Source organism: Oncorhynchus gorbuscha, unplaced genomic scaffold, assembly GCF_021184085.1.
Source record: "Oncorhynchus gorbuscha isolate QuinsamMale2020 ecotype Even-year unplaced genomic scaffold, OgorEven_v1.0 Un_scaffold_624, whole genome shotgun sequence".
Lineage (NCBI taxonomy): Eukaryota > Metazoa > Chordata > Actinopteri > Salmoniformes > Salmonidae > Oncorhynchus > Oncorhynchus gorbuscha.
In genome coordinates, this window is record NW_025745741.1 from 339,844 (window position 1) to 411,932 (window position 72,089).

At 45.3% G+C, this 72,089-nt stretch overlaps 1 protein-coding gene and 1 pseudogene across 1 annotated transcript; both read right to left on the reverse strand.

The window, feature by feature from the left end:
• LOC124019537 overlaps positions 1-8,962 on the reverse strand; it is a 135,436-nt pseudogene extending 126,474 nt beyond the window's left edge.
• Positions 8,963-28,525: 19,563 nt separating this feature from the next.
• Positions 28,526-51,303, reverse strand: LOC124019540 (paladin-like). Its single transcript, XM_046334903.1, has 2 exons — positions 51,123-51,303; positions 28,526-29,833 (listed from the first exon to the last, which is right to left on the reverse strand). The coding sequence occupies exons 1-2, from the start codon at positions 51,204-51,206 to the stop codon at positions 29,687-29,689; spliced, it is 231 nt and encodes a 76-aa protein (XP_046190859.1). The 5' UTR covers positions 51,207-51,303; the 3' UTR covers positions 28,526-29,686.
• Between the last annotated feature and the right edge of the window lie 20,786 nt (positions 51,304-72,089).

Consider the following 72,089-nt stretch of genomic DNA (forward strand, 5'->3'; position numbering starts at 1 on the left):
AGCTATCATTACCATCCAATACTTTATATCAGACTGTGATGGGAGCGTCACCTCAGCTTGGTCCAGTAACAGAGCAGTGCAGAGCAGTACACTATCATTACAGTCCAATACTTTATATCAGACAGATGGGACGTAACACCTCAGCTTGGTCCAGCTATCATTACCACCCAATACTTTATATCAGACTGCGATGGGACGTCACATCAGCTTGGTCCAGCTATCATTACCATCCAATACTTTATATCAGACTGTGATGGGACGTCACCTCAGCTTGGTCCAGCTATCATTACCACCCAATACTTTATATCAGACTGCGAGAGCACATCAGAGCAGCTATCATTACCACCCAATACTTTATATCAGAGCGATGGGACGTAACAGATCAGCTTGGTCCAGCTATCATTACCACCCAATAACTTTATATCAGACTGCAGTAACATCAGCAGTCCAGCAGATCATTACCAGAGCAGAGCAGTAATCAGAGCAGGGACGTCACATCAGCTTGGTCCAGCTATCATTACCACCCAATACTTTATATCAGAGCAGTAACAGATCAGTCCAGAGACTGCAGTAACCTCAGCTTGGTCCAGCTATCATTACCACCCAATACTTTATATCAGACAGAGCAGGACAGAGCAGTAACAGAGCAGCTTGGTCCAGCTATCATTACCACCCAATACTTTATATCAGACTGTGATGGGAGCAGTCACCTCAGCTTGGTCCAGCTATCATTACCACCCAATACTTTATATCAGACTGTTACAGGACGTCACATCAGCAGTCCAGCTATCATTACCACCCAATACTTTATATCAGACTGTAACAGAGATGGGGTAACGTCACAGAGCTCAGCTTGGTCCAGTATCATTACCACCCAATACTTTATATCAGACTGCAGTGGACGTCACCTCAGCTTGGTCCAGCTATCATTACCACCCAAGCTTTATATCAGACTGTGATAACCTCAGCAGTCCAGCTATCATTACCACCCAATACTTTATATCAGACTGTAACAGGCGTCACATCAGCTTGGTCCAGCTATCATTACCACCCAATACTTTATATCAGACTGTGATGGGACGTCACATCAGCTTGGTCCAGCTATCATTACCACCCAATACTTTATATCAGACTGCACGTCACATCAGCTTGGTCCAGCTATCATTACCACCCAATACTTTATATCAGACTGTTACGGGACGTCACATCAGCTGGTCCAGCTATCATTACCACCCAATACTTTATATCAGACTGTTACAGGGCGTACATCAGAGTCCAGCTATCATTACCAATTTGTAAGTAGCTCTGGATAAGAGCAGTAAATGACTTAAAGTAAGTAAATTACCACCCAATACTTTATATCAGACAGAGTCACATCAGCAGAGCAGTCCAGATCATTACCACCCAATACTTTATATCAGAGCAGTCACATCAGCTTGGTCCAGCTATCATTACCACCCAATACTTTATATCAGACTGTGAGCAGTCAATCAGCTTGGTCCAGCTATCATTACCACCCAATACTTTATATCAGACTGCAGTCACATCAGCTTGGTCCAGCTATCATTACCACCCAATACTTTATATCAGACTGTGATGGGACGTCACATCAGAGTCCAGCTATCATTACCACCCAATACTTTATATCAGACTGCGATGGGACGTCACATCAGCTTGGTCCAGCTATCATTACCACCCAATACTTTATATCAGACTGTGATGGGACGTCACATCAGAGTCCAGCTATCATTACCACCCAATACTTTATATCAGACTGTGATGGGACGTCACATCAGCTTGGTCCAGCTATCATTACCACCCAATACTTTATATCAGACTGTGATGGGACGTCACATCAGCTTAGTCCAGCTATCATTACCACCCAATACTTTATATCACAGATGACTTGCTTGGTGGTCATAACACCTGGTTCTCCTAACGTATCTAACCCTGTTAAAGTTCTGCCCAGGTCTTGACACTTGTGTCCTGTCTTATCCTGTGTCCTGTGTGAAATTAAGTATGCTCCCTCTAATTATCTCTCTCCGTCCCGTCACAGAGGACCTGAGCCCTGGGACCATGCCTCAGGACTACCTGGCCTGATGACTCCTTGCTGTCCCCAGTCCACCTGACCGTGCTGCTGCTCCAGTTTCAACTGTTCTTCCTGCCGCTATGGAACCCTGACCTGTTCACCGGACGTGCTACCTTGTCCCGGACCTGCTGTTTTCGACTCTCTGTCCCTACCGCACCTGCTGTCTCTAACTTTGAATGATCGACTATGAAAAGCCAACTGACATTTACTCCTGAGGTGTCGACCTGTTGCACCCTCTACAACCACTGTGATTATTATTATCTGACCCTGCTGGTCAACAATGAATGTTTGAAAAAAACTAAACTTATGAGCAGGAAGCATAGAAATAGCGTACATAGAACAGATCTAACGCAGTTCTTAGACTTGCTTTCAATGAGAATGACATATCTATAACTCACAGTTCTATGTGAATTTAGTCGGTCGTCCAAACAAAAGCCCTTAACTGGGGGAAATGTAAAACTGACCCAAGAACAGCGCCTAGGGGCAACTTCACCCTACACATTTTAGTAATTTAGCAGACGATCTTAAAACATTTTCATACTATTTCCTACTATAGGTGAAAAAGTTTGTGACAGCAGAGCAGTAACAGAGCAGTAACAGAGCAGTAACAGAGCAGTAACAGAGCAGAGCAGTAACAGAGCAGTAACAGAGCAGAGCAGTAACAGAGCAGTAACAGAGCAGTAACAGAGCAGTAACAGAGCAGAGCAGTAACAGAGCAGTAACAGAGCAGAGCAGTAACAGAGCAGTAACAGAGCAGTAACAGAGCAGTAACAGAGCAGTAACAGAGCAGTAACAGAGCAGTAACAGAGCAGTAACAGAGCAGTAACAGAGCAGTAACAGAGCAGTAACAGTAACAGAGCAGTAACAGAGCAGTAACAGAGCAGTAACAGAGCAGTAGCAGAGCAGTAACAGAGCAGTAGCAGAGCAGTAGCAGAGCAGTAACAGAGCAGAGCAGTAACAGAGCAGTAACAGAGCAGTAACAGAGCAGTAACAGAGCAGAGCAGTAGCAGAGCAGTAACAGAGCAGTAACAGAGCAGTAACAGAGCAGTAACAGAGCAGTAGCAGAGCAGTAACAGAGCAGAGCAGTAACAGAGCAGAGCAGTAACAGAGCAGTAACAGAGCAGTAACAGAGCAGTAACAGAGCAGTAACAGAGCAGTAACAGAGCAGAGCAGTAACAGAGCAGTAACAGAGCAGAGCAGTAACAGAGCAGTAACAGAGCAGTAACAGAGCAGAGCAGTAACAGAGCAGTAACAGAGCAGTAACAGAGCAGAGCAGTAACAGAGCAGTAACAGAGCAGTAACAGAGCAGTAACAGAGCAGAGCAGTAACAGAGCAGTAACAGAGCAGTAACAGAGCAGTAACAGAGCAGTAACAGAGCAGTAGCAGAGCAGAGCAGTAACAGAGCAGTAACAGAGCAGTAACAGAGCAGAGCAGTAACAGAGCAGAGCAGTAACAGAGCAGTAGCAGAGCAGTAGCAGAGCAGAGCAGTAGCAGAGCAGTAACAGAGCAGAGCAGTAACAGAGCAGTAACAGAGCAGTAACAGAGCAGAGCAGTAACAGAGCAGTAACAGAGCAGTAACAGAGCAGTAACAGAGCAGTAACAGAGCAGTAGCAGAGCAGTAGCAGAGCAGTAACAGAGCAGTAACAGAGCAGTAACAGAGCAGTAGCAGAGCAGTAGCAGAGCAGAGCAGTAGCAGAGCAGTAACAGAGCAGAGCAGTAACAGAGCAGTAGCAGAGCAGTAACAGAGCAGAGCAGTAACAGAGCAGAGCAGTAACAGAGCAGTAACAGAGCAGAGCAGTAACAGAGCAGTAACAGAGCAGTAACAGAGCAGTAACAGAGCAGAGCAGTAACAGAGCAGTAACAGAGCAGAGCAGTAACAGAGCAGTAACAGAGCAGAGCAGTAACAGAGCAGTAACAGAGCAGAGCAGTAACAGAGCAGTAACAGAGCAGAGCAGTAACAGAGCAGTAACAGAGCAGTAACAGAGCAGTAACAGAGCAGTAACAGAGCAGAGCAGTAACAGAGCAGTAACAGAGCAGAGCAGTAACAGAGCAGTAGCAGAGCAGTAACAGAGAAAGTAATGTCTGGACAGTTTAACAGAAAACTATTCCCTCAACAGAGAAAGTAATGTCTGGACAGTTTAACATAAAACTATTCCCTCAACAGAGAAAGTAATGTCTGGACAGTTTAACAGAAAACTATTCCCTCAACAGAGAAAGTAATGTCTGGACAGTTTAACAGAAAACTCTTCCCTCAACAGAGAAAGTAATGTCTGGACAGTTTAACAGAAAACTATTCCCTCAACAGAGAAAGTAATGTCTGGACAGCTTAACAGAAAACTATTCCCTCAACAGAGAAAGTAATGTCTGGACAGCTTAACAGAAAACTATTCCCTCAACAGTGAAAGTAATGTCTGGACAGCTTAACAGAAAACTCTTCTCTGGAAGCAGTAGTGTAGGGCTGTAGGCTCAGTAGAGGCTACTGTATACTGAGTTCTCTATAGTTAACAGGGATCCATAGCAAAGCAATGGACAAGCATCATGCCTCCCTGCTGTTCACTTCAACTTGTTGTTATCCATTCAAGTTATTGTGTCCAGTGGACAATGTTACAGTGTTAACCCCGTTGTGATGTCATTACTCTAAACTTTTGAGGAAACCCGTTGCACTAAAAAAGGGAAACTTCGGGACTCATAGAAACCATTTTCATTGTCTCTGCATCCAGTATATAAAGGAAGTTAGCGAGAGTTTCAGAGAGCCAATGCTAACTGGCGTTTACACAATGACTGGTAGTTTATCTCTAGTTTAGCAACCTCCTTCAAACTGCACACAGAGACATAACACATGTTGATCCAACAGTTCAATTGACTGGGGAATTAGATAAATTACATTGTGGCCAAAATCTCGATGTATACCTTTAATATATATCAGTCCAGTTACTTAAAGGGATTTTGTAGTCATTACTCAAACGGATAGAGTCACTGTGACCCTGTAGTGGGTTCAGATTTGAGTTGTATCAGCTTGAACATTTTGAGTAACACCCCCACTAAAGCCACGCCTACAATATAATTTCCCAGTGTGCTTTGCCTTTTCGAGTGAATTGTAGAAGTTACCACCCACGACTGTATTTGTTAGTGACAGAGACATGGTTGTCAAATTCCTTCATTTTCAGTCCTGTGGCCTTCACAAAGTGACTTCCTAGGTGAATGTTGTCGTTATAATAAAACAGTTTATGACAATGTATGACATATTTTATAAGGCCTTATTTTGAGGCCTAACTTTACCCTCACTCGGTGGCCTAAAACTCATGGTTTACAGGCCACATGAGGCCTGCAAGTAGGGGTTGCTAAAGATTCTGATACTTTCCAAAAACTTTCCCAGATGTTCTAAAAAAATTCTAGTTGAAGGATTTCCAGGAATCTTCCAACCAGGATTTCTGGAAAAACCTGTGAAATGTAGCAGAATTTTCCAATCCTACCTGCAAGTCATATTATGCTGGCTTGCAAAGGTGATGTGTAATTCCTATTGGAATCCAGCCAGGGTTCAGATATCCAACCGCTGATGTTTATTCACCCACAACCTGCATTCATAGTGACTGCCAGGGCTAGGAACAGTGTGAGGAGAATACCTAAGCCATTTAAACAGTGTACAGCAGCCTGGTCCCAGATCTGTTCGTGCTGTCTTGCCAACTCATATGGTTAGATTACAGTGTACAACAGCCTGGTCCCAGATCTGTTCGTGCTGTCTTGCCATCTCATATGGTTAGATTACAGTGTACAGCAGCCTGGTCCCAGATCTGTTCCTGCTGTCTTACCAACTCATATGGTTAGATTACAGTGTACAGCAGCCTGGTCCCAGATCTGTTCGTGCTGTCTTGCCATCTCATATGGTTAGATTACAGTGTACAGCAGCCTGGTCCCAGATCTGTTCGTGCTGTCTTGCCAACTCATATGGTTAGAGTACAGTGTACAGCAGCCTGGTCCCAGATCTGTTCGTGCTGTCTTGCCAACTCATATGGTTAGAGTACAGTGTACAGCAGCCTGGTCCCAGATCTGTTCGTGCTGTCTTGCCAACTCATATGGTTAGATTACAGTGTACAGCAGCCTGGTCCCAGATCTGTTCGTGCTGTCTTGCCAACTCATATGGTTAGATTACAGTGTACAGCAGCCTGGTCCCAGATCTGTACTATCAGCCAGATCTGAGACCTGGCTGATAGTACAGTATACAATACTAGGTGTGTGTGTGTGTGTGTGTGTGTGTGTGTGTGTGTGTGTGTGTGTGTGTGTGTGTGTGTGTGTGTGTGTGTGTGTGTGTGTGTGTGTGTGTGTGTGTGTGTGTGTGTGTGTGTGTGTGTGTGTGTGTGTGTGTGTTTTTGTGTGTGTGTGTGTGTGTGTGTGTGTGTGTGTGTGTGTGTGTGTGTGTGTGTGTGTGTGTGTGTGTGTGTGTGTGTGTGTGTGTGTGTGTGTGTGTGTGTGTGTGTGTGTGTGTGTGTGTGTGTGTGTGTGTGTGTGTGTGTGTGTGTGTGTGTGCACTAACTCATTTGCACCATTGTATTGTATGGTATTCAGGGAGGGTGGGTTTGGTTATTGACTTACCAGTCCATCACAGTTGCTTATGGCAACAGTGGCCTCTGGCATGTGGGATATGTCTCCAGTGAAAACACAGTCTCCGTGGAGACGCTCCTTATCCTTCTCCTCGAAGTCCTCCTGCCATTCCACAAATGCCCCCGGAGCCACCAGCCTCCTGTTTGCTTTGAGGCGAAGGTGCAACTCTTTCCCAAACACAGTGACGTTGAAAAACAGGTGTTGGCCTGCGCCAGAGGTGATAGAGGGAGTCTCGGGGACGCTACGGGACACACGCCTCTTTCCCAGACCAGGGGATGAGGAAGCACCAGCACTACCACCTGCATCAGCACCTTCACTTTCACTTTCTCCCGTTGCAGCTGAGGCCCAGGCTCCTGAGACCACGTGGGAGATGTAGCGGCCGTGGGAGTCTGTGCTGAACGGCACGATAAGACCATATTCACTTAACTTTCCAGAGAGATGTTCTGATGAGACAAATAGTCAAGAATAAACTCAGAGAAACAGAGACAACTAGACAGTTCTAATATAAACTCTTAGAAGAAAGGGTCCCAAAAGGGCTCTTAGGCTGTCCCCATAGAATAACCCTTTTTAGATCCATATAGAAGTCTTTTGGGTTCCAGATAGAACTCTTTTGGGTTCCAGATAGAACTCTTTTGGGTTCCAGATTGAACTCTTTTGGGTTCCAGATATAACTCTTTTTGGATCCCATATAGAACTCTTTTGGGTTCCAGATAGAACTCTTTTGGGTTCCATATAGAAGTATGTTGGGTTCCAGATAGAACTCTTTTGGGTTCTACGTAGAATCCTCTGTGGAAACGTTTTTTTACATGGAACCTAAAATGCTTCTACCTGGAACCAAAAGGGGTTCTTCAAAGGGTTATCTTATGGGGACAGCCAAAGAACCCTTTTAGGTTCTAGATAGCACATTTCTTTCTCAGAGAGTAGGAACTCGTGCACAGAAATGTGTGGGAACTTGGGGGAATTTATGGGAACCTGGTGAAAGGCACATGAAAATAATATAGGATACTTTAATTGATACTGACTTGCCTAGTTAAATAAAGGTTAAATAAAAACATAAAACAATGATTATACTCTGGTGTGGATTAGAGTAATGCATGCTAGTTAAAGGAGAATAGGCCTTAATAACAAATGGTTCATGAATATGGAACATGATCTTTTCATTCTTTTTTTAACCTTTATTTAAGAAAGATATTGAACTTCTGAACAGTGGAGACACAGGATAATATGTCTCTAGTTTAGTCTATGGGTTATGAGCCAGCCAGTTGCATCACTAGTTTAGTCTATGGGTTATGAGCCAGCCAGTTGCATCACTAGTTTAGTTTGGCTAAACCCTTTCAGGTACAACTAAATTATTGGACTAGTTTGTGGCATTTCTGGACACGTTCTTCAATAAGAAAGACCTCAGTCTCTATCAAACCCAGGGGGTTATATAACTTCAGATACAGTACGCCATACGTTTTATAGCCCTCTGCTCAAAATCAACAGTTGAATACCAAAAAGTTTAGGAAAAAAGGTGTAAAATCATAAGAACTTACCATGTGATTTCACAGTATGTTTGTGATCTAAAAATATCAAGCTGAGAGAACAGCACATCAATAAATATATACAATCCAGAGCGAAAGCCATTGTGGAATTACGAGCTGCCACTTCGCTTCAGTCCACTCCTCACGGGAGTTGAACTTTCCTTTCTATTGTAAACGTTGTAGTAGGCAAACCGCTGTTCCCTCTCCCTCCTCTCCCTCCTCTCCTGCTCCAGTCCTGAACGCCGCACAGTTTATGAGAAAGAAAAAAAAAACTTCTCAATCTTTAACTTCTTCAGCGAAACCGACGTCGAGCATTCTTCTGAACGTTACCGCAAACGCAAACCAAACTGACGGGTGAATTCACAAGTTGTTCCAATCTTTTGGCTTCCGTGGAACTGTGCATGAAGCAGGACAGCCCCATCCATTTGGGAAAGGGGAAAAACCGGGGGTGCTGCTGATGACGACAGCTGCCTGCCCGGCTAATCGGAGAGTTCAGGGAGGTACAGATCAACTAACTCACAGCCGGAGCCTGGAACTGTTTAGATGCCTTGTGGTTGTTTAGAGCAAGAGAGGTCGGCCTGCACCTTCATATGTGCAGTCGTCGGCCTACAACATACTAATTCGTATAAAATTCAACCCGAACCCCAACCTCAAGAAGTATAAAAGCATTCCTGCACACAAACATCTGCGGCGCAGTCCCGCACCATTACGCACGGATGGGGAGGCGTTAGTACAAAAATTGAGGTCGGACTTCTCTAACTTCACGAAACTTTAAACCACAGAGGTTTTAGGGTAAACGCATTCTGTCCACTGGTCTGAGAGAGAGACTCTGACACACAGGGAGAGAACAAGTCGTGGCGAATTGTTTAAGTTTGTGAAACAAGTCTTGGAATGCTCATTTAGTACGTAACTGTCTGCGGGCATGGATCTAACCACCCGGACTATTCTTAAAATAAAACATTATAGAGTATGTCTTCTGTTCAAATAAACGTTTTTACTGCATGATTTTTATAAAAGTAATGGAGTAATGATTCATACATTTACCTAAAGGCTAAGTTCCATCATCAGTAGGCTACGTTAACGTGTGAATATTATTTATGGGTAAGAATTTTATGTAATATCCTTGAAATGCTTCTGAATATATTTACAGTAGCACCGCCCACTGATAGGAAGTGGTGAGGAGTTTATCCGTCACTTATCCCCCAGCCGGAGACTGAACACTCGTTTCCGATGTAAATAGAAAATAAAAATGTCTGTTTAACTCTTGAAAAGAGTCGAATAATGATTTCACCAAAAAATGATTGATTGCTAGATGATATGATATAAATGTAGATTTGAGTTGATCAGATCCTTTTCCTCATTGCTGCTCCAAACCTCTTGGTGATGGGATGTGTCGACTCTACACAGCTAGGCCATTATCTCTACTACTATTGACCATTGTGTTTATGTAACGGATGTGAAACGGCTAGCTTAGTTAGCGGTGGTGCGCGCTAAATAGCGTTTCAATCGGTTACGTCACTTGCTCTGAGACCTTGAAGTAGTGTTTCCCCTTGCTCTGCAAGGGACGCGGCTTTTGTGGAGCGATGGGTAACGATGCTTCGAGGGTGACTGTTGTTGATGTGTGCAGAAGGTCCCTGGTTCGCGCCCGGGCATGGGCGAGGGGACGGTTTAAAATTATACTGTTACATTTACAAAAAATATATATAAATATAACACATTTCATAAAGTCAACAATATCATGAAAAGGGGGATATTATTTAAACCTACAGATGTCACTAAATGTATATGTCATTCATTCCACTTGTAGTAATTTAAAAAAAGACTCAATGAATTCCTCCAGTCATTGAAAGGGTTTTTTAAAGTATGAAATGTGAAATGACTTGTCTCTTCCACCAGTGGAATGGAAGGCTGCGGGCTCGGGGCTAAGACTCCCGGATGGCTGTTTTCATGACCGCCCACCTCGACCCTCAGAGGTACTCAACCCAAACCACACTAGTGAATCATAGAATGACTCCACACAAAATAACTACCCGTGGACCTCTGAGTCTACCTGTAAAGAAAGGCTTTAAAGGGTCCTTCAGAGGCAAGTTAGAACTGACCTAAACTAAAAGTAACTGTGTCTAGACGGAACCCCATCTTCAATTCTAAACCAGTTTCCTCCCTGAGAGGCATTAATAAGCGATAGAAACTAACCTCAGCATTAATAAGAGATAGAAACTAACCTCAGCATTAATAAGAGATAGAAACTAACCTCAGCATTAATAAGAGATAGAAACTAACCTCAACATTAATAAGAGATAGAAACTAACCTCAACATTAATAAGAGATAGAAACTAACCTCAGCATTAATAAGAGATAGAAACTAACCTCAACATTAATAAGAGATAGAAACTAACCTCAGCATTAATAAGAGATAGAAACTAACCTCAGCATTAATAAGAGATAGAAACTAACCTCAACATTAATAAGAGATAGAAACTAACCTCAGCATTAATAAGAGATAGAAACTAACCTCAGCATTAATAAGAGATAGAAACTAACCTCAGCATTAATAAGAGATAGAAACTAACCTCAGCATTAATAAGAGGTAGAAACTAACCTCAGCATTAATAAGAGATAGAAACTAACCTCAGCATTAATAAGAGATAGAAACTAACCTCAGCATTAATAAGAGATAGAAACTAACCTCAACATTAAGAGATAGAAACTAACCTCGGCATTAATAAGAGATAGAAACTAACCTCAGCATTAATAAGAGATAGAAACTAACCTCAACATTAAGAGATAGAAACTAACCTCAAATCAAATCAAATTTTATTTGTCACATACACATGGTTAGCAGATGTTAATGCGAGTGTAGCGAAATGCTTGTGCTTCTAGTTCCGACAATGCAGTGATAACCAACAAGTAATCTAACTAACAATTCCAAAACTACTGTCTTATACACAGTGTAAGGGGATAAGGAATATGTACATAAGGATATATGAATGAGTGATGGTACAGAGCAGCATACAGTAGATGGTATCGAGTACAGTATATACATATGAGATGAGTATGTAGACAAAGTAAACAAAGTGGCATAGTTAAAGTGGCTTGTGATACATGTATTACATAAGGATGCAGTCGATGATGTAGAGTACAGTATATACATATGCATATGAGATGAATAATGTAGGGTAAGTAACATTATATAAGGTAGCATTGTTTAAAGTGGCTAGTGATATATTTACATCATTTCCCATCAATTCCCATTATTAAAGTGGCTGGAGTTGGGTCAGTGTCAATGACAGTGTGTTGGCAGCAGCCACTCAATGTTAGTGGTGGCTGTTTAACAGTCTGATGGCCTTGAGATAGAAGCTGTTTTTCAGTCTCTCGGTCCCAGCTTTGATGCACCTGTACTGACCTCGCCTTCTGGATGATAGCGGGGTGAACAGGCAGTGGTTCGGGTGGAAGGACTAGTGGAGGAAGGACTGGTGGAGGAAGGACTAGTGGAGGAAGGAATGTGTAATGTTTACTGTTCATTTTTATTTTTTATTTCACTTTATATATTCACTTTATATATTATCTACCTCACTTGCTTTGGCAATGTTAACACATGTTTCCCATGCCAACAAAGCCCTTGATTTGAATTGAATTTAATTGAGAGAGAGAGAGAGAGAGAGAGAGAGAGAGAGATAATTACTTGACAATTTGGAAAGAATTAACAAAAAAACAGAGCAAGAAACTGAGCTGCACTTCCTAACCTCCTGCCCAATGTATGACCATATTAGAGAGACATATTTCCCTCAGATTACACAAATCCACAAAGAATTCGAAAACAAATCCAATTTTGATAAACTCCCATATCTACTGGGTGAAATTCCACAGTGTGCCATCACAGCAGCAAGATTTGTGACCTGTTGCCACGAGAAAATGGCAACCAGTGAAGAACACACACCATTGTAAATTCAACCCATATTTATGCTTATTTATTTTATCTTGTGTCCTTTAACCATTTGTACATTGTTAAAACACTGTATATATATAATATGACATTTGTAATGCCTTTATTGTTTTTGTCATGTATTGTATTGTCATGTCTTGTCCCTGTGCTTTCTCTTCTCTTCGTTTCCCCCTGCTGGTCTTATTAGGTTTCTTTCTCTCTCTCTATTCCTCTCTCTATTGTTCCGTTCCTGCTCCCAGCTGTTCCTCATTCTCCTAACGACCTCGTTTACTCTTTCACACCTGTCCCCTATTTTGCCCTCTGATTAAGTCTCTATTTCTCTCTCTGTTTCTGCTTCTGTCCTTGTCGGATTCTTGTTTGCTGTTTGCTTCGCTTTTGTTCCGTCCAGTTGTATTCTGCCTCGTCTTCAGATACTACGTGTGAGCAGGTGTCTCTATCCTCTACGGCCCGCGCCTACCCGAAGGGACCTGCAGTCTGTTGCCGCTAGCCCTGCAACTCTCCTCAACAACTAGAAGGGGGACTCTCCTGTTAAACTAGAGGATTTGTGTTTTCCCTGTTTGGACTTCCCCTGTAATGATTGAGGATTTATGTTTTCCCTGTTTGGACATTAAAAGACTCTGTTTCCGTTATATCGCTTTTGGGTCCTCACTCACCTGCATAACAGTTTTGAAACTTCTGTATGTGTAATGTTTACTGTTAATTTTTATTGTTGATTTCACTTTATATATTATCTCCCTCACTTGCTTTGGCAATGTTAACACATGTTTCCCATGCCAATAAAGCCCCTTGAATTGAATTGAATTGAGAGAGAGAACTCTTTGGGCCCTGGTCAAAGGTTCACTCTCAGAAGAAAGTTCCAGGTATAACTTTTGGGGGTTCCATGTAGAACCCTCTGTGGAAAGGATTCTGCACAGAACCCAAAATGGTTCTACCTGGAATGGAAAAGGGTTCATCAAAGGGTTATTCTATGGGGACAGCCGAAGAACCCTTTTAGGCTCTAGATAGCACATTTTATTCTGAGTGTAGCGTATTAGTGGAGGAAGGACTAGTGGAGGAAGGACTAGTGGAGGAAAGGACTAGCGGAGGAAGGACTAGTGGAGGAAGGACTAGTAGAGGAAGGACTAGTGGAGGAAAGACTAGTAGAGGAAGGACTAGTAGAGGAAGGACTAGTGGAGGAAGGACTAGTGGAGGAAAGACTAGTAGAGGAAGGACTAGTGGAGGAAGGACTAGTAGAGGAAGGACTAGTGGAGGAAGGACTAGTAGAGGAAGGACTAGTGGAGGAAGGACTAGTGGAGGACGGACTAGTGGAGGAAGGACTGGTAGAGGAAGGACTAGTGGAGGAAGGACTAATGGAGGAAGGACTAGTAGAGGAAGGACTAGTGGAAGGACTAGTGGTGGAAGGACTAGTGGAAGGACTAGTGGAGGAAGGACTAGTGGAGGAAGGACTAGTGGAGGAAGGACTAGTGGAAGGACTAGTGGTGGAAGGACTAGTGGAAGGACTAGTGGAGGAAGGACTAGTAGAGGAAGGACTAGTAGAGGAAGGACTAGTGTGGAAGGACTAGTGGAGGAAGGACTAGTGGAAGGACTAGTGGAGGAAGGACTAGTGGAGGAAGGACTAGTGGAGGAAGGACTAGTGGAGGAAGGACTAGTGGAGGAAGGACTAGTGGAGGAAAGGACTAGTGGAGGAAGGACTAGTGGAGGAAAGGACTAGTGGAGGAAGGACTAGTGGTGGAAGGACTAGTGGAGGAAGGACTAATGGAGGAAGGACTAGTGGAGGAAGGACTAGTGGAGGAAGGATTAGTGGAGGAAGGACTAGTGGAGGAAGGACTAGTGGAGGAAGGACTAGTGGAGGAAGGATTAGTGGAGGAAGGACTAGTGGAGGAAGGATTAGTGGAGGAAGGACTAGTGGAGGAAGGACTAGTGGAGGAAGGATTAGTGGAGGAAGGACTGGTGGAGGAAGGACTAGTGGAGGAAGGACTAGTGGAGGAAGGACTAGTGGAGGAAGGACTAGTGGAGGAAGGACTAGTGGAAGGACTAGTGGAGGAAGGACTAGTGGAGGAAGGACTAGTGGAGGAAAGGACCAGTAGAGGAAGGACTAGTGGAGGAAAGGACTAGTGTGGAAGGACTAGTGGAGGAAGGACTAGTGGAGGAAGGACTAATGGAGGAAGGACTAATGGAGGAAGGACTAGTGGAGGAAGGACTAGTGGAGGAAGGACTAGTGGTGGAAGGACTAATGGGGGAAGGACTAATGGAGGAAGGACTAATGGAGGAAGGACTAATGGAGGAAGGACTAATAGAGGAAGGACTAGTGGAGGAAGGACTCGTGGAGGAAGGACTAGTGGTGGAAGGACTAGTGGAGGAAAGGACTAGTGGTGGAAGGACTAGTGGTGGAAGGACTAGTGGAGGAAGGACTAGTAGAGGAAGGACTAGTGGAGTTAAGGACTAGTGGAGGAAGGACTAGTGGAGGAAGGACTAGTGGAGGAAGGACTAGTGGAGGAAAGGACTAGGAGGAAGGACTAGTGGAGGGAGTGGAGGAAGGACTAGTGGAGGAAGGACTAGTGGAGGAAGGACTAGTGGAGGAAGGACTAGTGGAGGAAGGACTAGTGGAGGAAGGACTAGTGGAGGAAGGACTAGTGGAGGAAGGACTAGTGGAGGAAGGACTAGTGGTGGAAGGACTAGTGGAGGAAGGAGAGGAAGGACTAGTGGAGGAAGGACTAGTGGAGGAAGGACTAGTGGAGGAAGGACTAGTGGAGGAAAGGACTAGTGGAGGAAGGACTAGTGGAGGAAGGACTAGTGGAGGAAGGACTAGTGGAGGAAGGACTAGTGGAGGAAGGACTAGTGGAGGAAGGACTAGTGGAGGAAGGACTAATGGAGGAAGGACTAGTGGAGGAAGGACTAGTGGAGGAAGGACTAGTGGTGGAAGGACTAATGGGGGAAGGACTAATGGAGGAAGGACTAATGGAGGAAGGACTAATGGAGGAAGGACTAATAGAGGAAGGACTCGTGGAGGAAGGACTAGTGGTGGAAGGACTAGTGGAGGAAAGGACTAGTGGTGGAAGGACTAGTGGTGGAAGGACTAGTGGAGGAAGGACTAGTAGAGGAAGGACTAGTGGAGTTAAGGACTAGTGGAGGAAGGACTAGTGGAGGAAGGACTAGTGGAGGAAGGACTAGTGGAGGAAAGGACTAGTGGAGGAAGGACTAGTGGAGGAAGGACTAGTGGAGGAAGGACTAGTGGAGGAAGGACTAGTGGAGGAAGGACTAGGAGGAAGGACTAGTGGAGGAAGGACTAGTGGAGGAAGGACTAGGAGGAAGGACTAGTGGAGGAAAGACTCGTGGAGGAAGGACTAATGGAGGAAAGACTAATGGAGGAAGGACTAGTGGAGGAAGGACTAATGGAGGAAGGACTCGTGGAAGGACTAGTGGAGGAAGGACTAGTGGAGGAAGGACTAGTGGAGGAAGGACTAATGGAGGAAGGACTCGTGGAGGAAGGACTAGTGGTGGAAGGACTAGTGGAAGGACTGGTGGAGGAAGGACTAGTGGTGGAAGGACTAGTGGAAGGACTAGTAGAGGAAGGACTAGTGGAGGAAGGACTAGTGGAAGGACTAGTGGAGGAAAGGACTAGTGGAGGAAGGACTAGTGGAGGAAGGACTAGTGGAGGAAGGACTAGTGGAGGAAGGCAGGATGCTTTGAATTCCTGTGTTTGTGCTGTAATATGGGAGAGCCATGCCAGCATGCCCAGAATATGTTACTATTCATCTCTCCAATGCATGGAGATGAAAAGCAGCTGCTAGCTAGACCGACAGCAGACCAGTTTGGGGGAAGATAGGGGAGGAGGGAAGACAAAAAGAGGGGTAAGGAGTAAGAGAGAGAGGGAGAGAACAAGAGACAGAGAGAGAGAGGGGGAGGGGGAGGGACGACAGAAAGAGGGGTAAGGAGTAAGAGAGAGAGGGGGTAGAGAGAAAGAGGGGGAGGGAAGACAGAAAGATGGGGAAGGAGTAAGAGAGAGAGGGGATAGTGAAAAAGAGGGGAGAGAAGACAGAAAGAGGGGTAAGGAGTAAGAGAGAGAGGGGGGAGAGAACAAGAGAGATAGACAGAGAGCGGCAGAGGAAGAGAGGAAGAGAGAGAGAGAGACAAAAGAGTTAGAGAAAGAGAGGGAAAGGCAGAGAGAGAGCATGGGAGAGGCAGAGAGAGCACGAGAGAGAGAGAGAGAGAGAGAGAGAGAGAGAGAGAGGGAGAGGCAGAGAGAGGGAGAGAGAGAGCACGAGAGAGAGAGGGAGAGAGAGCACGAGAGAGAGAGGGAGAGAGAGAGAGAGAGAGAGCACGAGAGAGAGAGAGGGAGAGAGAGAGAGCAGAGAGAGAGAGAGAGAGAGAGGGAGAGAGAGGGAGAGAGAGGGAGAGGCAGAGAGAGGGAGAGAGAGAGCATGAGATAGAGAGGGAGAGAGAGAGAGGGAGAGGGAGAGAGAGCACGAGAGGGAGAGAGAGGGAGAGAGAGAGGGAGAAGCAGAGAGGGAGAGAGAGCACGAGAGAGAGAGGGAGAGAGAGCACGAGAGAGAGAGGGAGAGAGAGAGAGAGAGAGGGAGAGAGGCAGAGAGAGAGAGAGGGAGAGTGTACCTGCCAAGTTACAACCCTGCGTTTTAGAGGTTCTTATTAAGTTCCCCTGTCTCTCTCTCTCCCTCAGTCAAGACAGACAGAAGGACCTGACAGAAACCACTTTCAGATGTGCTGCTGACTTGTATAATATTGTATCAACACTTTTCACAAAAATGACACAAACATACTCTGTAAGTGTAGGATTGTGACAATGGATTCCATTTGAAGACTTCCCCTGACGACGTTCTGCTGAGGCCAGTGACACTGACTGTACAAAACAAAACCTGCTCTTTCCACGACATAGACTGACCAGGTGAATCCAGGTGAACGCTATAATCCCTTATTGATGGAGAGGTGGACACAGGTAATTAAAGAAGGATGTTTACGCCTTGAGACAATTGAGACATGGAGTGTGTATATGTGCCATTCAGAGGGTGAATGGGCAAAACAAAAGGTGTAAGTGCCTTTGAACAGGAAGTGGTAGTAGGTGCCAGACGCACCGGTTTGAGTTTGTCAAGAACTGCAACGCTACTGTTTTTTTCATGCTCAGCAGTTTCCTGTGTGCATCAAGGATGGTCCACCACCCAAAGGACATCCAGCTTGACACAACTGTGGGAAGCATTGAAGTCAACATGGGCCAGCATCACTGTGGAACGCCCTGACGATTCGAGGCTGTTCAGACGACCAAAGGGGGTAGTGCAACTCACTATTAGGAAGGTGTTCATAATGTTTTGTTCACTCAGTGTCATTTTTACAGTGTGAATTTAAAGAACACTACTGCTACCTCAGAATACATAGGGATATTTCCCTGTGATGTAAATGTATTGTCGCTGATCACATCCCTATTTGTAGGCCAGGCTAATGGGTTCAATTCACTTCCCTCTCATTGGAGTCTGATACTACTCTGTTAAGTCACATCAGACACATCAAAGGGGGGGATATAAGCTGCGAAAAAGGATGCGAGTTGGGAGTGTCCTCCAGTCCACCTCCTTCTCCTCCGACGTCCTCAGCAGTCCTCTCTCATCTCTGGAGGGAAGGCCTTTCACATCAAGTTAATTACATCCCCCTCCTAGCCGCTCAGGTCTCAACGCAGCTCTTTGTCTGTGCTAATCTTAGGATCCCTCAGAACTGGTTGGGTTACACGTCGGAGAGGGGATTCTGGAACCAGCCTTGGAAAACATTTCAAAGTCGAGAGGAGAGAGGGCCGCCGTATCACCTCACCGCCCTGGACCGTGGTCGGACTTCATGTCTTAAAGCGTATCGTGACCTGGAGTCCAGTTAGCTACCTAATGGAACAGAATAGCTTTGATCTCCTACAAGACATATATCCATGTTTTTATTTATTTATGGAGATGGAATAGAAGAGAGGTGTCCTTGTTGTTCATAGCAACAGAATAGCTTTTTATTTATTTATTTAACCTTTATTTAACCAGGCAAGTCAGTTAAGAACATATTCTTATTTTCAATGACGGCCTGGGAACAGTGGGTTAACTGCCTGTTCAGGGGCAGAACGACAGATTTGTACCTTGTCAGCTCAGGGGTTTGAACTCGCAACCTTCTGGTTACTAGTCCAACGCTCTAACCACTAGGCTACCCTGCCGCCTTTAACCTCCTTCAATACATATCTCCATGTTTTTATTTATTTATGGCGATGGAATAGAAGAGAGGTGTCCTTGTTGTTCATAGCAATACGGAAATGAATTGTAAATTTATATACTGTAAATACATAAATATAAATACACATATTATAAATGCTCTTTCGAGTAAGAATATAGATGGAAGGAATTGGTTCAGTTGTGTGTATCTTGTCTTGTGTTCTGCAGCTAACACACACACACACCCCGAGACCTATTCACTCCAGAACCAGCACCTTGTCCATGCCAGAGAGGGATAATTCATGACATCATGTCAATATGATGGGGTTGGCAGGTAGCCTAGTGGTTAGAGTGTTGGGTCAGTAACCGAAAGGTTGCTGGATCGAATCCCTGAGCTGACAAGGTAAAAATCTGTCGTTCTGCCCCTGAACAAGGTAGTCAATCCCGATAGGCTGTCAGTGTAAATAAGAATTTGTTCTTAACTGACTTGTCTAGTTAAATAAAGGTTCAATAAAATATATGATAAAACTAAAGACGTAAGAGAGAATGTGGACAAGGCACAGAAGTATGAGAGGATTTCCCTTAGCGAGCTGAACGCCTTCTTGAACAGGATATCCTAGTGACGTCCTTCAGCATGACTATTGAACATGGTATCCTTCAGCATGACTATTGAACATGGTATCCTTCAGCATGACTATTGAACATGGTATCCTTCAGCATGACTATTGAACATGGTATCCTTCAGCATGACTATTGAACATGGTATCCTTCAGCATGACTATTGAACATGGTATCCTTCAGCATGACTATTGAACATGGTATCCTTCAGCATGACTATTGAACATGGTATCCTTCAGCATGACTATTGAACATGATATCCTAGTGACGTCCTAATATAATAATATATAATAATAATAATATATGCCATTTAGCAGATGCTTTTATCCAAAGCGACTTACAGTCATGTGTGCATACATTCTACGTATGGGTGGTCCCGGGATGAAACACCCTGATATACCAACTGAGCTACAGAAGGACCACATCCTTCAGCATGACTATTGAACATGGTATCCTAGTGACGTCCTTCAGCATGACTATTGAACATGGTATCCTGGCGATGTCCTTCAGCATGACTATTGAACATGGTATCCTTCAGCATGACTATTGAACATGGTATCCTTCAGCATGACTATTGAACATGGTATCCTAGTGATGTCATTCAGCATGACTATTGAACATGATATCCTAGTGATGTCATTCAGCATGACTATTGAACATGGTATCCTTCAGCATGACTATTGAACATGGTATCCTTCAGCATGACTATTGAACATGATATCCTAGTGACGTCCTTCAGCATGACTATTGAACATGGTATCCTAGTGACGTCCTTCAGCATGACTATTGAACATGGTATCCTGGCGATGTCCTTCAGCATGACTATTGAACATGGTATCCTTCAGCATGACTATTGAACATGGTATCCTTCAGCATGACTATTGAACATGATATCCTAGTGACGTCCTTCAGCATGACTATTGAACATGGTATCCTAGTGACGTCCTTCAGCATGACTATTGAACATGGTATCCTTCAGCATGACTATTGAACATGGTATCCTTCAGCATGACTATTGAACATGGTATCCTAGTGATGTCATTCAGCATGACTATTGAACATGATATCCTAGTGATGTCATTCAGCATGACTATTGAACATGGTATCCTTCAGCATGACTATTGAACATGGTATCCTTCAGCATGACTATTGAACATGATATCCTGGTGACGTCCTTTAGCATGACTATTGAACATGGTATCCTTCAGCATGACTATTGAACATGATATCCTGGTGACGTCCTTTAGCATGACTATTGAACATGGAATCCTTCAGCATGACTATTGAACATGGTATCCTGGTGACGTCCTTCAGCATGACTATTGAACATGGTATCCTGGTGACGTCCTTTAGCATGACTAAACTCCTCTCAAGAAACAGTAGTCTACATTCACAATACTGGAGACTGAGTATATGACATGCAATAAATTCATTATTTTTGGGGGCATTTTACGAAGGAAAAGACCCTTGAGGTTAGAAACGTATTCATTCAGGTAACAGGAAGTGGCAAGAGGTCAGCAATAAGTAGTCAGCATGCACAAAGTCGGCATCAGACCTTGCCTGTCTCTATAGACTCGAGGTGAACAAGTCAAACGGATGTGTGTGATTGGATGGCCAGTGGAGCCTTTATTAGTTTCTCTCGTATCTGACAGAAGACCTTCAGAGTGGTTGGACAGAGCACAGCAGTTACGCTCGGCTTAGATAACATGTGGCAGGACAATCTCTCCCCTGGAACATAATATCTTAGAGAACGTGTGTAGCAGGAAAATCTCTCCCCTGGAACATAATATCTTAGAGAACATGTGTGGCAGGAAAATCTCTCCCCTGGAACATAATATCTTAGAGAACACGTGTGGCAGGAAAATCTCTCCCCTGGAACATAATATCTTAGAGAACAAGTGTGGCAGGACAATCTCTCCCCTGGAACATAATATCTTAGAGAACACGTGTGGCAGGAAAATCTCTCCCCTGGAACATAATATCTTAGAGAACGTGTGTGGCAGGAAAATCTCTCCCCTGGAACATAATATCTTAGAGAACACGTGTGGCAGGAAAATCTCTCCCCTGGAACATAATATCTTAGAGAACACATGTGGCAGGAAAATCTCTCCCCTGGAACATAATATCTTAGAGAACGTGTGTGGCAGGACAATCTCTCCCCTGGAACATAATATCTTAGAGAACGTGTGTGGCAGGAAAATCTCTCCCCTGGAACATAATATCTTAGAGAACGTGTGTGGCAGGACAATCTCTCCCCTGGAACATAATATCTTAGAGGACGTGTGTGGCAGGACAATCTCTCCCCTGGAACATAATATCTTAGAGGACGTGTGTGGCAGGACAATCTCTCCCCTGGAACATAATATCTTAGAGGACGTGTGTGGCAGGACAATCTCTCCCCTGGAACATAATATCTTAGAGGACGTGTGTGGCAGGAAAATCTCTCCCCTGGAACATAATATCTTAGAGGACGTGTGTGGCAGGACAATCCAAGCTGTCTGGAAGACACATTGTTTTTGGGTTTAATAACAGAAGAGAGATGTAAAACTATGAATGGTAGTACAGTATAATGAGGCACAGTTAGAGGAACGTTTTTGGGTTTAACAACAGAAGAGAGATGTAAAACTATGAATGGCAGTACAGTATAATGAGGCACAGTTAGTGGAACGATTTGCACAACAAACAAAAAAAAGGGACAAATGCTGTTGATGAATTCATTTTCATATTTATGTAACTTTAAAAAGAAATAATTAAACAATAAAGTCAAAATGTAATGAAATGAAATGAACATAAACCCCATCATCTCTGTACTGAACAACATTAAAATAAAATACATTTATATAGACACTTCTAATAGCTCCTTCATAACAACCCATATGCAGCAACGTGGCTGTTTGAATTGTAATGTACGATGTATTTGATAAGGAGAGAGATAACGTGGCTGTTTGAATAGTAATGTACGATGTAATTGATAAGGAGAGAGATAACGTGGCTGTTTGAATAGTAATGTACGATGTATTTGATAAGGAGAGAGATAACGTGGCTGTTTGAATAGTAATGTACGATGTAATTGATAAGGAGAGAGATAACGTGGCTGTTTGAATAGTAATGTACGATGTATTTGATAAGGAGAGAGATAACGTGGCTGTTTAAATAGTAATGGACGATGTATTTGATAAGGAGAGATAACGTGGCTGTTTAAATAGTAATGGACGATGTATTTGATAAGGAGAGAGATAACGTGGCTGTTTAAATAGTAATGTACGATGTATTTGATAAGGAGAGAGATAACGTGGCTGTTTAAATAGTAATGTACGATGTATTTGATAAGGAGAGAGATAACGTGGCTGTTTAAATAGTAATGTACGATGTATTTGATAAGGAGAGATAACGTGGCTGTTTAAATAGTAATGGACGATGTATTTGATAAGGAGAGAGATAACGTGGCTGTTTAAATAGTAATGTACGATGTATTTGATAAGGAGAGAGATAACGTGGCTGTTTAAATAGTAATGTACGATGTATTTGATAAGGAGAGAGATAACGTGGCTGTTTAAATAGTAATGTACGATGTATTTGATAAGGAGAGAGATAACGTGGCTGTTTAAATAGTAATGTACGATGTATTTGATAAGGAGAGAGATAGCGTGGCTGTATAAATAGTAATGTACGATGTATTTGATAAGGAGAGAGATAACGTGGCTGTTTGAATAGTAATGTACGATGTATTTGATAAGGAGAGAGATAACATGGCTGTTTAAATAGTAATGTACGATGTATTTGATAAGGAGAGAGATAACGTGGCTGTTTAAATAGTAATGTACGATGTATTTGATAAGGAGAGAGATAACGTGGCTGTTTAAATAGTAATGTACGATGTATTTGATAAGGAGAGAGATAACGTGGCTGTTTAAATAGTAATGTACGATGTATTTGATAAGGAGAGAGATAACGTGGCTGTTTAAATAGTAATGGACGATGTATTTGATAAGGAGAGAGATAACGTGGCTGTTTAAATAGTAATGGACGATGTATTTGATAAGGAGAGAGATAACGTGGCTGTTTAAATAGTAATGGACGATGTATTTGATAAGGAGAGAGATAACGTGGCTGTTTAAATAGTAATGGACGATGTATTTGATAAGGAGAGAGATAACGTGGCTGTTTAAATAGTAATGGACGATGTATTTGATAAGGAGAGAGATAACGTGGCTGTTTAAATAGTAATGGACGATGATAGGTAAAGAACATGGTAAATTGGACGTTTCTCAAAGCTGAATGATGGCTGCATTTACAAGCAGGAATGCATTGCTGCTATCACCAACACATTATTATACAGCCCTTCCTGTGGGTGTAAGGTATAGTAGGTAGGTTGCATCCCAAATCACACCCTATTCACTATGTGTAGTGTACACTACTTTTGACAAAATGTGTCATCATTAGTCCACAACACAGGGAATCGGGTGCCAGCCCAAATGCCACCCAGGAAGTCCTGCCAATGGAGAAAGAGTATCAGTAACCATTACCAATCCATACCAGAATATCGTTGACGTGGCAGTTTCCACATGTACATGTTTGCCGAAGGCCATCCGGCCGGACGTACCGTTCGGTTCCTACTGGAGTGGATCGAGCCCGATGACATCACAGACCCCCCCCCCCAATCCCTTTATGGTTATGACTCATGGAGACTGAAGTCCGGCCCCTCCACTGTCCATTAACGACAGCTTTAAGTCGTACTCATGTTTGCACACCGTAGCAAAACACTTTTTTTTTTTTTTTGCAATTGAAAACGTTTTGCCAACGAAAACGTGCGTTTCTGATTGGACAAGTTCAGGTAGTCCTTTCCAAGTTTTGTTCTGTTTTCTTCCATTCGGTGTCTAGTGAATACGACCCAAGACTCCTCAATAAAACAGTCATCCCCCAGCACTCTTAATGCAAAACAGATCCTGCACCCACAGTGAGACAGGGGCATGTGTTCCCAAATGTGCATCCTATACCCCACGCAGTACACTACTTCTGACCCTATTCCCTATGGACCCTGGTCAAAAGCAGTGTACTAAAAAAGGGAATAGGTGTGGCCATTTGGGACGCATACGAGGCTGTGTTGGAACAATTCCGTTCACAAATAGCAAACCTACAGTAAGAGTTGTTTCTACAAGTTGACCATTTCACACCAGCCTGATCCACAGACTACTGTGGTTCCACAGACTACTGTGGTTCCACAGACTACTGTTGTTCCACAGACTGCTGTTGTTCCACAGACTACTGTGGTTCCAGACTACTGTGGTTCCACAGACTCCACAGACTGTTGTTCCACAGACTACTGTTAAATAATGGTTCTGCCTGTTGTTCCACAGACTACAGTTCTGCATACATTGACTACTGGTTCCACAGAACCCACTACTGTTCCACAGACTATGTTGGTTCCACCACAGAAGGACAAATCCAAGACCTACAGTAAGAGTTGTTTCCACAACTGACCATTTGTTCCACAGACTACTGTGGTTCCACAGACTACTGTTGTTCCACAGACTACTGTGGTTCCACAGACTACTGTTGTTCCACAGACTACTGTTGTTCCACAGACTACTGTTGTTCCACAGACTACTGTTGTTCCACAGACTACTGTTGTTCCACAGACTACTGTTGTTCCACAGACTACTGTTGTTCCACAGACTACTGTGGTTCCACAGACTACTGTTGTTCCACAGACTACTGTTGTTCCACAGACTACTGTTGTTCCACAGACTACTGTGGTTCCACAGACTACTGTTGTTCCACAGACTACTGTTGTTCCACAGACTACTGTTGTTCCACAGACTACTGTTGTTCCACAGACTACTGTTGTTCCACAGACTACTGTTGTTCCACAGACTACTGTTGTTCCACAGACTACTGTTGTTCCACAGACTGCTGTTGTTCCACAGACTACTGTTGTTCCACAGACTGCTGTTGTTCCACAGACTGCTGTTATTCCACAGACTACTGTTGTTCCACAGACTACTGTGGTTCCACAGACTACTGTTGTTCCACAGACTGTTGTTACTGTTGTTCCACAGACTACTGTTGTTCCACAGACTACTGTTGTTCCACAGACTACTGTTGTTCCACAGACTACTGTTGTTCCACAGACTACTGTTGTTCCACAGACTACTGTTGTTCCACAGACTGCTGTTGTTCCACAGACTACTGTTGTTCCACAGACTACTGTGGTTCCACACACTACTACTGTTGACTACTGTTGTTCCACAGACTACTGTTGTTCCACAGACTACTGTGGTTCCACAGACTACTGTTGTTCCACAGACTACTGTTGTTCCACAGACTGCTGTTGTTCCACAGACTACTGTTGTTCCACAGACTGCTGTTGTTCCACAGACTACTGTTGTTCCACAGACTACTGTTGTTCCACAGACTACTGTTGTTCCACAGACTACTGTTGTTCCACAGACTACTGTTGTTCCACAGACTACTGTTGTTCCACAGACTACTGTGGTTCCACAGACTACTGTGGTTCCACAGACTACTGTGGTTCCACAGACTACTGTGGTTCCACAGACTACTGTTGTTCCACAGACTACTGTTGTTCCACAGACTGGTTCCACAGACTACTTGTTCCACAGACTACTGTGGTTCCACAGACTACTGTTGTTCCACAGACTACTGTTGTTTGTTCCACAGACTGCTGTTGTTCCACAGACTACTGTTGTTCCACAGACTACTGTTGTTCCACAGACTACTGTGGTTCCACAGACTACTGTTGTTCCACAGACTGCTGTTGTTCCACAGACTACTGTTGTTCCACAGACTACTGTGGTTCCACAGACTACTGTGGTTCCACAGACTACTGTTGTTCCCACAGACTACTGTGGTTCCACAGACTACTGTGGTTCCACAGACTACTGTTGTTCCACAGACTATCACTGTATTCTGTCTGTCTGTATTTGCAGGATCCACCGTATGGGCTCCTAAAGCATGTACATTATGACATTGGAAATATGTTAGAAAATATAAGCATCAGGTACAGTTGACACAATACACGATACTAGCTGAAGTGGATTCCTGTCTGTGGACATTTGATAACCATTACAAAGCATTAATGTGCTTAATGATAAACAGTTTGTTGTTTTGGGGTATAACATTCCTGATCCCAGATCTGTTTGTGCTCTTGCTAACTCCACTGCTGTTGTTGTCAAGAAAAACATGTTTGGCATAACAACGAGTGCCAAGGAGTTGGCGTGACAGTACATACAGACTGTCCCCTCAGGCCATAGCTTTCCTCCTAAAGGACACATCCTTCCCAGAAGCCCTCAGAACTGACTTTTTGTGAAAACAAACTGCATTTATTTACTGAACAATATTTACATATAAAACATTTTTTTAAACGTATCCGTTCCTGGAGAGGCTGACTTGAAGTACGAACGGTCGCTTAGTTTTTCTAAATATACTCATAATAGTTTGTTGGTAAAACACCTAAAAATGCAGTTCATAACAACAGAGAACAGAAGACGGCAGGAGATGGGAGAGAAGAGGACACCATGTGGGGGGGGACACCTTGTGGGGGGGACAACTACTTACTGCACTACTTTTGACCAGAGCACAATGGACCCAGGTCAAGAGTAGTGCACTACTGTTTGGAATGGGACACATCCAATATCCTAAGAGGAGGGGAGAGGGGGGACACATCCAATATCCGAAGAGGAGGGGAGGGACACACACACACACACATCCAATATCCGAAGAGGAGGGGGAAGGGGGGACACATCCAATATCCGAAGAGGAGGGGAGGGAGGGACACACACACACACACACACACACACACACACACACACACACACACACACACACACACACACACACACACACACACACACACACACACACACACACACACACACACACACACACACACACAAATATCCAATATCCGAAGAGGAGGGGGGGAGGGGACACATCCAATATCCGAAGAGGAGGGGGAGGGGGCACATCCAATATCCGAAGAGGAGGGGGAGGGGGGACACATCCAATATCCGAAGAGGAGGGGGAGGGGGCACATCCAATATCCGAAGAGGAGGGGGAGGGGACACATCCAATATCCGAAGAGGAGGGGGAGGGGGGGACACATCCAATATCCGAAGAGGAGGGGGGGGGGGGGACACATCCAATATCCTAAGAGGAGGGGGAAGGGGGGAAACATCTAATATCCGAAGAGGAGGGGGAAGGGGGACACACACACACATCCAATATCCGAAGAGGAGGAGGATGGGGGGGAGGACACATCCAATATCCTAAGATGAGGGGAAGGGGGGAAACATCCAATATCCTAAGAGGAGGGGGATGGGGGAGGGAGGACACATCCAATATCCTAAGAGGAGGGGGATGGGGGAGGGAGGACACATCCAATATCCTAAGAGGAGGGGGAAGGGGGGAAACATCTAATATCCTAAGAGGAGGGGGAAGGGGGAAACATCCAATATCCTAAGAGGAGGGGGAGGGGGAAACATCCAATATCCTAAGAGGAGGGGGAGGGGGGAAACATCCAATATCCTAAGAGGAGGGGGAAGGGGGGAAACATCCAATATCCTAAGAGGAGGGGGAGGGGGGAAACATCCAATATCCTAAGAGGAGGGGGAGGGGGGAAACATCCAATATCCTAAGAGGAGGGGGAGGGGGGACACATCCAATATCCGAAGAGGAGGAGGATGGGGGAGGGCGGACACATCCAATATCCTAAGAGGAGGGGGAAGGGGGGACACACATCCAATATCCTAAGAGGATGGGGGAGGGCGGACACATCCAATATCCTAAGAGGAGGGGAGGGGGGACACACATCCAATATCCTAAGAGGAGGGGGAAGGGGGGACACACATCCAATATCCTAAGAGGAGGGGGAAGGGGGGGACACACATCCAATATCCTAAGAGAGGGGAGGGGGAAGGGGGGACACACATCCAATATCCTAAGAGGAGGGGGAAGGGGGGACACACATCCAATATCCTAAGAGGGGAGGGGGACGACACATACAATATCCTAAGAGGGGAGGGGGGGCACGACACCTTTTACTGAAGTTGGAAACCTCAAATGAGTCGGTTGCATCAATGGCTTCAGCAGCTGTTCCAAGCATGCAGAGGTATCAGTTAAAAGGAAGAATCAGTACACATCTGGTCACTGCTTAGAGCTCGGTCTGTGAATGTAACAGTGGTTACATTTCTCCAGGTCTGTTTACCGAAACAGGTGACAGAGAGACTGCTTCCATGTCCTTTCAATCCCATATGAACCCCTTTCAAAAGGGGAATTCACAGTTCAAAACACACAAAGCATCCATGCCACCACTGTTCTGGTAAAAAGCAGAGGGACGGGGCTGGAACAATGGACGGAGCCATGGATACAAGGACAGACCGTCCATGACATCAACATTATAGTTACACCATGTTTTGAGGCTATATAGTGTTAACATTGACATTCTTTTACAAACCCTGGAGCCATTTACAAGTTAGATTCTTCAAGGATCAATTGGTATAAATCATTATTGAAGAGAAAAATATATCTAAAAGATGGATGAACCTGACGCAGATGAACCCTTTAATGAGAGGAGAAACCGCTGTGAAGAAGTGAGGACTGAGACACATACAAACAGCAGTAAAACACAGAGCAGAAGCTTCGCCTTGGCAGCATCTACAGCAGCTTGGCAAACGAATACCTGGAAGTGGACTTGGAGACTCTGATACTGGATGTTGATTAAAGTAACAGAAATGTATTCCATCTAAACAAAGAAGCTGTTTGTTTTAAAAGTCTGTAGTTTCAACTCTATTTTAAAACTGGAGAAACTTTCCAATACGTTCTAATACAGACTAATACTAATACTGTCTTCTGATTAAGGTGGTGTCTATTTAACCGGCAGAATATTCACGGAGGTGGAGTTCCGCTAGCCCAAAAGGTGAAGCCTTTCCCTAACTCTAACCCTTACCGTAACCTCAAACTAACCGTAAGATAACCTCAAACTAACCGTAAGATAACCTCAAACTAACCTTAACCTCAAACGAACCTTAACATAACCTCAAACGAACCTTAACATAACCTCAAACTAACCTTAACCTCAAACTAACCTTAACCTCAAACTAACCTTAACCTCAAACGAACCTTAACATAACCTCAAACGAACCTTAACATAACCTCAAAACTAACCTTAACCTCAAACTAACCTTAACCTCAAACTAACCTTAACCTCAAACTAACCTTAACATAACCTCAAACTAACCTTAACAACATAATAATTCATTCTCCTCCTATATTAACAATGGAACAATAGAGCAAATGAGACGTAAAATGTCAGCTTGAATCTGTGCGGCAGTCAGAAGCAGTCAGAAGCATCAGAACCAGGAAATACCGACTGACAGAACTGAAACGTCCAGTCAAATACTAAATAACATTGGTAGTGGGTTTGAAAACAGGCAGTATTATAATAATAGAGTATCAGAGTGATACGAGGGTAAAAATACAAAGCATTATTACATTTCAAAATACAAAAGCATTTTAGCATTTTAAAGGTATATATATAAAAATAAAAATAAAAAAAGCACAGGAGGACATAGGTTGTATAAAATGGCACCCTAGTCCCTTTAGAGTGCAGAGGGCCCTGGTCAAAAGTAGTGAACTGAACAGGGAATAGAGTAGCACTTCAGAAGCAGCCATAGTCTGGCGGTTCACAGTGATCTCTCCTCAGCTCAGATCAACGCCCCCCTGAAGGGACGTGATTGGATGTTCTGTCGTTGCCACCGGCAGCGGAGCCTGGCAAGTGGCGTGTCCCGAAGGTTCTCAAACTCGGAGAAACCCAGCTGGTTGAGAAGGTCGACCACACCCCGGCCCTGGCTGCCACCTACAGGACAAACACAGGAGAGAAACACAATGAGTAATGACCACACAGGAGAAACAGGAGAAACACAATGTGTAAAGACTACAGCAGGAGCAGGAGAAACACAATGATGTAAAGACCACAGCAGGAGAAACACAATGAGACCACAGCAAACACACAGCAGGAGAAACACAATGACCACAGGAGAAACACAGTAAAGAACAGCAGGAGAAACACAATGTATAAAGACCACAGCAGGAGAAACACAATGAGTAAAGACCACAGCAGGAGTAAAGAAACAGGAGAAACACAATGTATAAAGACCACAGCAGGAGAAACAGGAGAAACACAATGTATAAAGACCACAGCAGGAGAAACAGGAGAAACACAATGAGTAAAGACCACAGCAGGAGAAACACAATGAGTAAAGACCACAGCAGGAGAAATAAAGACCACAGCAGGAGAAACACAATGTATAAAGACACACAGGAGAAACAGGAGAAACACAATGAGTAAAGACCACAGCAGGAGAAACACAATGAGTAAAGACCACAGCAGGAGAAACACAATGAGTAAAGACCACAGGAGAAACAGGAGAAACACAATGAGTAAAGACCACAGCAGGAGAAACAGGAGAAACACAATGTAGTAAAGACCACAGCAGGAGAAACACAATGAGTAAAGACCACAGCAGGAGAAACAGGAGAAACACAATGAGTAAAGACCACAACAGGAGAAACAGGAGAAACACAATGAGTAAAGACCACAGCAGGAGAAACACAATGAGTAAAGACCACAGCAGGAGAAACACAATGAGTAAAGACCACAGCAGGAGAAACACAATGAGTAAAGACCACACAGGAGAAACAGGAGAAACACAATGTATAAAGACCACAGCAGGAGAAACACAATGAGTAAAGACCACAGCAGGAGAAACACAACAATATAAAGACCACAGCAGGAGAAACAGGAGAAACACAATGAGTAAAGACCACAGCAGGAGAAACACAATGAGTAAAGACCACAGCAGGAGAAACACAATGAGTAAAGACCACAGGAGCAGGAGAAACACAATGAGTAAAGACCACAGCAGGAGAAACACAATGAGTAAAGACCACAACAGGAGAAACACAATGAGTAAAGACACAACAGGAGAAACACAATGAGTAAAGACCACAGCAGGAGAAACACAATGAGTAAAGACCACAGAAACAGGAGAAACACAATGAGTAAAGACCACAGCAGGAGAAACAGGAGAAACACAATGAGTAAAGACCACAGCAGGAGAAACACAATGAGTAAAGACCACAAGCAGGAGAAACACAATGAGTAAAGACCACAGAAACAGGAGAAACACAATGAGTAAAGACCACAGCAGGAGAAACACAATGAGTAAAGAACAGGAGAAACACAGGAGAAACACAATGAGTAAAGACCACAGGAGAAACACAATGAGTAAAGCAGGAGAAACACAATGAGTAAAGACCACAACAGGAGAAACAATGAGTAAAGAGAAACACAATAAAGAACAGCAGGAGAAACACAATGAGTAAAGACCACACAGGAGAAACACAAGTAAAGACCACACAGGAGAAACACAGTAAAGACCACAGCAGGAGAAACACAATGAGTAAAGACCACAGCAGGAGAAACACAATGAGTAAAGAGGAGAAACAGGAGAAACACAATGAGTAAAGACCACAACAGGAGAAACAGGAGAAACACAATGAGTAAAGACACACAGAAACAGGAGAAACACAATGAGTAAAGACCACAGCAGGAGAAACACAATGAGTAAAGACCACAGCAGGAGAAACACAATGAGTAAAGAAGCAGGAGAAAAACAGGAGAAACACAATGAGTAAAGACCACAGCAGGAGAAACACAATGAGTAAAGACCACAGCAAAGACCACAACAGGAGAAACACAATGAGTAAAGACCACAGCAGGAGAAACAGGAGAAACACAATGAGTAAAGACCACAACAGGAGAAACACAATGAGTAAAGACCACAGCAGGAGAAACACAATGAGTAAAGACCACAGCAGGAGAAACAGGAGAAACACAATGAGTAAAGACCACAGAAACACAATGGAGAAACAGGAGAAACACAATGAGTAAAGACCACAGGAGAAACAGGAGAAACACAATGAGTAAAGACCACAGCAGGAGAAACAGGAGAAACACAATGAGTAAAGACCACAGCAGGAGAAACACAATGAGTAAAGACCACAGCAGGAGAAACACAATGAGTAAAGACCACACAGAAACAGGAGAAACACAATGAGTAAAGACCACAGAAACACAGGAGAAACAGGAGAAACACAATGAGTAAAGACCACAGCAGGAGAAACAGGAGAAACACAATGAGTAAAGACCACAGCAGGAGAAACACAATGAGTAAAGACACACAGGAGAAACAGGAGAAACACAATGAGTAAAGACCACAGCAGGAGAAACAGGAGAAACACAATGAGTAAAGACCACAGCAGGAGAAACAGGAGAAACACAATGAGTAAAGACACACACAGGAGAAACACAATGAGTAAAGACCACAACAGGAGAAACACAATGAGTAAAGACCACAGCAGGAGAAACACAATGAGTAAAGAACAGGAGAAACACAATGAGTAAAGACCACAACAGGAGAAACACAATGTGTAAAGACCACAACAGGAGAAACACAATGAGTAAAGACCACAACAGGAGAAACAGGAGAAACACAATGAGTAAAGACCACAGCAGGAGAAACACAATGTATAAAGACCACAACAGGAGAAACACAATGAGTAAAGACCACAGAAACACAGGAGAAACAGGAGAAACACAATGTGTAAAGACCACAGCAGGAGAAACAGGAGAAACACAATGAGTAAAGACCACAGGAGAAACAGGAGAAACACAATGAGTAAAGACCACAGCAGGAGAAACACAATGAGTAAAGACCACAGCAGGAGAAACAGGAGAAACACAATGAGTAAAGACCACAACAGGAGAAACACAATGAGTAAAGACCACAACAGGAGAAACAGGAGAAACACAATGAGTAAAGACCACAGCAGGAGAAACAGGAGAAACACAATGAGAAACACAATGAGTAAAGACCACAGCAGGAGAAACACAATGAGTAAAGACAGGAGAAACACAGCAGGAGAAACACAATGTGTAAAGACCACAACAGAAACAGGAGAAACACAATGAGTAAAGACCACAACAGGAGAAACACAATGTGTAAAGACCACAGCAGAGCAGCCACCTGGGAGAACCACAGCAGGAAGAACAGGAGAGACAGCTATTGGTTAGAAGACAGCTGGTTGAGGTCACCCACACAACCACAGCAGGAGACACACACAGGAAACAACTTAAGAAGTAAGAACAGAGAGGGCTGAAACATCAATGCACTTTGTTTGTGAGTGATCTCTGACCAAAACAGTTGCATTTAACTCTACTTACAATGTCCTGTTAACACCCTACATAACCACAGGAGATACACAGGGTCAAGCTGAACCCAAATGACCCTGTTTCCCGGTGTTAGTGAACAATATATAATTATTCCTCCTTCTGGCTCCTCCTGAACCAACACAGTTGTTTTCTATTCTACTTACAACTAATTCAATTAACATGTTTTTTTATATATTTAAAGAAAACAATAGATATTTGACCCAACTCTCCTCTGCGAAACCTGGTCTCGCTCTCTCTCTGTGCGAAACCTGGTCTCGCTCTCTCTCTGTGCGAAACCTGGTCTCGCTCTCTCTGTGCGACACCTGGTCTCTCTCTCTCTGCGCGACACCTGGTCTCTCTCTCTCTGCGCGACACCTGGTCTCTCTCTCTCTGCGCGACACCTGGTCTCTCTCTCTCTGTGCGACACCTGGTCTCTCTCTCTCTGTGCGACACCTGGTCTCTCTCTCTGTGCGACACCTGGTCTCTCTCTCTGTGACACCTCTCTCTCTCTGTGCGACACCTGGTCTCTCTCTCTCTCTCTGTGCGACACCTGGTCTCTCTCTTCCTGTGCGACACCTGGTCTCTCTCTCTCTCTCTCCTGTGCGACACCTGGTCTCTCTCTCTCTGTGCGACACCTGGTCTCTCTCTCTCTCTGCGCGACACCTGGGTCTCTCTCTCTGCGCGACACCTGGTCTCTCTCTCTGTGACACCTGGTTTCTCTGTGTGACACCTGGTCTCTTTCTCTGTGGTCTCTCTCTCTGCGTGACACCTGGTCTCTCTCTGTGCGACACCTGGTCTCTCTCTCTGTGCGACACCTGGTCTCTTTCTCTGTGTGACACCTGGTCTCTCTCTCTGTGTGACACCTGGTCTCTCTCTGTGTGACACCTGGTCTCTCTCTGTGTGACACCTGGTCTCTCTCTCTGTGACACCTGGTCTCTCTCTCTGTGCGACACCTGGTCTCTTTCTCTGTGTGACACCTGGTCTCTCTCTCTGTGCGACACCTGGTCTCTTTCTCTGTGTGACACCTGGTCTCTCTCTCTGTGACACCTGGTCTCTCTCTCTCTGCGACACCTGGTCTCTCTGTGCGACACCTGGTCTCTCTCTCTGTGTGACACCTGGTCTCTCTCTCCCTGCGCTTCACCTGGTCTCTCTCTCTGACACCTGTGCGACACCTGGTCTCTCTCTGTGTGACACCTGGTCTCTCTCTCTGTGCGACACCTGGTCTCTCTCTGTGCGACACCTGGTCTCTCTCTCTCTGTGCTGTGACACCTGGTCTCTCTCTCCCTGTGCGACACCTGGTCTCTCTCTCTCTGTGACACCTGGTCTCTCTCTCTCTGTGACACCTGGTCTCTCTCTCTCTGTGACACCTGGTCTCTCTCTCTGTGACACCTGGTCTGTGACACCTGGTCTCTCTCTGCGCGACACCTGTTCTCTCTCTCTGCGTGACAAAAGTAGTGCACCATCTAGGGAATAGGGTGCCATTTCAGACACAGTTCTGTTTAGATCAGGTAGCTCTTTCAAGTTGGTCACTTACTCACTATATAGTTGACCTACATTTTCTTTTCACCACAAATATACTTCTGATAAATGAAATGTGATCTCCTCAGACGGCCAAAGCAGTGGTGGAAAAAGTACCCACTTGTCATACTTGAGTAACCTGGTCTCTCTCTCTCTGTGACATCTCTCTCTCCCGTAAAGACACCTTAAGAGAAAATGACTGAAGTAAAAGGGTTGGGATGACCATGGATGTTCTCTTGATAAGTGTGTGACTTAGACCATTTTACTGTCTGTCCTGCTAAACACTCAAAATGTACCAAGTACTTGTGGGTGTCAGGGAAAATGTATGGAGTAAAAATAACATACTTTTCTTTAAGGAATGTACTGAAGTAATAGTTGTGAAAAACATAAATAGAAAAGTATACTTTTTACTTAAGGACCTTGGACCACTGGTAACCTCTGAATCAGATGAAGTGGAAATGCTTTTAACATTTCCATACATTTATATATGCCATTTAGCAGACGCTTTTATCCAAAGCGACTTACAGTCATGTGTGCATACATTCTACGTATGGGTGGTCCCGGGGATCGAACCCACTACCCTGGCGTTACAAGCGCCATGCTCTACCAACTGAGCTACAGAAGGACCAGCCTGCGTGGAATCAGAAGTGCTGTTACTAGAAGATATGGAGTATTTACAGTCCAATGTTTGCTTTAAAGATGCACCGGGAATGACAAATGGTAAACAATGGTTCTGGAGGCCATATGAGTCTATGGAGAAACTGCTGAAGACATTGTCTGCGTCCCAAACAGTAGTACCCTATTCCCTATATAGTGCACTACTTTTGACCAGAGCCCTATATTCTTTATTCCCTATATAGTGCACTACTTTTGACCAGAGCCCTATATTCCTTGTTCCCTATATAGTGCACTACTTTTGACCAGAGCCCTATATTCCTTATTCCCTATATAGTGCACTACTTTTGACCAGAGCCCTATATTCCTTATTCCCTATATAGTGCACTACTTTTGACCAGAGCCCTATATTCCTTATTCCCTATATAGTGCACTACTTTTGACCAGAGCCCTATATTCCTTGTTCCCTATATAGTGCACTACTTTTGACCAGAGCCCTATATTCCTTATTCCCTATATAGTGCACTACTTTTGACCAGAGCCCTATATTCCTTATTCCCTATATAGTGCACTACTTTTGACCAGAGCCCTATATTCCTTATTCCCTATATAGTGCACTACTTTTGACCAGAGCCCTATATTCCTTGTTCCCTATATAGTGCACTACTTTTGACCAGAGCCCTATATTCTTTATTCCCTATATAGTGCACTACTTTTGACCAGAGCCCTATATTCCTTGTTCCCTATATAGTGCACTACTTTTGACCAGAGCCCTATATTCCTTATTCCCTATATAGTGCACTACTTTTGACCAGAGCCCTATATTCCTTATTCCCTATATAGTGCACTACTTTTGACCAGAGCCCTATATTCCTTATTCCCTATATAGTGCACTACTTTTGACCAGAGCCCCTTTAGTCTGGAAAACCCAACCCGGCAACAATGACTAGAGTCTGGGTTTCAATGACGGACTCGTTTGGCAACTTCTGGGGTGGGTCATTTACATTACATTTACATTTAAGTCATTTAGCAGACGCTCTTATCCAGAGCGACTTACAAATCTTGGGTCCATCAGACAGGCAACTCTCCTAACAAATCACAGGCCACAACGTCGCGATTCAAAACCAAAGTTTCCAGGCAAAGCCTTTTTAGTGAAGGTAGTTGATGCACATTTGCCAGTAGCCAATCACAAAATGCACTCCTGAAAGAAAGAAAAAAAACACTGATCTCCATCTTGCTAGTTACTATTTTAGTATGTTATTTACGTGGACAGAGTAGAGATGTGGGCATGGTTCCTCTAAGCCAAAAGAGTCCATCGTTGAAAGCAGATCCATGTCCCTGTGGCCTGGGGTTGGGCGTCCCAGACTAAGAGCCCTCTATAGATGCCATTTGGAACCCAGCCATTTCCAGTCTCTGCTGGAGAGTTGTTGGGTATGTCAAACATGCTGAAGGACCGATTGGGGAACAATGGTTGAGATAATCATTGTTTGGTAATATCCCTTATTACTCTTCAACCATTGATTATAGCTTAGAAAGCCAGCATTGTAGAGCCAGCAAAGAGAGCAGACCTTGTGGTATAACGCTGTGGCCTTGTCTCTGACCACGCTATATAGAGCGCTCCAATAGAATCCAGATTATGTAGCACTGAAAGCATTTTCAACCGTCTACTATGTCACTGTTGGAGAAATATGTTCAGCAACTCAGCAAGAATCCACGAGACCTTATCCATTCTGAGCTGATTCATACAGAACAAAACAAGATGTGCAGTTTCCATCAAATGGTACAGCACGGTGCTGCTCACTATCCAGGAAACACAGAGACAAGTACATGGTCATTTAGCACACGTTTGTACCCAGAGTGACTTACAGTCGGGTGGTTCTCTCACCTTTAAGATGAATGCACTAATCAAAGTCAGTACATACATCTGCAGTAAACAAATCAGCCCTAATGACCCATAGCTAACTGGAAACACTACAGAATGGGTCCAGCCAAACTGACCATGCAGCAGGTTTGACTCCCAACTGGCCGAGAATCCATAGATTTAACATGGAAATAATTCCACTAAAGAATGGGTCTAGCAGGTCCATCAGCATGACTCCATCAGTATGGCTCCAGGTCCATCAGTATGGCTCCAGGTCTATCAGTATGACTCCATCAGTATGACTCCAGGTCCATCAGTATGACTCCATCAGTATGGCTCAAGGTCCATCAGTATGGCTCCATCAGTATGGCTCCAGGTCCATCAGTATGACTCCAGGTCCATCAGTATGACTCCATCAGTATGGCTCCAGGTCCATCAGTATGACTCCAGGTCCATCAGTATGGCTCCAGGTCCATCAGTATGACTCCATCAGTATGGCTCAAGGTCCATCAGTATGGCTCCATCAGTATGGCTCAAGGTCCATCAGTATGGCTCCATCAGTATGGCTCCAGGTCCATCAGTATGACTCCAGGTCCATCAGTATGGCTCCAGGTCCATCAGTATGGCTCCATCAGTATGACTCCAGGTCCATCAGTATGGCTCCTGGTCCATCAGTATGGCTCCAGGTCCATCAGTATGACTCCAGGGCCATCAGTATGACTCATTCAGTATGGCTCCAGGTCCATCAGTATGACTCCAGGTCCATCAGTATGACTCCAGGTCCATCAATATGGCTCCAGGGCCATAAGTATGGCTCCAGGTCCATCAGTATGACTCCAGGTCCATCAGTATGGCTCCATCAGTATGACTCCATCAGTATGGCTACAGGTCCATCAGTAATGACTCCATCAGTATGGCTCCAGGTCCATCAGTACGACTCCATCAGTATGGCTCCAGGTCCATCAGTATGACTCCATCAGTATGGCTCCAGGTCTATCAGTATGACTCCAGGTCCATCAGTATGACTCCAGGTCCATCAGTATGACTCCAGGTCCATCAGTATGACTCCAGGTCCATCAGTATGGCTCCAGGTCCATCAGTATGACTCCATCAGTATGGCTCCAGGTCCATCAGTACGACTCCATCAGTATGGCTCCAGGTCCATCAGTATGACTCCAGGTCCATCAGTATGGCTCCAGGTCCATCAGTATGACTCCAGGTCCATCAGTATGGCTCCAGGTCCATCAGTATGACTCCAGGTCCATCAGTATGACTCCATCAGTATGGCTCCAGGTCCATCAGTATGACTCCAGGTCCATCAGTATGGCTCCAGGTCCATCAGTATGACTCCAGGTCCATCAGTATGGCTCCAGGTCCATCAGTATGACTCCAGGTCCATCAGTATGACTCCATCAGTATGGCTCCAGGTCCATCAGTATGACTCTCTAGGTCCATCAGTATGACTCTAGGTCCATCAGTATGACTCATTCAGTATGACTCATTCAGTATGACTCATTCAGTATGACTCCAGGTCCATCAGTATGGCTCCAGGTCCATCAGTATGACTCCAGGTCCATCATTATGACTCCATCAGTATGGCTCCATAGGTATGGCTCCAGGTCCATCAGTATGACTCCATCAGTATGGCTCCAGGTCCATCAGTATGGCTCCAGGTCCATCAGTATGACTCCATCAGTATGGCTCCAGGTCCATCAGTATGACTCCAGGTCCATCAGTATGACTCCATCAGTATGGCTCCAGGTCCATCAGTATAACTCCATCAGTATGGCTCCAGGTCCATCAGTATGGCTCCAGGTCCATCAGTATGGCTCCAGGTCCATCAGTATGTCTCCATCAGTATGACTCCAGGTCCATCAGTATGGCTCCATCAGTATGGCTCCAGGTCCATCAGTATGGCTCCAGGTCCATCAGTATGTCTCCATCAGTATGACTCCAGGTCCATCAGTATGGCTCCAGGTCCATCAGTATGGCTCCATCAGTATGGCTCCAGGTCCATCAGTATGGCTCCAGGTCCATCAGTATGGCTCCAGGTCCATCAGTATGGCTCCAGGTCCATTCTGTTAAAAGGTTGCTTGGGGACTTAGCCCTTACTGGAGACCTCTGTGTGTCTGGGTGTTGGGGAGCGTGTGGGCCTCGGCTGATGGGTGTTGGGGAGGGTGTGGGTCTCGGCTGATGGGTGTTGGGGAGCCTGTGGGTCTCGGCTGATGGGTGTTGGGGAGCGTGTGGGCCTTGGCTGATGGGTGTTGGGGAGGGTGTGGGCCTCGGCTGATGGGTGTTGGGGAGCGTGTGGGCCTCGGCTGATGGGTGTTGGGGAGCGTGTGGGCCTCGGCTGATGGGTGTTGGGGAGCGTGTGGGTCTCGGCTGATGGGTGTGTATGGCTCAGGGATGGTGTTGGGGAGCAGTATGGGCCTCGGCTGATGGGTGTTGGGGAGCCTGTGGGCCTCGGCTGATGGGTGTTGGGGAGCTCCATGTGGGCCTCGGCAGATGGGTGTTGGGGAGCGTGTGGGCCTCGGCTGATGGGTGTTGGGGAGCGTGTGGGCCTCGGCTGATGGGTGTTGGGGAGGGTGTGGGTCTCGGCTGATGGGTGTTGGGGAGGGTGTGGGTCTCGGCTGATGGGTGTTGGGGAGCGTGTGGGTCTCGGCTGATGGGTGTTGGGGAGCGTGTGGGTCTCGGCTGATGGGTGTTGGACTCGGCTGATGGGTGTTGGGGAGCGTGTGGGCCTCGGCTGATGGGTGTTGGGGAGCGTGTGGGCCTCGGTGGGCCTCGGCTGATGGGTGTTGGGGAGCGTGTGGGCCTCGGCTGATGGGTGTTCCAGGAGAGTCTCCGTGTGGGCCTCGGCTGATGGGTGTTGGGGAGCGTGTGGGCCTCGGCTGATGGGTGTTGGGGAGCGTGTGGGCCTCGGCTGATGGGTGTTGGGGAGCGTGTGGGCCTCGGCTGATGGGTGTTGGGGAGCGTGTGGGCCTCGGCTGATGGGTGTTGGGGAGCGTGTGGGCCTCGGCTGATGGGTGTTGGGGAGCGTGTGGGCCTCGGCTGATGGGTGTTGGGGAGCGTGTGGGCCTCAGCTGATGGGTGTTGGGGAGGGTGTGGGTCTCGGCTGATGGGTGTTGGGGAGGGTGTGGGTCTCGGCTGATGGGTGTTGGGGAGCGTGTGGGTCTCGGCTGATGGGTGTTGGGGAGCGTGTGGGTCTCGGCTGATGGGTGTTGGACTCGGCTGATGGGTGTTGGGGAGCGTGTGGGCCTCGGCTGATGGGTGTTGGGGAGCGTGTGGGCCTCGGTGGGCCTCGGCTGATGGGTGTTGGGGAGCGTGTGGGCCTCGGCTGATGGGTGTTGGAGAGCGTGTGGGCCTCGGCTGATGGGTGTTGGAGAGCGTGTGGGCCTCGGCTGACTCAAGCCAAAGGTGAGCATCGCCAGTGAATAAAGTATTTCACCTCTTTCTTCCTCTCTCTCTCTGGAGTCAAAAAAACGAAGCCATCACAGACAGGAAGTAGTTTTTCCCTTTCTCTTCTTATGAAATGGTTTGCCCTCTGGGCCCTGGCTGAAGTGTGCCTGCCTGTGTGTTGTGTCTGTTCGGTGACTGACTGTCCAGTGTGCAGTTGTGATAGTGAACAAAGCTGGCAGACCTGGTCTTTCATCTCCTACTGAGAAGATCCCACAGGCCAATAGTCATTAGGAGCCTGGCGCCAATGCTAGTACAGGGGTAGTGAGGTGAGTAGGTGTTTGTGTGTGTGTGTGTCTGTGAGTTAGGGTCTTGTCCCACAGTCGACTATGTGAAAGGCCCCACATACCAGGCGGGTACGGTGAACAGGGAGGCCTCTGTAGCACACATCAAAATAACTGGGCTGACTGATTGGCTGCCCCTCCGCGAGGCATCTGTGGCATCCGCCATACACAAACCTGTTCATTGTACAATGAACCACCTCACGTCTCGTCCGCAAAACAGGCATTTCAAATTTCCTCTGATAATTTTCCTCTGATGCAACGAACCTACCGGTACATACAGAGGCAATGAGGCCTAGTTAATGATACGTATGTGGATGTTGCACACTGGTAGCTTTTTCAAATCTTTGGTTGACGTACCACTTCAACCTACACCGATGCATGGCAAAGGAATGTACTGGACTGCAACACACACACACACACTCGCACACACACGCACCCACCCACACGCGCACACACACACACACTACTAATCTTTCCCCTCTTGTCTCTTCTGTTCTCACTCTTTCCCAGTCCCTAGAGGATGTTTGTCTACTAATCTTTCCGCATCCTACGACTCACCATGTCCCCTTTCCTCCTGGTCGACCATCTCTGGAGATCTTCTCCCATTCCTCACTTCCCTCAACAACTGCAGAACAGGACTGCAGGCAGTTGACGAAAATGGAGGAAAACTAAACTTCTAAAATACCTATTATCCTTTCACTCCCTCCTCTCTACCTTCTCTTCCTGTGTATCCACTGCTAAAGCCACTTTATGTCACTCTACATTTTAAGCTTCTGCCTCTAACCCTAGGAAACATCTCTTTCCAGCCCTCCTTCATCTGACTACCTTTTCTCTGATAGTCTGGATGACTTTGTCAACCACTTTGAAAAGAAGGTTTACAACATCCGCTCCTCATTCACTCAGCCTATTGAGTCCACTGGTCCCACTCACACATAACTACCGTACGCCTTGACCTCTTTCTCCCCTCTCTCTTCAAATTAAATCCTGCGACTAGTGGGGGTCCGGCTGCCCAACAACCTGCCCGCTCAACCCCATCCCCTCCATCTTTCCTTCGTCTCTCTGTTCATTCCCTTCTCCAGACAATCTCTGGTGACCTTCAACCATTCCTCACTTCCCTCATCAACTCCTCCCTGACCACTGGCTGTGTCCCCTCACTTCCCTCATCAACTCCTCCCTGACCACTGGCTGTGTCCCCTCACTTCCCTCATCAACTCCTCCCTGACCACTGGCTGTGTCCCCTCACTTCCCTCATCAACTCCACCTTCCCTGACCACTGGCTGTGTCCCCTCACTTCCCTCATCAACTCCTCCCTGACCACTGGCTGTGTCCCCTCACTTCCCTCATCAACTCCTCCCTGACCACTGGCTGTGTCCCCTCACTTCCCTCATCAACTCCTCCCTGACCACTGGCTGTGTCCCCTCACTTCCCTCATCAACTCCTCCCTGACCACTGGCTGTGTCCCCTCACTTCCCTCATCAACTCCTCCCTGACCACTGGCTGTGTCCCCTCACTTCCCTCATCAACTCCTCCCTGACCACTGGCTGTGTCCCCTCACTTCAGAATGGCCTGGGTCGCTCCCCTCCTCAAGAAATCAACACTCAACCCCTCTAATGCAAAGCACTCGACAGGCATCCATTCGTCCTTTTCTTTACAAAACACTCTGACCAATTTTTGGGTATTATTATTATTTTTACATCATTTAGCAGACGCTCTTATCCAGAGCGAGTTACTGTTGTGAGTGGACACCATTTTTTCCCTTCTCTCCACCCTCTCGGAGCTGGGCGTTTCAGGCTCTGCACACACTCCTAGACTGCATCCTATCTAGTAGGCCACTCCTACTAGGTGACGTGGAGAGGATCTGTGTCTGCACCACGTACTCTCACGAGCTACAGAAGTTTGTCAGACCATTAGACATCCTGAAAATCTGTCTTCTGTGGGACCGAACGGTGGGAAGATGAGACTTCTGTGGGACCGAACGGTGGGAAGATGAGACTTCTGTGGGACCGAACGGTGGGAAGATGAGACTTCTGTGGGACCGAACGGTGGGAAGATGAGACTCTGTGAACATGATGGTTGTCACAGGATTGTCTGAAGGTAAGATGAGTTATATGTATATATACATATATATACACATACACATACATATATATATACACATATATATATACATATATATCTATACACTATATGGGATATACACATATATAGATACACACATATATATATACACATATATATATACACATATATATATACACACACATATATATATACATATATATATATACACATACGGTGGGATATATATATACATATACATATATAATATGACACATATATATATACACATATATATAATATATATACACATATATATACACGGTGGGATATATATATACATATATATATATACGATATATGGGAAGATGATATATATATATACACATATGGGAATATAGATATATATCTATGGGACATATATATGGGAATATATATACATATATATATATATACATGGGATATATAGACATATATATATACATATATATATAGATGATACATATATAATATGTATACATGGGAAGATATACTTATATGGGACCGATATATGGGATAGATGAGACATATATATATACATAATATAGACATTAGAGATGGGACCAGAACATGGGAAGATGAGACTATACATACATATATAGACTATACATATATATATATATTCATACATAATATGATACATATATATGGGACAATATATATACATGGGAAGATGAGACATATATACATACATGGGATATATGATACATATATATATACATACGGTATATACATACATATATATACATATATACATGGGATATATGAGACTTATATACATACATATAGATATATGGGATACATATACACATATATATGGACATATACATATATATATGGGATAGATGAGACATATCTATATATATACATGGGATATATATATATAGTTAAGCCTTATTCTAAAATGTATTCAATTGTTTGTTTTTTTCCTCATCAAGCTTTGATCGGGTTCAAGTCCGGGCTCTGGCTGGGCCACTCAAGGACATTCAGAGACTTGTCCAGAAGCCATTCCTGCGTTGTCTTGGCTGTGTGCTTATGGTCATTGTCCTGTTGAAAGGTGAACCCTAGCCTCAGTCTGAGGTCCTGAGCATTCTGGAGCAAGTTTTCATCAAGGATCTCTCTGTACTTTGCTCTGTTCAGCTTTTCCTCGATCCGGTCTAGTCTCCCAATCCCTTCCGCTGAAAAACATCCCCACAGTGTGATGTTGCCACCACCATGCTAGGTTTTCTCCAGATGTGATGCTTGGCATTCAGGCCAAAGAGTTCATTTTTGGTTTCATCAGACCAGAGAATCTTGTTTCTCATGAACTGAGAGTCTTTAGGTGCCTTTTGGCAAACTCCAAGTGGGATGTCATGTGCCTTTTACTGAAGAGTGGCTTCCGCCTGGCCACTCTACCATAAAGGCCTGATTGTTTGGAGTACTGCAGAGATGGTTGTCCTTCTGGAAGATTCTCCCATCTCCACAGAGGAACATTCTGGAGCTCTGTCAGAGTGACCATTGGTCACCCTGACCAAGGCCCTTGCTCAGTTTGGCTGGGCAGCCAGTTCTTGGTGGTTTCAACTTCTTCCATTTAAGGATGATGGAGGCCACTTCTTGGGGACCTTCAATGCTGTAGACACTTTCTGGTACCCTTCCCCAGATCTGTGCCTCGACACAATTGACACCGTCTCTGAGCTCTACGGACAATTCCTTATACCTCATGGCTTGGTCTTTGCTCTGACATGCACTGTCAAATATAAACAGGTGTCCAAATATTGTCCAATCAATGGAATTTACCACAGGTGAACGCCAATCAAGTTGTAGAAACATCTCAAGGATGATCAATGGAAACAGGATGCACCTGAGCTCAATTTCGAGTCTGATAGCAAAGGGTCTGAATAGTTATGTAATAGTTTAGATTTTTTTATACATTGGCAAAGAAATTCTAAAAACCTGATTTCGCTTTGTCATTATATTGTGTGTAGATTGATGGGAAAAAAATATTCAATCCATTTTAGAACAAGGCTGTAACATAACAAAATGTGGAAAAAGTCAAGGTGTCTGAATACTTTCCAAATGCACGGTACGTTCCTCTCGGTTTCTTGGCCCTTTCAAGATCAGCTACCTTGTCCTTGAACCTCAGGAACTTGACCATTAATCGGTCTGGGCCTGTCACTTGGGCCAGTGGTGGGTTTTCCAGTCCTGTGGGGCGCTCCACCTCAATCTTCCTGTGGTCCATCTTCTATTTCTCATATCATTTACCTCACTTTGTCCTCAGACTCTGTCCAGGTCTCCTGTGGAGATTCTGTAATTCCGTCTACAACCCTGTTGTTCCGCCTTGATTGTCCCTCGAGTCTGATTTCTCTGTCATTGTTATCATGGATTCACAGACAAAACTGATGTCCTCTCTCAATGACTTTGAGAGATTGCGGTCATCTTGCCATCCTCCTGCTTTCACGCCCTGACCTTAGAGAGCCTTTTTATGTCTCTATTTGGATTGGTCAGGGTGTGATTTGGCGTGGGCATTCTATGTTTTGTTTTATATGATTTTGTGTTTCTATGTTTTAGCTGGGTATGGTTCTCAGTCAGGGACAGCTGTCCATCGTTGTCTCGTTGTCCATCGTTGTCTCTGATTCGACTAAATCACAGACTAAATCACCGATCTTAGTCTAACATGTTGTTTATAACATGAGGATGGTGAAGGTAAGGACAGTAATTCCTACGACTAAATCACCGATCTTAGTCTAACATATTGTAATGGTAGATTCATGTGCGTCTTCAGCCTGAATAGAACCTGACATTTTATATTTAACTAGGCAAGTCTAGTTAAATCGGTTTATAGCCCATCCAACTACCTCATCCCCATATTGTTATTTATTTCGTTTTTTTGCCTCTGCACCACAGTATCTCTACTTGCACATTCATCTTCTGCACATCTATCACTCCAGTGTTTAATTGCTAAATTGTAATTACTGTGCCACTACGGCCTATTTATTGCCTTACCTCCCTTATCTTACCTCATTTGTTATTCACTGTATATAGATGTTTTTCTATTGTGTTATTTACTGTACGTTTGTTTATTCCATGTAACACTGTGTTGTTGTTTGTGTTGCACTGCTTTGCTTTATATTTGCCAGGTCGCAGTTGTAAAGGACAACTTGTTCTGGTTAAATAAAGGTGAAATAAAGGTGAAATAAAGGTTAAATAAAGGTTAAATAAAGGTGAAATGAAAAAAATGTAAGTCAGTTAAGAACAAATTCTTATTCTCAATGACGGTCTAGGAACAGTGGGTTAACTGCCTTGTTCAGGAGCAGAACGACACATTTTTACCTTGTCAGCTCAGGAATTCGATCTAGCAACCTTTCGGCTACTGGCTAATGCTCTAACCACTAGGCTACCTGCTGCCCCAGGATACAGTGCACTACTTTTGACCAGAGCCCTATGGTACTAGGGTGCCATTTGGGATGCATGCAGAGGCAGGGTAGTCGTACCAACCGTACAGCTAAACCAGACGTCTTAGTGTTAACATATTGGAACTGTAGATGAATCAATAAGTCATGTTTTACTCTACCTCCTCCAAAACACCTCTAGAACACGACAGACAGACACTTTCAAAACCTGACCATGTCCCAAACGGCCATCTATTCCCTCTAGAACACGACAAACAGATTCCTTCCAAACCTGACCAGCCTGACCGTGTCCCAAACGGCCATCTATTCCCTCTAGAATACGACAAACAGACACTTTCCAAACCTGACCATGTCCCAAACGGCCATCTATTCCCTCTCCCCGGGACCACCCATACGTAGAATGTATGCACACATGACTGTAAGTCGCTTTGGATAAAAGCGTCTGCTAAATGGCATATATTATATTATTATATTACTCTAGAACACGACAAACAGACGCTTTCCAAACCTGACCATGTCCCAAACGGCCATCTATTCCCTCTAGAACACGACAAACAGACGCTTTCCAAACCTGACCAGCCTCTTCCTTCAACCCTAGTTCACCATTCCCCAGCCTCTTCCTTCAGTCCTAGTTCACCATTTTTCAGTCTCTTCCTTCAGTCCTAGTTCACCATTCCTCAGCCTCTTCCTTCAGTCCTAGTTCACGGCAGCGTAGCCTAGTGGTTAGAGCGTTGGACTAGTAACCGCAAGGTTGTGAGTTCAAACCCCTGAGCTGACAAGGTACAAATCTGTCGTTCTGCCCCTAAACAGGCAGTTAACCTACTGTTCCCAAGGCCGTCATTGAAAATAAGAATCTGTTCTTAACTGACTTGTCTGGTTAAATAAAGGTAAATAGTTTACCATTCCTCAGCCTCTTCCTTCAGTCCTAGTTCACCATTCCTCTTCCTTCAGTCCTAGTTCACCACCACCCAGCCTCTTCCTTCAGCCCTAGTTTACCATTCCCCAGCCTCTTCCTTCAGTCCTAGTTCACCATTCCTCAGCCTCTTCCTTCAGCCCTAGTTCACCACCACCCAGCCTCTTCCTTCAGTCCTAGTTCACCATTCCTCAGCCTCTTCCTTCAGTCCCACCACGTTGGACAGCCTCTTCCTTCAGTGCCCCTAAACAGGCAGTTAACCTACTGTTCCCAAGGCAGTCATTGAAAATAAGAATCTGTTCTTCTGACTTGTCTGGTTAAATAAAGGTAAATAGTTTCACCATTCCTCAGCCTCTTCCTTCAGTCCTAGTTCACCATTCCTCAGCCTCTTCCTTCAGTCCTAGTTTACCATTCCTCAGCCTCTTCCTTCAGTCCTAGTTCACCATTCCTCAGCCTCTTCCTTCAGCCCTAGTTCACCACCACCCAGCCTCTTCCTTCAGCCCTAGTTCACCATTCCTCAGCCTCTTCCTTCAGTCCTAGTTCACCATTCCTCAGCCTCTTCCTTCAGTCCTAGTTCACCATTCCTCAGCCTCTTCCTTCAGTCCTAGTTCACCATTCCTCAGCCTCTTCCTTCAGTCCTAGTTCACCATTCCTCAGCCTCTTCCTTCAGTCCTAGTTCACCATTCCTCAGCCTCTTCCTTCAGTCCTAGTTTACCATTCCTCAGCCTCTTCCTTCAATCCTAGTTCACCATTCCTCAGCCTCTTCCTTCAGTCCTAGTTCACCATTCCTCAGCCTCTTCCTTCAGTCCTAGTTTACCATTCCTCAGCCTCTTCCTTCAGTCCTAGTTCACCATTCCTCAGCCTCTTCCTTCAGTCCTAGTTCACCATTCCTCAGCCTCTTCCTTCAGCCCTAGTTCACTATTCCTCAGCCCTCTTCCCTCAGTCCAAGTTTACCGTTACCCAGCCTCAGCATCCCAAATGGTACCTTATTCCCTAGTTAGTGCACTATTTTTTGACCAGACCAGATCTTGGAAATAGGAAGCTATTTGGGATACAACCTGTTGCTTTCTCCACACTTGTGAATAGAATGAAGGCAGCAGCTCCATTTTCTGAATAGATTGATTCTCAGCTGGCCTTGTATGAATCTGCTGGAATTGATTCTCAGCTGACCTTGTATGAATCTGCTGGAATTGATTCTCAGCTGACCTTGTATGAATCTGCTGGAATTGATTCTCAGCTGACCTTGTATGAATCTGCTGGAATTGATTCTCAGCTGACCTTGTATGAATCTGCTGGAATTGATTCTCAGCTGACCTTGTATGAATCTGCTGGAATTGATTCTCAGCTGACCTTGTATGAATCTTGGGATTGATTCTATGAAGCTGCTGGAATTGGATGAATGAATCTCAGATTCTGCTGAGGATTGATTCTGGAATGTATGAATCTGCTGGGATTGTGACCAGAATCTGAGGAGGAGCTGGAATGGATTGAATTGTCAGTCTGTGACCTTGGAGGAGCTGGAATGGATGAGCTGACCTTGTATGAATCTGCTGTGAGGAGGATCTGCTGGGGATTCTCATGTATGATGATTCTCAGCTCAGTCTGTGAGGAGGATCTGCTGGGATTGATTCTCAGCTGGGTATGAATGTGTCAGCTGTGAGGAGGAGCTGGATTGATTCTCATGGTATGAATGTGATCAGTCTGTGAGGAGGATTCTCAGCTGCTGGAATGGATGAATGTGTCAGTCTGTGAGGAGGAGCTGGAATGGATGAATGTGTCAGTCTGTGAGGAGGAGCTGGAATGGATGAATGTGTCAGTCTGTGAGGAGGAGCTGGAATGGATGAATGTGTCAGTCTGTGAGGAGGAGCTGGAATGGTCAGTCTGTGAATGTGTCAGTCTGTGAGGAGGAGCTGTGAATGGATGAATGTGTCAGTCTGTGAGGAGGAGCTGGGGATGAATGTGTCAGTCTGTGAGGAGGAGCTGGAGGGGTGAATCTGTCAGTCTGTGAGGAGGAGCTGGAATGGATGAATGTGTCAGTCTGTGAGGAGGAGCTGGAATGGATGAATGTGTCAGTCTGTCTGTGGGGTGAATGTGTCAGGAGCGAGGGGTGAATGTGTCAGTCTGTGAGGAGGAGGAGGTGAATGTGTCAGTCTGTGATGGAGCTGGAATGGATGAATGTGTCAGTCTGTGAGGAGGAGCGAGCTGGGGGTGAATGTGTCAGTCTGTGAGGAGGAGCGAGGGGTGAATGTGTCAGTCTGTGAGGAGGAGCTGGAATGGATGCATGTGTCAGTCTGTGAGGAGGAGCTGGAATGGATGAATGTGTCAGTCTGTGAGGAGGAGCTGGAATGGATGAATGTGTCAGTCTGTGAGGAGGAGCTGGAATGGATGCATGTGTCAGTCTGTGAGGAGGAGCTGGAATGGATGAATGTGTCAGTCTGTGAGGAGGAGCGAGGGGTGAATGTGTCAGTCTGTGAGGAGGAGCTGGAATGGATGAATGTGTCAGTCTGTGAGGAGGAGCGAGGGGTGAATGTGTCAGTCTGTGAGGAGGAGCGAGGGGTGAATGTGTCAGTCTGTGAGGAGGAGCTGGAATGGATGCATGTGTCAGTCTGTGAGGAGGAGCTGGAATGGATGAATGTGTCAGTCTGTGAGGAGGAGCTGGAATGGATGAATGTGTCAGTCTGTGAGGAGGAGCTGGAATGGATGCATGTGTCAGTCTGTGAGGAGGAGCTGGAATGGATGAATGTGTCAGTCTGTGAGGAGGAGCTGGAATGGATGAATGTGTCAGTCTGTGAGGAGGAGCTGGAATGGATGCATGTGTCAGTCTGTGAGGAGGAGCTGGAATGGATGAATGTGTCAGTCTGTGAGGAGGAGCGAGGGGTGCAGAGGGGGGTTGGGTGTATGTGCCGTGGATCAGATATCAGATCGCCTGGGTCTGGAAACCTGCCACGCGTTTCCTCATTGCACAGAAAAGGGCTGACGGGGGCCTTTTCCTTCATAAGCCACAGCAGCATTATTCTGAGATTTCATTGGACTGGTGGAGGTCAAAGAAACCGAAACGAGGAAATCTGACAACTGGATATAAGAATACAACATAATACAAAAACAGTAATAACTGGTTGTTGATGTTGGATCATATTTTTATATTTTTTAATAAGATAAAAGTACATTTAATTCACCTATTTAGTTAATGAATGTGACCGGGTTAAGGGCAAATACGTTGAATTTTCCCTCATTGAAATGCAATGTTCTTATTTGAAAAGCAATTTTCTTATTTGAAAAGCAATTTTCTTATTTGAAAAGCAATTTTCCTATTTGAAAAGCATATTTTTTCCCCATGGAAAAGCAAAATGGGGGAAAATGTATTGGAATTGATACTTCAGTTTAGTTCCTGAATTGACTGAAATGAACTATAATTCACCCCAGCACTGGAGCAATCAAAAAGGTAATTCTATAACCTCATTCTGGGTCAGAATTTACCATAGGGTCAGTGTTTCTACTGTTCTGCTGTGTGAATGGGAGGCCAACCCAATTAAGATATATTCTATTCTATTCCAGCCCAGTCTAGTCCAGTCTCTTCTATTCCATTTTATTCTATATTATTCCACTGTGAGTTGTGCTGTGTGAATGAACAGCAGGCCCACCAACCTGTTACATCTAGTCTCTTCTATTCTAGGCCAGTGTACGGCTACATTATACCACTGTGAGTTGTACTGTGTGAATGAACGGCAGCCCCACCCACCTGTTGCATCCAGGTGGTGAAGGATCGTTGCCAGGAGTTTTTCTTCTCCAGATGCAGGTAGCTGTTGAAGAGGATCAGGTACATGTAACGCTCCAGATACTGGACACTCTTCAGAAGCAGCTGCTGCACCTCCTTCTCACTCTTACCACTTTTAATCTGCAGGGGAATCACGGAAAGAGGAGAGTCATTATATTTTTTAAAAAGGGCCCCCCACACCAAAGGATGAGAACTGTAACCATAAAAACATTTAAAAAGTTGTTTTAGTGAACAGTGAACAACAGCGTCCACACTACAACGGTAACTAATACACGGTGCACTAATACACTATTCCTTTAATTCATGTTGTGGATCAGACTACTATGAGATTTGGGAGGCAGGGAGCCTAGTGGTTAGAGCAGGGAGCCTAGTGGTTAGAGCGTTGGACAGTAACAGGCAGGGAGCCTAGTGGTTAGAGCAGGGAGCCTAGTGGTTAGAGCGTAGGGACGGCAGGGAGCCTAGTGGTTAGAGCATTGGGCCAGTAACCAGCAGGGAGCCTAGTGGTTAGAGCGTTGGGCCAGTAACCAGCAGGGAGCCTAGTGGTTAGAGCGTTGGGCCAGTAACCAGCAGGTAGCCTAGTGGTTAGAGCTTTGGGCCAGTAACCAGCAGGAAGCCTAGTGGTTAGAGCATTGGGCCAGTAACCAGCAGGGAGCCTAGTGGTTAGAGCGTTAGCCCAGTAACCAGCAGGGAGCCTAGTGGTTAGAGCTTTGGGCCAGTGGTAACCAGCAGGTAGCCTAGTGGTTAGAGCATTGGGCCAGTAACCAGCAGGAGCCTAGTGGTTAGAGCAGGTAGCCAGTAACCAGCAGGGAGCCTAGTGGTTAGAGCTTTGGGCCAGTAACCAGCAGGTAGCCTAGTGGTTAGAGCATTGGGCCAGTGGTTAGAGCAGGTAGCCTAGTGGTTAGAGCTTTGGGCCAGTGTAACCAGCAGGGAGCCTAGTGGTTAGAGCGTTGGGCCAGTAACCAGCAGGTAGCCTAGTGGTTAGAGCATTGGAGCCAGTAACCAGCAGGGAGCCTAGTGGTTAGAGCAGTTGAGCCCAGTGGTTAGAGCAGGGAGCCAGTGGGAGCCTAGTGGTTAGAGCTTTGGGCCAGTAACCAGCAGGTAGCCTAGTGGTTAGAGCGTTGGGCCAGTAACCAGCAGGGAGCCTAGTGGTTAGAGCGTTGGGCCAGTAACCAAAAGGTTGTTAGATCAAATCTCAGAACAAGGTAAAAAATAAATCTGTCGTTCTGCCCCTGAACAAGGCAGTTAACCCACTGTTCCTAGACCAGTTAACCCACTGTTCCTAGACCAGTTAACCCACTGTTCCCAGACCAGTTAACCCACTGTTCCTAGACCAGTTAACACACTGTTCCTAGACCAGTTAACACACTGTTCCTAGACCGTCATTCTAAATAAGATTTGTTTTAACTGACTTGCCTAGATAAATAATATAAAGATTGACCTCTAGACATATCTCACCTACTTCTGACCAGGGGGAATCATGGGAAAAGAGAAGTCATTATTATGGGTGTGGTCTCATTGGTAAACACTGTGTCACTAGCAACGTGAAGGTCATGGGTTCAATTCATCGGGAATCAGATCACACACAGTAAATGTATGTCACTTTGGATAATAGTGTCTTCTCAGTACTACAGTATATAGTGTATTATCATTATTTTCCGTGGTGTCTGTTTGGCCAAGCATGAACACAGCACAGCCTGGTGAGAGTAAATGACAGTGCAACACTTTCAACCGGGCCTTAATGGCCAGGTAACCACATAGAGCAGACAAAAGGACAGATAGCTGTAGGTCTTCTCTAATAGGCTAGAACTGTAGCCAACCATTCAATACCTCTCTACGCACTAATGACTCCTGAGATATCATTTATACCATCTCGGTCTCGGGTTGACATTTAACCTTCAGAAATAATGGGTGAGCAAATGAGGGCTAACAATACCAACGTTTTCCACACTTCATAGGACAAAGAAATGATTTGCTATGATTTTCATGGAACCCAGGACTGGGCACAGCAGTGTTTCCGACTCATCAAACATCTAAATGATTGCCACCACGGCAAATAAACATGGAACATGACAAATAATTTCTTCAAAGGCGCACTTTGAAGATGCTAGAATGGACTTTTCCTCTGCCAACAAAAACGAGTAATGAACAGAGAAATCAGACAACACTATATTCTAATAAATAGTTGATCTACCTTGCTGGCTTGTTGTTGTGTGTGTAACGGGCGTGAAACGGCTAGCTTAGTTAGCGGCGGTGCGCGCTAAATAGCGTTTCAAATCGGTGACGTCGCTTGCTCTGAGACCTTGAAGTAGTGGTTCCCCTTGCTCTGCAAGGGCCGTGGCTTTTGTGGAGCGATGGGTAATGATGCTTCGTGGGTGACTGTTTTGATGTGTGCAGAGGGTCCCTGGTTCGCGCCCAGGTATGGGCGAGGGGACGGTCTAAAGTTATAATGTTACATGTGTTCTATGCGAGACAAAATATTCCTCCCGAGACGCATTTAAGTTGTGCATTTCCAATCGCAGGGAAAACTGCAGTTTTAATGGCCATTGTTTAAAGAAAAGTAGATCCCAGCTTTCCATTCCTACTTTGGTTATTTCACAACTCCTAAATATGCGCAAACTGCATAATTTTAAAGCCAGAGTTTTTAGCAGTGGCATGGTTAACATGTTACCACTTTCCAATTTGCTGTGAGTGAATAGGGGAGAGTGGGACTAAATGTAACACGGGCCAATTTTGGGGTAAATTGGGGTAAAAAGCCAACCTTATTCATTACACTTTGGATGGTGTATCAATACACCCAGTCACTACAAAGTTAGAGGCATCCTTCCTAACTCAGTTGCAGGAGAGGAAGGAAACCACTCAGGGGTTTCACCATGAGGCCAATGGTGACTTTAAAACAGTTACAGAGTTTAATGGCTGTGATAGGAGAACACCCATCAACAACATTGTAGTTACTCCACAATACTAAACTAAATGACAGTGAAAAGAAGGAAGCCTGTACAGAATACAAATATGCCAAAACATGCAACAAGGCACTAAAGTAATATTGCACAAAATGTGGTAAAGCAATTCACTTTCTGTCCTGAATACAAAGTGTTTTCACTGAACATGAATACAACTCTCCATATTTTCAAGCATAGTGGTGGCTGCATCATGTTATGGGTATGCTTGTAATCGTTTTTCAGGATAAAAAAAATAAACAGAATGGCACTAAGTACATGCAAATCCTAGAGGAAAACCTGGTTCAGTCTTCTTTCCACCAGACACAGGGAGATGAATTCACCTTTCAGCAGGACAATAACCTAAAACACAAGGCCAAATCTACACTGATGTTGTTTACCATGAAGACAGTGAATGTTCCTTAGTGGCTGAGTTACAGTTTTGATTCAAATCTAATTTAAAATCTATAGAAATATATGAAAATGGTTGTCTAGCAAAAATATAAACGCAACATGAAACAATTTCTAAAATACTGAGTCACAGTTTTATAAGGAAATCTGTCTACTAAAATAAATTCATTAGGCCCTAATCTATGGATTTCACATGACTGGGCAGGCATGCAGCCATGGAGGGCATAGACCAACCCACTTGGCAGCCAGGCCGGATGTCGAGGTCGCGTATTCATTCAAACTAAATGGAAGAAAACACAACGAAACGGGTAGGGACAACCTGAACTTAAGAAGCGCTAATTTACAACGGAATACTATTTGCTACGGTGTGCACTAATGAACATGACCCAGGAAGTCCCTCTTCCTATTTCAGTGGGTTCTCCTCCGTTCGGTGCAGTAGCAGATAAGTATCAAGTATCAAAGTGGGCATACATTTTTACTCGTTCTCCACTCTCCAACTTTATGTCTAACTGAAAAGCCTAACCTTGCAATCAGGCCAACTGAAGAAAAGAAAAAACATCAGATGGAATCCAATGACAATCGTTTACCTCGTTCTCTCTCTCTCTCTCTACGCTGAGTAACCTTGATAATGGGGTCCTTTTTCAATAACTGGTTACTGGCACCATGGTATCTGCTGACGAGGCTCTTCTAGCAGCGGTTTCGTCCCAACCTGCACCCTATTCCCTATTTAATGCACTGCTTCTTTTACCAGGGCCCATAGGGATTATGGTGAAAAACCGGTGGACTAAATAAGGAGCCATTTGGGATGTAGCCCATTAGTCAATGTCAGGGACGAAGGTTTTTAATGTGAAGCTTTGATTGCTTTGGGCCTTGAGCAAACCCTGGAATGGAGTACTAATGCTTCAGAGTGTTTGTAGTGGCAAGGTTGGAGGGGGTTGGGGGGGGTTAGAGGGGTGAGCAAACCCTGGAATGGAGTACTAATACTTCAGAGTGTTTGTAGTGGCAAGGTTGGAGGGGGGTTGGGTTGAGGAGGGGGTAGAGGGGTGAGGAGGGACAGGAGGGAGTTGAGGGGTGAGGAAGGGGGGGAAGACACCATTTCCAAACAGGGGCACTAGTACACTGGGCTGGCACTAGTACACTGGGCTGGCACTAGTACACTGGGCTGGCACTAGTACACTGGGCTGGCACTAGTACACTGGGCTGACACTAGTACACTGGGCTGGCACTAGTACACTGGGCTGACACTAGTACACTGGGCTGACACTAGTACACACAGAGAGGTCTTTCCTTTCTCACACAGGGCTCCATTCTATAGATCACCCTGTTCCCTACATAGTGCACTGCGGGCCCAGGTCAAAGTAAGGCACTATGTAGGGAATTTGGGTGCCATGTGGGATGGAACCAGAGGGTCTCTGGTAATCCCCTTCAGGCATGTACCCCTCCCCTCCTCACAGCGAAGGACAGAGCACAGCTGGCTAGAAGAGGGCAACCCTAACCCCGGCTTACGAAGCAAAGGAGCGCGAGCACACACACACACACACACACACACACACACACACACACACACACACACACACACACACACACACACACACACACACACACACACACACACACACACACACACACACACACACACACACACACACACACACACACACACACACACACACGCACGCTGATCTGTATACTGGCACAGTAACTAATCCCAATCAATTGAAAAATGTGTGATTCATTAAGTTGAGGGTTGTGACACTGCTGGGGTTAAAATATGGGAGGGGACACTGCTGGGGTTAAAATAAGGGAGGGGACACTGCTGGGGTTAAAATATGGGAGGGGACACTGCTGGGGTTAAAATAAGGGAGGGGACACTGCTGGGGTTAAAGTAAGGGAGGGGACACTGCTGGGGTTAAAATATGGGAGGGGACACTGCTGGGGTTAAAATAAGGGAGGGGACACTGCTGGGGTTAAAATAAGGGAGGGGACACTGCTGGGGTTAAAATAAGGGAGGGGACACTGCTGGGGTTAAAATAAGGGAGGGGACACTGCTGGGGTTAAAATAAGGGAGGGGACACTGCTGGGGTTAAAATAAGGGAGGGGACACTGCTGGGGTTCAAATAAGGGAGGTGTGGAAAGAGTGTGTCATGTTCTGACCATAGTTCTTTTGTGTTTTCTTTGTTTTAGTTTTGGTCAGGACGTGAGCTGAGTGGGCATTCTATGTTTTCTGTTTCTATGTTGGGTTTGTTGTTTGGCCTGATATGGTTCTCAGAGGCGGGTGTTAGTCATTGTCTCTGATTGGGAACCATATTTAGGTAGCCTGTTTTGTGTTTGGTTTTGTGGGTGGTTGTCTTCTGTCTTTGTGTCATTGCACCAGATTAGGACTGTTTCGGTTTTCACTTTTGTTGTTTTGTATTTTTGTAGTGTTCTCATGTATGGTCTTGATTAAACATGTTGAACACTAACCACGCTGCATTTTGGTCCTCCGCTCCTTCAGTGGAAGAAAACCGTTACAGTCTGCTCTTTATTTATAGCTGTCTGTCTCACTAATTGCTGAGTTGTGTCATTATCCTCTTGGTGTCCATCAAGGATTAATGACAAAGGTTCAAGTTGAATTAATGAGCAATAGGAATTAAAATTATACTTGAAGTTCACTTTTAATGACCAGGAGTACCTATTCCCTTTATAGGGCCCTGGTTATAACCAGGAGTACCTATTCCCTTTATAGGGCCCTGGTTATAACCAGGAGTACCTATTCCCTTTATAGGGCCCTGGTTATAACCAGGAGTACCTATTCCCTTTATAGGGCCCTGGTTATAACCAGGAGGACCTATTCCCTTTATAGGGCCCTGGTTATAACCAGGAGTACCTATTCCCTTTATAGGGCCCTGGTTATAACCAGGAGTACCTATTCCCTTTATAGGGCCCTGGTTATAACCAGGAGTACCTATTCCCTTTATAGGGCCCTGGTTATAACCAGGAGTACCTATTCCCTTTATAGGGCCCTGGTTATAACCAGGAGTACCTATTCCCTTTATAGGGCCCTGGTTATAACCAGGAGTACCTATTCCCTTTATAGGGCCCTGGTTATAACCAGGAGTACCTATTCCCTTTATAGGGCCCTGGTTATAACCAGGAGTACCTATTCCCTTTATAGGGCCCTGGTTATAACCAGGAGTACCTATTCCCTTTATAGGGCCCTGGTTATAACCAGGAGTACCTATTCCCTTTATAGGGCCCTGGTTATAACCAGGAGTACCTATTCTTTATAGGGCCTTTATAGGGCCCTGGTTATAACCAGGAGTACCTATTCCCTTTATAGGGCCCTGGTTATAACCAGGAGTACCTATTCCTTTATAGGGCCCTGGTTATAACCAGGAGTACCTATTCCCTTTATAGGGCCCTGGTTATAACCAGGAGTACCTATTCCCTTTATAGGGCCCTGGTTATAACCAGGAGTACCTATTCCCTTTATAGGGCCCTGGTTATAACCAGGAGGACCTATTCCCTTTATAGGGCCCTGGTTATAACCAGGAGTACCTATTCCCTTTATAGGGCCCTGGTTATAACCAGGAGTACCTATTCCCTTTATAGGGCCCTGGTTATAACCAGGAGTACCTATTCCCTTTATAGGGCCCTGGTTATAACCAGGAGTACCTATTCCTTTATAGGGCCCTGGTTATAACCAGGAGGACCTATTCCTTTATAGGGCCCTGGTTATAACCAGGAGTACCTATTCCCTTTATAGGGCCCTGGTTATAACCAGGAGTACCTATTCCCTTTATAGGGCCCTGGTTATAACCAGGAGTACCTATTCCCTTTATAGGGCCCTGGTTATAACCAGGAGTACCTATTCCCTTTATAGGGCCCTGGTTATAACCAGGAGACCTATTCCTTTATAGGGCCCTGGTTATAACCAGGAGTACCTATTCCCTTTATAGGGCCCTGGTTATAACCAGGAGTACCTATTCCCTTTATAGGGCCCTGGTTATAACCAGGAGGACCTATTCCTTTATAGGGCCCTGGTTATAACCAGGAGTACCTATTCCTTTATAGGGCCCTGGTTATAACCAGGAGTACCTATTCCCTTTATAGGGCCCTGGTTATAACCAGGAGTACCTATTCCTTTATAGGGCCCTGGTTATAACCAGGAGTACCTATTCCTTTATAGGGCCCTGGTTATAACCAGGAGGACCTATTCCCTTTATAGGGCCCTGGTTATAACCAGGAGTACCTATTCCCTTTATAGGGCCCTGGTTATAACCAGGAGTACCTATTCCCTTTATAGGGCCCTGGTTATAACCAGGAGTACCTATTCCCTTTATAGGGCCCTGGTTATAACCAGGAGTACCTATTCCTTTATAGGGCCCTGGTTATAACCAGGAGTACCTATTCCTTTATAGGGCCTGGTTATAACCAGGGTACCTATAACCAGGAGTACCTATTCCCTTTATAGGGCCCTGGTTATAACCAGGAGTACCTATTCCCTTTATAGGGCCCTGGTTATAACCAGGAGACCTATTCCTTTATAGGGCCCTGGTTATAACCAGGAGTACCTATTCCCTTTATAGGGCCCTGGTTATAACCAGGAGTACCTATTCCCTTTATAGGGCCCTGGTTATAACCAGGAGTACCTATTCCCTTTATAGGGCCCTGGTTATAACCAGGAGTACCTATTCCCTTTATAGGGCCCTGGTTATAACCAGGAGTACCTATTCCCTTTATAGGGCCCTGGTTATAACCAGGAGTACCTATTCCTTTATAGGGCCCTGGTTATAACCAGGAGTACCTATTCCCTTTATAGGGCCCTGGTTATAACCAGGAGTACCTATTCCTTTATAGGGCCCTGGTTATAACCAGGAGTACCTATTCCCTTTATAGGGCCCTGGTTATAACCAGGAGTACCTATTCCCTTTATAGGGCCCTGGTTATAACCAGTACCTATTCCCTTTATAGGGCCCTGGTTATAACCAGGAGTACCTATTCCCTTTATAACCATCTGGTTATAACCAGGCTGGTTAGACTATTCCCTTTATAGGGCCCTGGTTATAACCAGGAGTACCTATTCCCTTTATAGGGCCCTGGTTATAACCAGAAGTACCTATTCCCTTTATAGGGCCCTGTTTATCTAATAAGGACAGAGAGGAGACCAACTAGTTATAGATCTATTCCTAATGGTTATAACCAGGAGTACCTATTCCCTTATAGGGCCCTGGTTATAACCAGGAGAAACCTATTCCCTTTATAGGGCCCATCTGGCAACCAGGCAGACTAAACTAAAGGGCCCATCTATAACCAGGCAGACTAAACCTATTCCCTTTATAGGGCCCTGGTTATAACCAGGAGACTAAACTAAACCCCTTTATAGGGCCCTGGTTATAACCAGGCAGACTAAACTAAACCTATTCCATAGGGCACCTGGTTATAACCAGGAGACCTATTCCCTTTATAGGGCCCTCCATCTAGCACCAGGCAGACTAACTAAAGGGCCCTGGTTATAACCAGGAGTACCTAACCCCTCCATAGGCACTCCAGGTTATAAACTAAACCCTATTCCATCTAGGCACTCCAGGTTATAACCAAACTAAACCTATTCCCATCTGGTTATAACCAGGCAGACTAAACCTATTCCTTTATAGGGCCCTGGTTATAACCAGGAGTACCTATTCTCCAGGCAGACAGACTAAACTAAACCCCGCCCATCTGGGTTCCAGTCTAAAGTCTAAATAAAGAAATCTGGTGCCAGGGGACTAAACAAACCCTGTCCATTGAACACCAGGCAGACAAAGTTAAACCCTTCCATCTGCCTTTCCAGGACAGAGAAACTAAACCCACAACACCAGTATTAGATCTGGATTCTAATACTCCATTGAGCTAAACTAAACCTGGTGAGATGGAACCAGGCAGAAAACTAAACCCCGTCCATCTGGCACTCCAGGCAGACTAAACTAAACCCCGTCCATCTGGCACTCCAGGCAGACTAAACTAAACCCCGTCCATCTGGCACTCCAGGCAGACTAAACTAAACCCCGTCCATCTGGCACTCCAGGCAGACTAAACTAAACCCCGTCCATCTGGCACTCCAGGCAGACTAAACTAAACCCCGTCCATCTGGCACTCCAGGCAGACTAAAATAAACCCTGTCCATCTGGCACTCCAGGCAGACTAAACTAAACCCCCCCCATCTGGCACTCCAGGCAGACTAAACTAAACCCCCATCCATCTGGCACTCCAGGCAGACTAAACTAAACCCGTCCATCTGGCACTCCAGGCAGACTAAAATAAACCCTGTCCATCTGGCACTCCAGGCAGACTAAACTAAACCCCCGTCCATCTGGCACTCCAGGCAGACTAAACTAAACCCCCACCCATCTGGCACTCCAGGCAGACTAAACTAAACCCCCGTCCATCTGGCACTCCAGGCAGACTAAACTAAACCCCGTCCATCTGGCACTCCAGGCAGACTAAACTAAACCCATCCATCTGGCACTCCAGGCAGACTAAACTAAACCCCATCCATCTGGCACTCCAGGCAGACTAAACTAAACCCTGTCCATCTGGCACTCCAGGCAGACTAAACTAAACCCATCCATCTGGCACTCCAGGCAGACTAAACTAAACCCCCATCCATCTGGCACTCCAGGCAGACTAAACTAAACCCATCCATCTGGCACTCCAGGCAAACTAAACTAAACCCATCCATCTGGCACTCCAGGCAGACTAAAATAAACCCGCCCATCTGGCACTCCAGGCAGACTAAACTAAACCCATCCATCTGGCACTCCAGGCAGACTAAACTAAACCCATCCATCTGGCACTCCAGGCAGACTAAACTAAACCCCCATCCATCTGGCACTCCAGGCAGACTAAACTAAACCCCCATCCATCTGGCACTCCAGGCAGACTAAACTAAACCCATCCATCTGGCACTCCAGGCAGACTAAACTAAACCCCCATCCATCTGGCACTCCAGGCAGACTAAAATAAACCCCGTCCATCTGGCACTCCAGGCAGACTAAACTAAACCCCCGTCCATCTGGCACTCCAGGCAGACTAAACTAAACCCCCATCCATCTGGCACTCCAGGCAGACTAAACTAAACCCCCACCTCCATCAGGCAGCACTCCAGGCAGACTAAACTAAACCCCATCCATCTGGCACACCAGGCAGACTAAACTAAACCCCATCCATCTGGCACTCCAGGCAGACTAAAATAAACCCCATCCATCTGGCACTCCAGGCAGACTAAAATAAACCCCATCCATCTGGCACTCCAGGCAGACTAAAATAAACCCCATCCATCTGGACTAAAATAAACCCACACCAGGCAGACTAAAATAAACCCATCCATCTGGCACTCCAGGCAGACTAAACTAAACCCCGCCCATCTGGCACTCCAGGCAGACTAAAATAAACCCGTCCATCTGGCACTCCAGGCAGTAAATCTTTCAAGTATTAGAATTTCAAATAGATTTTAAACTCAGGTCTGCTGAGAGATCCTAGTATGTGGACTGAGAGGATCTAGTATGTGGACTGAGAGGATCTAGTATGTGGACTGAGAGGACCTAGTATGTGGACTGAGAGGACCTAGTATGTGGACTGAGAGGACCTAGTATGTGGACTGAGAGGATCTAGTATGTGGACTGAGAGGACCTAGTATGTGGACTGAGAGGATCTAGTATGTGGACTGAGAGGATCTAGTATGTGGACTGAGAGGACCTAGTATGTGGACTGAGAGGACCTAGTATGTGGACTGAGAGGATCTAGTATGTGGACTGAGAGGACCTAGTATGTGGACTGAGAGGATCTAGTATGTGGTCTGAGAGGACCTGTATGTCGGCTGAGAGGAACTAGTATGTGGACTGAGAGGACCTAGTATGTGGACTGAGAGGACCTAGTATGTGGACTGAGAGGACCTAGTATGTGGACTGAGAGGACCTAGTATGTGGACTGAGAGGACCTAGTATGTGGACTGAGAGGACCTAGTATGTGGACTGAGAGGACCTAGTATGTGGACTGAGAGGACCTAGTATGTGGACTGAGAGGACCTAGTATGTGGACTGAGAGGACCTAGTATGTGGACTGAGAGGACCTAGTATGTGGACTGAGAGGACCTAGTATGTGGACTGAGAGGACCTAGTATGTGGACTGAGAGGACCTAGTATGTGGACTGAGAGGACCTGTATGTCTGCTGAGAGGATCTAGTATGTGGACTGAGAGGACCTAGTATGTGGACTGAGAGGACCTAGTATGTGGACTGAGAGGACCTGTATGTCTGCTGATGAGGATGGACTGAGATAAGAGGTCTAGTATGTGGACTGAGAGGACCTAGTATGTGGACTGAGAGGACCTAGTATGTGGACTGAGAGGCTCTGCATGTCTGCTCCTGGACATATGGACTCAATTAGCAGGCACCGGGGTTGCCGAGGTAAAATTGGCCACTCAGAGTTCCTCTGTAACAGCCCTGCCCACCCAGATTAGCACAAGCATCCATTCATCCATCCCCTACAGAGGACACCTCCTCCCTCCTCCTCTCATTCTAGTCCCCTACAGAGGATACCACCTCCCTGACTCCTCTCCTTCTAGTCCCCTACAGAGGACACCTAGTCCCCTACAGAGGTCCTGACTCCTCTCATTCTAGTCCCCTGGACAGAGGATACCTCCTCCCTCCTCCTCTCCTTCTAGTCCCCTACAGAGGATACCTCCTCCCTGCCTCCTCTCCTTCTAGTCCCCTACAGAGGATACCTGCCTCCTCTCCTTCTAGTCCCCTACAGAGGACACCTCCTCCCTACAGAGGACCTCTCCTTCAGAGGATACCTCCTCCCTGCCTCCTCTCCTTCTATTCACCTACAGAGGACACCTCTCCTTCTAGTCCCCTACAGAGGATACCTCCTCCCTGACTCCTCTCCTTCTAGTCCCCTACAGAGGAGTCCCCTACAGAGGTACCTCCTCCCCCTCCCCATTTAGTCCCCACAGAGGATACCTCCTCCCTCTCCTCTCATTCTAGTCCCCTACAGAGGACACCTCCTCCCTCCTCCTCTCATTCTAGTCCCCTACAGAGGATACCACCTCCCTGACTCCTCTCCTTCTAGTCCCCTACAGAGGACACCTCCTCCCTACTCTCCTTCTAGTCCCCTACAGAGGACTACACCTCTCCTTCTAGTCCCCTACAGAAGATACCTCCTCCCTGCCTCCTCTCATTCTAGTCCCCTACAGAGGATACCACCTCCCTCCTCCTCTCATTCTAGTCCCCTACAGAGGACACCTCCTCCCTTCTCCTCTCATTCTAGTCCCCTACAGAGGACACCTCCTCCCCTCCTCCCTAGTCCCCTCCTCCTCCTCTCATTCTAGTCCCCTACAGAGGATACCTCCTCCCTCCTCCTCTCCTTCTAGTCCCCTACAGAGGATACCTCCTCCCTGCCTCCTCTCCTTCTAGTCCCCTACAGAGGATACCTCCTCCCTCCTCCTCTCCTTCTAGTCCCCTACAGAGGATAGTCCCCTACAGAGGATCCTCCCCTCCTCTCCTTCTAGTCCCCTACAGAGGATACCCTCCCTCCTCTCCTAGTCCCCTAGTCCCCTACAGAGGATACCTCCTCCCTCCTCCTCTCCCTTCTAGTCCCCTACAGAGGATACCTCCTCCCTGCCTCCTCTCCTTCTAGTCCCCTACAGAGGATACCTCCTCCCTCCTCCTCTCCTTCTAGTCCCCTACAGAGGATACCTCCTCCCTCCTCCTCTCCTTCTAGTCCCCTACAGAGGATACCTCCTCCCTGCCTCCTCTCCTTCTATTTAGTTATATTTCTGTAAATGCCCAGTATTTCTCTCAGTAGGAGGAGTTTAAGAGTTTAAGCAGAAACCATAAGAGGACAAAGTCCATTCATGGTCAAGAGCACGCCACTTCTCCATAATGACGTGCGACTGCTATTTCTTCTGAAGGCATTGAGAATGAATCAAGTTCATTGGGAACAGTTTCTCTGTATAACGAGTCTAGGAACTAAAAGACCTTCAAGTGTTCTAAATGTTATGTTCCGGGTTCTACTCATTCCACGGAACAATAGAACAGTACATTAATGCAGAGACGAGTGTGAAAGAAACTGCCTTCCAGTCCGCTCAGCTGCCACGTGAGGCCTGACAGCCACCAATGGAATGGAATCAAATGCTAATTCCCAGGAAGCCACATTACCACTTCCTCAGATGTCCTTCCAGGTGTTATTATATACACTTTGTGTAGGTCACTGTACAGTTGGTGTTCAATCTGTGTAACAATGCATGTCCAAAATGCCCCCCTATCACCTACATAGGGGTCAAAAGAAAGGCATTAAGTATTTATATTTGTATTTATATATGTATTTATATATATTTTATATATTTATTATATTTTATATGTATTTATATATATATTTTTATATATTTATATATGTATTTATATATATTTTATATGTATTTATATATATTTTTATATGTATTTATATATATTTATATATATTTTTATATATATATTTTATATATATCTTTATATGTATATATATATATATTTTTATATGTATTTATATATATTTTTATATATATATTTTATATATATCTTTATATGTATTTATATATATTTTTATATGTATTTATATATGTCCTTCTGTAGCTCAGTTGGTAGAGCATGGCGCTTGTAACGCCAGGGTAGTGGGTTCGATTCCCGGGACCACCCATACGTAGAATGTATGCACACATGACTGTAAGTCGCTTTGGATAAAAGCGTCTGCTAAATGGCATATATTATTATTATTATATATTTGTACATATATTTATATATTATATCACCTCCACCCTACCTGACACCCTAGACCCACTCCAATTTGCTTACCGCCCAAATAGGTCCACAGACGATGCAATCTCAACCACACTGCACACTGCCCTAACCCACCTGTATTTATATATATTTCCAAGAGGAATACCTATGTGAGAATGCTGTTCATCGACTACAGCTCGGCATTCAACACCATAGTACCCTCCAAGCTCGTCATCAAGCTCGAGACCCTGGGTCTCGACCCCGCCCTGTGCAACTGGGTACTGGACTTCCTGACAGGCCGCCCCCAGGTGGTGAGGGTAGGCAACAACATCTCCTCCCCGCTGATCCTCAACACGGGGCCCCACAAGGGTGCGTTCTGAGCCCTCTCCTGTACTCCCTGTTCACCCACGACTGCGTGGCCACGCACGCCTCCAACTCAATCATCAAGTTTGCGGACGACACAACAGTGGTAGGCTTGATTACCAACAACGACGAGACGGCCTACAGGGAGGAGGTGAGGGCCCTCGGAGTGTGGTGTCAGGAAAATAACCTCACACTCAACGTCAACAAAACTAAGGAGATGATTGTGGACTTCAGGAAACAGTAGAGGGAACACCCCCTATCCACATCGATGGAACAGTAGTGGAGAGGGTAGCAAGTTTTAAGTTCCTCGGCATACACATCACAGACAAACTGAATTGGTCCACTCACACTGACAGCGTCGTGAAGAAGCGCAGCAGCGCCTATTCAACCTCAGGAGGCTGAAGAAATTCGGCTTGTCACCAAAAGCACTCACAAACTTCTACAGATGCACAATCGAGAGCATCCTGGCGGGCTGTATCACCGCCTGGTACGGCAACTGCTCCGCCCTCAACCGTAAGGCTCTCCAGAGGGTAGTGAGGACTGCACAACGCATCACCGGGGCAAACTACCTGCCCTCCAGGACACCTACACCACCCGTTGTTACAGGAAGGCCATAAAGATCATCAAGGACATCAACCACCCGAACCACTGCCTGTTCACCCCGCTATCATCCAGAAGGCGAGGTCAGTACAGGTGCATCAAAGCTGGGACCGAGAGACTGAAAAACAGCTTCTATCTCAAGGCCATCAGACTGTTAAACAGCCACCACTAACACTGAGTGGCTGCTGCCAACACACTGTCATTGACACTGACCCAAATCCAGCCATTTTAATAATGGGAATTGATGGGAAATGATGTAAATATATCACTAGCCACTTTAAACAATGCCTTATATTATACCTTATATAATGTTACTTACCCTACATTATTCATCTCATATGCATATGTATATACTGTACTCTACATCATCGACTGCATCCTTATGTAACACATGTATCACTAGCCACTTTAACTATGCCACTTTGTTTACTTTGTCTACACACTCATCTCATATGTATATACTGTACTCGATACCATCTACTGTATGCTGCTCTGTACCATCACTCATTCATATATCCTTATGTACATGTTCCTTATCCCCTTACACTGTGTATAAGACAGTAGTTTTGGAATTGTTAGTTAGATTACTTGTTGGTTATCACTGCATTGTCGGAACTAGAAGCACAAGCATTTCGCTACACTCGCATTAATCAAATCAAATCAAATTTATTTATATAGCCCTTCGTACATCAGCTGATATCTCAAAGTGCTGTACAGAAACCCAGCCTAAAACCCCAAACAGCAAACAATGCAGGTGTAAAAGCACGGTGGCTAGGAAAAACTCCCTAGAAAGGCCAAAACCTAGGAAGAAACCTAGAGAGGAACCGGGCTATGTGGGGTGGCCAGTCCTCTTCTGGCTGTGCCGGGTAGAGATTATAACAGAACATGACCAAGATGTTCAAATGTTCATAAATGACCAGCATGGTCAAATAATAATAACATTAATAATTAACATCTGCTAACCATGTGTATGTGACAAATAAAATGTGATTTGATTTGATTTTTATATGTATTTATATATATTTATATATATTTTTATATGTATTTATATATATTTTTATATGTATTTATATATATTTATATATATATTTTTATATGTATTTATATATTTATATATATATTTTATATGTATTTATATATATTTTTATATTTATATATATTTATATATATTTTTATATATATTTTTATATATATTTTTATATATATTTTTATATATATTTTTATATGTATTTATATATATTTTTATATGTATTTATATATATTTATATATGTATTTATATATATTTTATATATATTTATATATGTATTTATATATATTTTTATATGTATTTATATATATTTTTATATGTATTTATATATATTTGTACATATATTTATATATATTTTTATATGTATTTATATTGTTTTATATGTATTTATATTGTATTTATATTGTATTTATATTTATATTTAATTGTTTAATCCCAGGCCCCCGTCTCCACAGGAGGCCTTTTGGTTGGCCGTCATTGTAAATAAGAATTAGTTCTTAACCGACTTTCCTAGTGAAATAAAAGTGAAATATAAAACTATTTAGGGAATAGGGAACATTTCGGACACGGACTTGCTCCCCTCACCGACTCTCGTTGTGAGCTGAGGGTTCAGGACCTCATTTAATGAAAGGCTCAATTAAATGAATACAAAAGCTCAAATCACATCACTGTAGATAAAGGGAACACTTAGACGTTTAGGCTACATCCCAATGGGCTACCCTATTCCCTATAGAACGCACCCGTAGTGCACTATGTAGGCGACAGGGTGCCATTTGGGTCACAAGCCTCAGTGATTCCCTTGTCTCTTTAATTTCCTGTCCATGGGGATAACAAGTCGTCTAGAGTAACACAGACCTGCGTCACGACTTCCTCCTTACATTGGCTTCTCTATTGTGCAACAGGGGAACCTTAACGGAGGTGCACATTCACCTACTAAAAAAGTGGCCTTTTTTTTTCTCCGTTCATTGATTTATTTTTTTCTGGGGAATTGGAACAGTTTTGAGACCTCCAAAGAATGTCATGGGTGACCCTGTTTTAGGCCACTGCAGGAAAGGGTTTTAATGCCACTTCATTGACATCCAGAAGGATGTCATTTCTGACGACTATATTGAACCAGGACAATGGAACAGGGAAATATAGGAACTCAAAAAAAGGGCTAATAATCGAAAGTACTATCCTTCAAAATCAAATAAAAGATTGTCGGGACCCATTGTCATCTGGAGTGGCAGGTCAATCAGTTCCTAAAGGTCAAACGCTGCTGTTAATGACATGACCTACTGAATATGGAGAAAGGTCAAAGGTTATCACACAAGAAGAAGAAGGGAAGAAGCATGAATGAATGCCAGCAATATTTGAATTGACAGGCCTCATTCCTACTCTCTCACACACACACACACACACACACACACACACACACACACACACACACACACACACACACACACACACACACACACACACACACACACACACACACACACACACACACACACACACACACACACACACACACACACACTGCGGTGCATAGAAGTGTCAGATCCAGAGAGCCTCAGTTGTTTTGTGCTTGGCAGTAATGAAATCCCGTCCCTCTCACTGTGCCACTTTATTTTTGCATCGACTTTTTTTTGCATCGAAATTTCCCCTCTGGCGAGGTTGTTCGCGTCCCAGAGGTTGTAACGCGTCCCAGAGGTTGTAACGCGTCCCAGAGGTTGTTCGCGTCCCAGAGGTTGTTCGCGTCCCAGAGGTTGTAACGCGTCCCAGAGGTTGTAACGCGTCCCAGAGGTTGTAACGCGTCCCAGAGGTTGTTCGCGTCCCAGAGGTTGTAACGCGTCCCAGAGGTTGTAACGCGTACCAGAGGTTGTTCGCGTCCCAGAGGTTGTAACGCGTCCCAGAGGTTGTAACGCGTCCCAGAGGTTGTTCGCGTCCCAGAGGTTGTAACGCGTCCCAGAGGTTGTAACGCGTCCCAGAGGTTGTTCGCGTCCCAGAGGTTGTAACGCGTCCCAGAGGTTGTTCGCGTCCCAGAGGTTGTAACGCGTCCCAGAGGTTGTTCGCGTCCCAGAGGTTGTTCTAGTCCCAGAGGTTGTTCTAGTCCCAGAGGTTGTTCTAGTCCCAGAGGTTGTTCACGTCCCAGAGGTTGTTCTAGTCCCAGAGGTTGTTCTAGTCCCAGAGGTTGTTCTAGTCCCAGAGGTTGTTCTAGTCCCAGAGGTTGTTCTAGTCCCAGAGGTTGTTCAGGTCCCAGAGGTTGTTCTAGTCCCAGAGGTTGTTCTAGTCCCAGAGGTTGTTCTAGTCCCAGAGGTTGTTCTAGTCCCAGAGGTTGTAACGCGTCCCAGAGGTTGTTCTAGTCCCAGAGGTTGTTCACGTCCCAGAGGTTGTTCTAGTCCCAGAGGTTGTTCAGGTCCCAGAGGTTGTTCGCGTCCCAGAGGTTGTTCACGTCCCAGAGGTTGTTCACATCCCAGAGGTTGTTCACATCCCAGAGGTTGTTCTAGTCCCAGAGGTTGTTCTAGTCCCAGAGGTTGTTCGCGTCCCAGAGGTTGTAACGCGTCCCAGAGGTTGTTCACGTCCCAGAGGTTGTTCTAGTCCCAGAGGTTGTTCACGTCCCAGAGGTTGTTCGCGTCCCAGAGGTTGTTCGCGTCCCAGAGGTTGTTCGCGTCCCAGAGGTTGTTCGCGTCCCAGAGGTTGTTCGCGTCCCAGAGGTTGTTCACGTCCCAGAGGTTGTTCGCGTCCCAGAGGTTGTTCGCGTCCCAGAGGTTGTTCGCGTCCCAGAGGTTGTTCGCGTCTAGTCCCAGAGGTTGTTCTAGTCTAGTCCCAGAGGTTGTTCTAGTCTAGTCCCAGAGGTTGTTCTAGTCTAGTCCCAGAGGTTGTTCTAGTCCCAGAGGTTGTTCTAGTCCCAGAGGTTGTTCTAGTCCCAGAGGTTGTTCTAGTCCCAGAGGTTGTTCTAGTCCCAGAGGTTGTTCAGTCCCAGAGGTTGTTCTAGTCCCAGAGGTTGTTCACGTCCCAGAGGTTGTTCGCGTCCCAGAGGTTGTTCACGTCCCCGTCCCCTGAAACCCCAGGCAGTCTGGACACCCTCATCCATAGACACTTTTTCATAAACACCACCATTTTTCTAAAAATAACCCCAGCCAGAGAGCCAGTCAGCCAGCCAGAGAGCCAGTCAGCCAGCCAGCCAGAGAGCCAGTCAGTCAGCCAGCCAGTCAGCCAGCCAGCCAGCCAGCCAGCCAGAGAGCCAGTCAGCCAGCCAGTCAGCCAGCCAGACAGACGGTAGCAGGGTAATTAAAGCTATATATCATGTGGCCTCAAGCTGCAGAGCTGGTCTTTATGGATCATCATAGCAGTGCCCCTAGTTGCTTTTTAAAAGGAGCACAGAGCCTCTGGATGGAACCAGACAGGCAGGAGAGAGATCGTCCCAAATGGCACCCTATTCCCTACACAGTGCACTACTTTTGACCAGAGCCCTATTGGTAGTGTACTATGTAGGGAACAGGATACCATTTGGGACACATTCAGAGAGAGGATGGAGATGACATTTCTTTACGTTAATGATTTCCACAGATCTAGTCCTTTCTTTCACCTCTTCCCAGTCGCCGTGCTGCTGCTGCTGATCAAATCACAGATGTGTCCCAGATTGCACCCTATATTCCCTTTTTTACGAGAACCCTATGCGGGTTCTGTGGTGCACTATGTATGGAATATAGGGTGCCATTTGGGACACAGTCAGAGTTAGGAACGGGAGGGGCCAGGAGCGGAGCAGCTGAGTGGGAACTGATACACATCTATCTGAAGGAATGTGTCCATCATATCCTGCCTGAAGAATGAATGTGAAAAGAGGTCAAGTGAAAGCAATAGGAACTGCGGTCTTTTAACATCGTCATTAGGTTACAAAAACGTCCACATTAATACAGCTGGTGTTTTAAACCACCCCAATCGTTTTGTTCGAAAACAGAACCATCATGTTTGGGGGGGGGAGGTCCCATTCCCCTCTTCTGACCTTTATTTAATTTAACCTTTAACCTTTATTTAACTCGGCAAGTCAGTTAAGAACAAAATCTTCTTTACAATGACGGCCTACACCGGTCAAACCCAGACGACGCTGGGCCAATTGTGCTCCGCCATACGGGACTCCCAATCACGGCCGGATGTGATGCAGCCTGGATTCGAACCAGGGACTGTAGTGACGCTTCAAGCACTGAGACGCAGTACCTCAAGACCCCTGCCCAACTCGGGAGCCCTTATTAATTGTGTGAAAAATGTGTCTGTTCAACCAAACAACACAAGACAACTCAGAAGGTTAAACCACACTCACAACACACCCCCCACCCCCACCCCCACCCATACAAGAACAGGCACACGCTTGGCAGCCTATCGACCAGCAGATCCCCTGCTATGAATCAGCTCGATGTAAACACCTCACCCACACAAACCACACACCAAACACTGTGGTGATATTGCAAGTCAATACACAAGGCTCTTCATGTACAGTGTGTGTGTGTGTGTGTGTGTGTGTGTGTGTGTGTGTGTGTGTGTGTGTGTGTGTGTGTGTGTGTGTGTGTGTGTGTGTGTGTGTGTGTGTGTGTGTGTGTGTGTGTGTGTGTGTGTGTGTGTGTGTGTGTGTGTGTGTAACTCAAATCCCAGTATGAAGCCCTGTCTGATCAATGCTGTTCTATTGGGTGTTAATTCTAGTCTTAATTAACACTAACCCTGGTAGACAGTACAGTATTTAATGGCTGGTGGTCCATCCTAGTCTTAATTAACACTAACCCTGGTAGACAGTACAGTGCTTAATGGCTGGTGGTCCATCCTAGTCTTAATTAACACTAAC

Bases quoted from the DNA above. Each gene is read 5' to 3' on its own strand.
- LOC124019540 (XM_046334903.1), bottom strand. From the start codon at position 51,206: ATGTACCTGATCCTCTTCAACAGCTACCTGCATCTGGAGAAGAAAAAC. The intron at 29,834-51,122 runs GTGGGTGGGGCT...TTTGTCCTGTAG, and splicing joins TCACCACCTGGATGCAACAG to GTGGCAGCCAGGGCCGGGGT.